Raw genomic sequence first — 72,089 nt, forward strand, 5'->3', positions numbered from 1 at the left:
TCCTAAACTAAATCCATCTAATTTGCTTTTGAAGGAATTGACACTTTCTGCTTGTGCCATCTCCCTCGGTAGCTTGGACCACACGTTTACTACTCGGTCACTGAAAAAGCGTTGTCTCAGATTTGTTTCGAAATTTACTCTCCCCCTTCAATCACAGGCTGTGTCCTCTGGTACTACTGTTCTACTGAACGGAAGGAAGCTGGTACTGCTCTACTTTACTGTTCAACATCATGTTGAGACAGGAAAGGCCAATAGCAAAGCGAGAGCAGTTTCTGATGCTTTACTCCATGAGTGAGCTAACTGTCGAACCAAGTGACATCCAACATGGGGAGTGGCGGGGGGGAGGATAAGGGTTCAATATTCAGCTGAGCATTAGGAGCATAAGGTGTGATTGAAATATAGCACAGTCATATTCTGTGGTCATCTGAATACACCAACTTGGATTTACACAGTGACTTTCAGACAGGCCTCTTTTCAAATCGTGCCATCGGATCTTTAACGTCTACCTGAACGGGTAGGACGGGACCTCGGTTTAACATCTTATCCGAAGCACAGCTCCTCCAACAATGCAGCTCGCCCCCTAGCACTGCACTGGAGTGTCCCCCTGAACCGCGAGGTTGAAGCTCACAATGTAGGGCTGTGTGAGTAGATAACCTCGTGACTCAGAGCTGAGGGAGCCTCGTGCTGGAAAAGGCTGACAAGGAAAGGATGAGAATGGCCGTTTTCTGGTTTTCCCAGCTTTAAATATATTTGGCCAGAAAAGAAATAGATTGAAGGTATAATCCACGCGCTTGCATTTGAGGTAGCGCCCTATCCCGTCATTGAGACGTCTCAAAGCGCTTCACAGAATATATTGGTAAAGTGGATTGTAAAGTGTGTATTTTTGTGGGCGAAACGCAGCAGCCAATTACGCACAGCAGCGTCCCCGCAAACGGTCGTGGATTGAGCGGACAAATGTACATGGATACATTTTGTTTTTACAACTGGTGCTTTTTAATTTGCAACAACAACAACAACAAGATTGCATTTATAGAGCGCCTTTCACGTCGGGAGGAGGTCCCAAGGCGCTGGACAGTTGGGTCGGGACCCGAGCAGGGGGGAAATGGTCAGGGTGAGGGGAGGGAAGGGAGATAGCGAGGAGGGGGTAGAGAGTCGAGAGGGCTCAATAGTATTGAGTCGGTGTGAACTGGGCTTGTTCTCTACGTAGGCGATTTTAGAGTTATACAACGCAATGCTGGAGGTTGAGCACATTTCAATGACACAGCATTTGCAGGAGCTTGCGGCTAAAAATAGCAAACACTCCGCTCGTCTCTATAATGGGATCTTTCGTTATGAAGCTTCGGCGGTAAAAATGGCTCTGAACGATAAGACCATGTTGGACCCAAATGAGACATTTGAGATATATATTAAAAAGAAGAACAGGCCAGAATGATGGAGGACTGAGAGAGAAGCAGAAGCTGTCTGGAAATGCCTCAATCAGCAACTGCAAGAGAAAAGGAGCTTAGTGTGGCCCTCGTAAGAATATTCTCCTCAGAGCTCTGATATTGCACATAGTCTTAGATTATACACGTGATTGAGAAGGGAATAGAAGGGTACCGGAGGGAGTAAGGAATGGGTGAAGGCTTGTGTGGAATATATGTACGGACTAGTTGGACTCAATGGCTTTTTTCCATGCTGTACAATACGTGTAAATCTTAATAATAATAATCATAATCCTTGCATTTGATATCGCATGTCTCTGAGATATGTTACAATACAATTTACATTTAAGTTTCATGTAAGAAGAATGTTTAAAAATGTTTTGCGATGTTACAAGGGGGTTGAGATCCAGGGGGGAGAGGGGTGGGGTGGGGTAAATGATGACAGAAAACCCGGTCGGAGAGGTTTACAGACCATTGATTCAAATTCAAGATCGTAAAGGTTTTTGTGTAAAATTCTCAATTCACAATGATTCTTAAGAACTGTAGAAAATTGGCTTCTAAATTTAAATTGTATTTCAGAATTTTAAATGTATACACCTGAAAAGGTCCTTTTTAGGGGTTAGCCGTGCGTCTGACGTGCGGAACCCCATTACAATGATTAAGAGTATCCAAACAAGACCGAGAGAAAGAGAGCTCCGCATTTGTATGCCACCCAGACATGTCAATGCCCCTGTTAAACTCCAGCAGTAACCCAACACACTGAGGTCCCCAAATCTTGGTTCTTGCCAACCAACCTGCATCCCTCCAGGGAGAGAGTATGCATTTCATTCCAGGGTATTTTCTCTCTGCGTGCGGCATACGTATGTGGAACCCACAATCTGGTTTCGATGTTCTTAAGCTTGGTAATTTGTTTCCGCATGTCTCAGACACAACATCAACAACAACATCAAATTACATTTGTGTAGCGTCTTTTGTGTAAGGACGTCCCAAGGCGCTGAAAAAAATAATAAATTGGTCACTTCATTCCACGACTGTTTGCGGGGACGCTGCTGTGAGCAATTGGCTGCCGCGTTTCGCCCACAAAATACACAGTCAATTCACTCTACAGTATGTTCTGTGAAGCGCTTTGAGACGTCTCGAAGACGTGATAAGGGGTTATATCAAATGCAAGGATTTTTATTATTATTGTCCTGACATCGAGTGGCTTAATTTGAGCCGGAATTTTTTTTTTGCACCGTTTTTTCATGCTTGGAGTCTAAGTTTTACATTTAGGGGAAAATTCTTCACGAACCTGGTGCACAGAGGGCAGTTGTCATAGCCAGCATTGAGATGATAAATATCTGTACAGAAAAGTTATGGAAAGCTTCATGACTAAGGGCATTCATCATCATGTCTCACCACCAGGCCTGGTGAATCACATTGTGCTTTTGGCATATCTCCAGAATTTAAAGGCAGAGGGAGATTATTGTCATTGTGAAGAGAGAAATAGCTCATTGTCGTAGGCAAATAATGCACTTGTGTTTTCATGACTCAAAGTGATGTTTTGTTTCAGTGCGCCCAGTGCTTTGTGTCATGTACGTGTAAACAGATGGAACTCATCAGTTCTGACAAAAGGTTATCGACCCGAGACTCGAACTCAAGTCTCCTCTCTCCATAGATGCTGCCTGACCTGCTGCAAGCGAGAGACCTGGGTTCGATTCCCGGGCAGGGCGAAACCTTGGGCAAGTTTCCTTACTCCACACGCTTGATAATAATCCCTCAAGAAAAAAAAACCCAATAATAAATCGGTCACTTCAATCCATGACTGTTTGTGGGACACTGCTGTGTGCAATTGGCTGCCGCAAATATACAGTCAATTCACTTTGCAGTATATTCTGTGAAGCTCTTTGACACTGTGTGCAACTGGGCTGCCGAATTTGCCTATAAATTCAGTAAATCCTGTGAAGTGATTTGGGTCGTCCTACCCATGTGAAAGGCGCTCTACCAAATGCAAGGATAATTATTATATTAATAGGCAAATATGGCAACCAATTTGCACACAACAATGTCCCACATTCAGCCATGAAGTGAACAACCTATTTTTTTTTGTCTGTGGAGATTGCTGACCAGGAAACCAGGATAAACTCCCTTCTTCATTAACGTTATTAAAATATTCTATGCTTCCTGAAGTTGCTCATAAATTAGCACGAATAGAATCCCCAATTTCCCCGCTATATTAATAATTGTCAAAGGCAGCCGTAGCACTGAGCTGCTTTTCAGGGGAATCCAATATGTTTCGAATGAACAGGCGGCATGTTAAATTTGCAACTGGTTCACACTTGTTGATTCATCCCTTCAGGGCAGTACAAAAATTTGGTGTGAGTGGTGATATGTCTGATGGTGTGAACGAGGCCTGGAAGTGGTGTAAGTGTTACTGTCAGTCTGTTGAGATTTGTGGACTCTGGTAAGCATAAATAGTTAGAGGGCTCGCCTTGCAAGCGAGAGGACCCAGGTTCAATTCCTGGTCAGGGAGAAAACTTAGGCACTTTTCCTTACTCCACACTTTCACATTCAAGCTGAACAAGCCTTGGTTTCCCATCCCATCGAACACACCGCACCTCCAACAGTGCCTCATGCCTCTGTATTAGTGTCAGCCTGGACTATATGAGCTCACAGTCCCAACACGGGGCTTGAACCCACAACCTTCTGACTCACAGGCAAGAGTTGTTACCAACTGAGCCTATTAATTCGGTATAAGGTAGCTCAGCATTTCCTAAAAACATATAGATAAATTCCTCTGAGTTCAGACAGTGCTGCTCCTTGTCTAGTTTTTATTTTGATTACCCTTTTCAGACGGAAAAAAAACCCCTAGATATTCCTCATCAAAATGAAAATGAGTCACTTATTTAGTGATCTTATTTGGCAATGCTTTTAGGTGTCAGAGGGTTAACAAGAAAATTAATTTATCTTCTTAGGAGAAGAAGCAATTAAAGTCCAGGGAACTGCTGTATCATATAATTGAAAATGAGTAACGATCAGAATGTATATGGGAAAAAAAATTAGTTTGGTAATTAAGACAGGAAGTTCAGTGGTACAAGGAGGTATAATGCATTTGTCATCCGGAGCTCAATTATAGTATTAATTTGAGGTACTGGCACCAAGGAAGACATGCAGTGGACACTGAGCTTTGGGGAGAATGAGATAGCCTCTTTCACATCTGCAGCTGCCAGGAAAAATGAATTGTGGTTCCCCATAATAGAGAGTCTTCTGCTGAAATCAGGACAGCTGAATTAATGAAATTAAATGCATTGAGAAACCTGAACTAGGCAAAGACCAGCAATCATATCATGCGTGGGAGGTTATTAATAATTCACAAGAACATTTCCGTAAGCACTCGCCGGGATGCCTCCCGAGAGAAGGGTCAAATCGAATTCTCGTCCACACGTTAATTTGCGCAATTTTTGACGGATCTTTGACTAAGCTTCGGAAAATGGGATGACAAATCGCGGGTCGTTAACAATTAGGACTCGTGGAACATGTTTAGAATATACTTTGTTTGACAACAAAATAGACTATCATTCAAGCCAAGCCACATTCTCAGAATTGGAAGTGCTTTTTGATTTGTAGAGAACACATCGGTCAAATTTTCATATCATTGTGTGTGTTATAAGAGAGAGGCACAAATATCAGGCCTCTTGAGTTTCAATGCAGTACATTGTTAAAGAAAATAGAACCTAAAAGGAGGGGAGGAGCAAAGATATTAAGGAATTCTGATCCACAAATCTTCCCATCACACAGAGGATACAGTTCAAGATCCTCACCTTCAAAGCCCTCCCTGGTCTTGCTCCCCTCTACCTCTCCGACCTCCTAACCTCCTACCATCCTGTTCGCTCCCCCTGCTCAGCGGGCTGTGGCCTGCTTTACGTCCCCCGCCTCCAGCGGGTGGGCCTTCAGCCACTCTGCACCCACCTTCTGGAACTCCATCCCGCAAGTCCCTCCATCTCGCCCCCTCCAGCGCCACCTTCAAGACCCACCTCAAGACCTTCCTCTTCGATCGTGCTTTCGATCTCCCTGCTTTCCCCCCTGCCCTCTCCCCTCCCCCATCCTGACCCTCAGCTCGGGTCCGTAACTCTGTCTGTCCAGCGCCTTGGGACGTCCTCCCGACGTGAAAGGTGCTATACAAATGTAATTTTGTTATTGTTGTTTAAAAGACAGACAGACAGACAGACAGACACTGAAACACTGCAGGATCCGAAAAGATTCATTTCTGTATCTTGTACGTTGTCTACAAGTTCACAAGAGAAGGTCTGATGAAGAAGGTCTGCAAATAAACAGCCAGAAAAGCTCCGAGACATTCCTTGTGGGTGTTTAGCGCACAAGGAATGTCTTTTCGAATCCTGCAGCGTTTGAGACTTTCCTGCAGTTATCACAGTTGTAGCATGTATCCATGCAGAAAGGCTCTACACTTCTTAGAATTCCAAAAATTCATCAATTTTGTTCAGAAAAAAACAGTCTGTATAATCTCAGTAATCTTTGATGGGCAATAGCCAGATTGTTGATTCGGTGAGAGTTTTCACTCACCCTTTTGTAAATATTTAGGTGTTGCTTTCTCATAAATGATAATAATAATTTACAATAGGTTTACAATTCGCTTTACAGTATATTCTGTGAAGCGCTTTGAGACGTCTCGAAGGCACTATGTCAAGTGCAAGGATTATTATCATTAAGCTCCTGAGGTAGCGAACCTAAGAATTATCACTAGCAGTGTTACTTAAATGACTTAGAAACATTTGTGGGAAAATTGGCTGAGATAATTCTCTATTTAACAAATTGCATTTTCTGTTCCTTTCGAGCTCTCCTTAAAGTAGGAAAACACCTGCTACAGCTGCAACTAAACCCTTTCCAGATGAACATAATCCTTTTAAGTATACGATGTCTGATCGCCCCATTCCACTCTCGCTCAGCCCACTTCGGTCCCAGGAAGCGGCTGATTGCCACATCGTGTGTTCCCTCGAAGCACAGCAGAACAAGCGCTTTGAAAATTGAGCTAATTAAACTAGAAGATGAAATTGCACTTTGCTGATCACATCGTCCCTGGACACACCTGTCGTTTGAAAGGCTTCTGTAAATATAGCCCTGGAGATGTATTTGGACAAACAGTGCTTGTGAGCGTTCTAACACACCAATCAAGTTCATTCCCATTGTCGATTAGACAGAGGTTTTCAGGGGGTGTAATGTTCCACCACTGGAACACACCAAAGAGTCACAAAGGAAACGCACAGTTATTTTACCCTTGAAGATCGCAAAATCAGTCAGAAATGGGTTTCTACATAGTTTTGCATTGAAAGCCTGACAACTGTTAATCGTGGGTTCTCGTTTGCAAAGTACTTGTCAATGACTGTCACTCTCCCCACTCCGGTTTGTCTGCATCCCCAACTCCCCCCCCCCACCCCCCCAGGGCATTAATGATCCTGGGGATATCAGTGGAAAGGATCTGAAATAGATAATTGGCTATTTCATTCGCTCAGCGCCTGACAAGTGGGCAGTCATGCAACAAATGGACAAATCTCCCTTAACACCTCCAGCAAAAATTATAATTACTTTGTTCCATAAATGGAGACCAAATCAGGGGTGAGAGTGGTGAACGCAATTCCAACCCCATTGCAAGACCACAGTTATTGTGGCTAATTTGCTGAATACTCAAATGTGGTCTAATTCTAAAACTTTGTTTCCTATGTGACTGTTTTTTCAAATAAATGATGGTGCCTAAGAGAGAGAGCAAGACAGAAAAGATCGCTCTATACCAGGAGAGCAGAGAGTGAGACTGGATCCCTCTACAGATGGAGAGCAGAGAGCAAGAATGGATCGTCTACACAAGATAGCTGACGGTCAGAAATGATCCCTCTATACAAGGAGAGCAGAGAGTGCAAAAGAATAGCAGAGCAAGAAAGGATACCTCTACACAGGATAGCAAAGAGTTAAGGAGGGTCCCTTTGACGCTTGTCTTGGCAATTGATTGTCAGAGTTGAGGCAATTCTCTTGCCGGTCTCGGTAGTGGCAGTCAGTTCCTGAGTCAGGCGAGTCCACAATAATGCAACTCACTTCTGATGACAGACTAGCCAGGCTGGCATGTCAGCTCGAAACGGTGTTCCCACTCAGTTCCTTTTAACCTTGCAAACCAAGTGCCTAATGGGTATTAAGCACTCTGAGATGCTACCCTACGTGGCGGGCGCTATATAAGTGCAAGCTGTTGTTGTAATGGGTAGGGTGGACCTAACAGAACAGATTGCAGGAAGCTGCTGTGGGCAATAAACAAATGCAAACTTTGGGTTCCTCAAGGCTTGACTATTGCCAACCTGTGCCTAATACTCCCCAGAATTAGGTCAGAAAGATGCATCCCTCCAGGGAGAGAATGTGCATTCCATACCAGACACAAGAACATTTCCATTCATCGATGGCAAACATATGCAGAACTCAGTCTCATTTGGAGGCTCTTAAGCTCAGAAAGCAATAAAACCTCGAGGTAAATGTGAGCTGATTAGTTTCCAAATTGGTTAATGAAAAAAAAACCTCAACTTCCATGTTGAAGCAAAGGTAGTATTTTAGTACTTTGCTCATTGCTCGTCTTGAAGCAAGTCTGAGTCTCTTAACATTGATTTATATGATTCATGCTTACATAAGAGTGATACAGTTTAACATTGGTGTAGGGAACAGTCTGACATTGGTGGTAGGGAACAATCTGACATTGGTGGTAGGGAACAGTCTGACATTGGTGGTAGGGAAAATTCTAGAATCCTTAATTAGGGACGTCGTAGTGGGGTACTTAGAAGACCATAACATGATTAGGCAGAGTCAACATGGCTTTACAAAAGGGAAATCATGTCTAACAAATCTTTTAGAGTTTTTTGAGGATGTAACTAGGAGGTTAGATAGGGGGGAACCAGTAGATGTAGTATATTTAGATTTTCAGAAGGCATTCGACAAGGTGCCACATAAAAGGCTGCGAGGCAGGCTCGAGGGGCCGAATGGCCTACTCCTGCTCCTAATTCCTATGTTTCTATGTTCCTATAGAATGGAAATAGGACATTTCACCCAACAAGTCCTTGCTGGTGTTTATATTCCATATGAGCATGAGCCCAGATCCATCACCTATACCTCTCTATTACCTTCTTCCTCATGGGGAGAGAGGTAAAGCTTCTATTCCAAGGATTGTCATTTCAATTTAAAATTCATCAAAAGAGTTGAACGTGTGCAATAAAAATCACTATGATGATTGAGTTGGCCAATACATTCAACCTGGAAAAAAATAAAGCGTGTGAAAGACAGGTTAATGCCAATTAAACCAAAGAAAATGAAAGGTAAAAAGAAAGGGGTTGGAATACGTTTGTCAGAGATACGTTGCAAAGCCACCCCCGTGTATCTCACTGTCACGTTGATACATGCGGTAGCCAGTGACGGACCCATCACTTCTCCAGATTGGCGTCATTTAACCACACCTCAAAAGTCAGAATGCACAGAAATAAATTAAAATAACAGCATGTAAAAAGTTTTCTGTAACTAATTGGCCTACCCTAACCCTGGAAGTGTTGAATTGCATTTACATGAATAATACGAGGGGTGATGGGGTTTGGTTATGAAAACGGAATTACAGTTGGGACACTTGTCACTAGAAACCAGGTCACGAGTGGATCTAATTGAGGTCTTCCAAATTCTGGAAGGTTATGGGATACAGTATGTAGGTAGTTCAGGACATATGCGCATGTGACCGCCAGGAAGGTGGAAGGCGAACTAGATGGACCTTGATTTTTTTTATGTCTCGCATTTCTTAATGTTTTGTGAGGATTAGTTGTGAAAATTATTCTCAGTGTTTATTTTAGCTACAATCACTTTGCTCTCTTTCTCTCTTATTCAGCCAAAGCACCAGCCTGGTTCAAGACTTTTGCTTGTTCTTCGGAAGGTGATAATAATAATAATAATCTTTGCATTTGACATTGCACCTTATCACGCCATTGAGATGTCTCAAAGTGCTTTGCAAGATATACTGAATAGTGGATTGGCTGTTTGTGCACAGTAATGTCCCACAAACAGCCGTGGGGTGAGCACTCGATTTTATTTTGGAAGGTTTCTTGACCGAGTCACCAGAAAAAACTACCTTCTCTTTTCAAAACTGGCCATGGCATCTCTAACGTCCAAATGAACAGGTACATGAGACACTAGTTTAACGTCTCATATGAAGGATGGCACCTCCGACAACCCAACACACCCCCAGCACTGCATTGGAGCATAAGCTTAGACTATTCTGACTCAGATTCAAGAGAATGCTACTCCTAACAAGCCTCACTTTAGGAGTTTAAGGTCACAGTCTAACTGACACTCTAGTGTAGTGTTGAGGGAAAGCTGCGTTGACCAAGGTCTCATTTATCTGTTCAGATGGGCATTAAAGATCCCACTGCAATGATATTAAAAAGAGAAAAATGTTTTGCCTGACGTCTTGGCTAACAATCCCCCGGATAAATTGGTCATTTCATTCATGGCTGTTTGTGGGACGCTGCTGTGTTCAAATAGCTGTAGCTGTGAAGAACTTTGCCTAAAAGTATACAGTCACTGCACTTGACAGAAATTACTTGGCATAGTTTGAAGTAGTTCAACATTGTAGGCGTTGCTCCAAATACGAAAAATATTAACCACATTTTCGTCACTTTGTATTCGGGGTCTGTTGTGGGTTCGAATTTCAAGCATTGATCAAATTTGCTTTGCCAGTGGACAGCTTGAAATATATTGTTGGTGAATTAATGCCTCGTTTATACTGCTGGGAGTAAGGTGATATTGCTCCAGCAGAAGAGTGACGTGGGGCAGAAAACCCGATGTTTATGTTTTCCTGCTCAAATTAGGGCCATTAAAAACTAACATCCAATTTTGGAGTTTTCCGAAGAGCAGTTCAGCCCGTGTGTGGAACAACAGCAACAACTTGCATTTATAGGGCACCCTTTACGTGGGGTAGTTGGGTTGAGGACATGCACATTCCACTGCTCTACTTGACCTCTTCGCTCACCTGCGACTTCGCTCACGACCGACTATTAGGCGCAGGTTAGCAAGAACCAAGGCTCAGGGACCTCAGAGTGTGCGTTTGGTGGGTGTGAGGATCTTTAAATCGATTTGTTCTGTGACAGGGAGCAAACAGAGACTGGAAGAACCGGGCGATGGGGTGTGGAGTTTGGCGTGGATGAGGATACGATGGCAGAGCTTTGAATCAGTCGGACTTTGCAAATGGTGGAGCTGAAGAGAACCCGCAAGGAGCCGATCGGAGAAATGGTGACGAAAGTGAAGTGTTGATGAGGTTTTCAGCGGCATCGAGTGTGAGGAACACCGAAATCAAGTGAAAGGGCCCTAATAAAGTTTTGATAATGTTCATGCAATGGGAGATTTCCACACAGCAATGTTCCACAAACAGCCATGGAGTGAGTGATCAATTTTATTTGGGGGATTGTTGGCCAGGACACCAGAAGAAACTCCCTTCTCTTTTCAAATGATCTTTACCGATCACCTGGACAGACAGATGGGACATCATTTTAACGTCTCATCCGAAGGAAGGCACCTCCAACAATGCAGCGCAACCCCCAGCACTGTGATGGAGCGTCAGCCTAGACTGTAGGACTTCCAAGGACCGACGTGGGGCTTGAACCTATAATAATAATAATAATAATCCTTGCATTTGATATAGCGCTTTTCATGTCGGGAGGACGTCCCAAAGCGCTTCACAGAACACACTGTAAAGTGAATTGACTGTATATTTGTGGGCGAACGCAGAAGCCAATTGCACGCAGCAATGTCCCACAAACGGTCGTAGATTGAAAATGACCAATTTACTATTGTTTTGTTTTTTTGGAGGGATTATTATTAGGCGTAATATATATAACCCTCTGCCTCAGAGGCAAGCGTGCTACCAACTGAGCCAGGCTGACACCCATAAGCAGGTAGGAATCCATGCAAAAAACTTCAATTATTATATCATTTTCAGGCTTCCTCTGCCACCTGTCTAAAGTATTGCTCACTCAGCCATTCAAAAGAAGTAAACTACCAGGTATTTTGTCAAAGTGGCATGGAATTTAAAATAGCCCTGGTAATCTACACAAATTACCTACAGTTGCCGTTACACAAAATGATGCTCCTTTCTAAAGATGAAACACTGGCAATTTAGTCCGTCTATCAGTGTCAAAACAGATTCAACCTCCCCATTCTGCCATTAACTGGCACTGGGAGCTTGTTACGAGTGGGAAAATGAACACGTTATAGAACTGCAGGCACTGGATTGGTGCAATGCAGAAAAGCTTCACTGCAACATCCTAGTCAGGTGAGTCTGCAGAAACCTTTTTGGGTGCAGTCAATTTTCATCACAGAAGAGGCCGACACTGCTTAAAGCATCTGATCTACCGACATTCACGTTCCAAGTGTAAAGGCTGCTATACCTGGACTGTTCTAAACTTAAACTGGTTTTGATGCTTCTGTTGTTCGGTGTGTTGCAGCCAACATACTGTGCCACACAATGGTAAGGTAGGTGCCCCCAGTCCTTCGTATGGTACGATCTCCCTTTTCAGTATTTGCCATTGAGGCCTGGTAGCCAAAGCCCTAATGGATAGCGTGGTCCTAGCTGGACAAACGAATAGCGCTCACAATGGCAAGCTATGCAGTTTTAGTTGATTGAACTACAGCGGTCGTAAAAATGACAATGATAACAATAATCAGCCTTGCATTTGATTTAGCACCTTATCACGTTGGTTGAGGCGTCTCACAGGATATACTGTAAAGTGGTTTGACTGTGTATTTTGTGGGTGAAATGTGGCGCACAGCAGTGTCCCACAAACAGTCGTGGAACGAGTGACCAATTTCATCCGAGGGATTGTTGGCCAGGACACCGGGAGAAACTCCCTTCTCTTTTTGAATAGTGCCATGGGATCTTTAACATGCACCTGAATAGGCAGACGGGACCTCAGTTTAATGTCTCCTCCTGAGGACTTAAAGCACCCGACCCCCAGAACTCCATCCCTTCATCTTGCTCGCTCCATTGCCTCCTTCAAAGCCCGTCTCAAGTTCCTCCTCTTCGACCGCTCATTCGGCCACCTTACCCTTCCCGCCCTTCACCCCCACAACCCCTCCCCCCCACCCCCCACCCGATCCCAACAAAGGTGAGGGCAGAGAAGCTGAAGGCCCAACTGACGATGGTGGGATGAGCTGGGAGGGGGATAGGTCAACATATGGGGTTAGCAGGTCACATAGATGGTGTCAAAGATGGGATTTGAAGGTACATAAAGGGTGGGTGAGGTGGAGGGATTGAGGCAGGGAGTTTCAGAGGTTAGGAGCAAAGTGGAGTGAAGTCCTGTAGCTCAGTGGTTAGAGCACTCGCCTCGCAAGCGAGAGAGCTGGGTTCGATTCCCGGCAGGGCGAAAACATGGGCAAGTTTCCTTACCCCACACTCCTGTTAATAACCCCTCAAGAAAAAAAACACAATAATAATTTGGTCGCTCAATCCACGACTGTTTGTGGAGACGCTGCTGTGCGCAATTGGCTGCCGGGTTTCGCCCACAAATATACAGTCAATTCACTTTACAGTCTATTCTGTGAAGCGCTTTGAGACGTCGAGAAGACGTGAAAAGCGCTATATCAAATGTAAGGATTAGTATGTTTTATTACTGTAAAGTGACATCTCAAAGCTCTTCACAGCGATTACTGTAAAGTGTAGTGATTCTGTATTTTGTAAGCAAATGCCATGAAACCAAAGCTAGGCAAACAGTGCAAGGTGTGAGTGATGAATGCATTTTCATCTGATGTTTATGTGTTGTGTTCGGAAACAATGTCTGCATTTTTCAATTCCTAATTTTCTGTTTCGGCTTTGATGTCCCAAGGCACTGGAAACTCATCCTTGAAAGTGTTTTCTTTTTGTATTTCTGAAAAGAAACTTACAGAAAAACAGCTTCAAAATGAAATCTGCATTTAAGAATTTGCCAAACATAGGAACGTAGAAACAGGAAGAGGCCATTCAGCCCTTCGAGCCTGTTCCGCCATTTAATTAGATCATGGCTGATCTAGACCTCAACTAATCCTTTCAATTCCAATTTCCCGCTTTCTCCCATATCCCTTAATATCCTGACCAACCAAATATCTATCAACCTCACTCTTGAAGGTGTGGATGGAACCAGCATCCACGGTCTTTTGGGGGAGAGAATTCCAGATTTCTACTACCTTTTCAATGAAAAAATGCTTCCCGATTCCACTCTTAAACGGCCTGGTTCTAATTTTAAGACTACGCCCCCTTGTTTTGGATTTTCCCCCCAGAGTAAATAGCTTCTCTGTATCCACCCTATCGAATCCCTTTATCATCTTAAATACCTCAATCAAATCACCCCTCAACCTTCTAAACTCAAGAGAATCCAAGTTTACGCAGCCTTTCCTCGTAACTTAACCCTTTTAGGCCTGGTAACATTCTGGTGGACCTGTGCTGCACCCCCTCCAGGGCCAACACATCTTTCCTGAGGTGTGGTGCCCAAAACTGAACGCTAAATTGCTGCGTGAACTGAGTCAATCTAAACCTCGGGAGAATTTTTCCCCAAATATCCCTTCGCAGAGATAGCATTGCCCCTTTAAGAACGGGGCGATTCAATTTCATGCTAAATTTAAAAGTACCAGAAGCAATTAACTTGACCTCAAAGGAAATAAATCTTCCTGACTGGAAGAGTTTCAAACAACATTTATTGATTCCCTCAGCTCGCAAAATTGGCATCATAACAAAAAAACATTTTTTTGGAAACAGTGAGTAAAGATTAGACCAAGTTATTTAAGATTCATTGCCCCATTACAAACTTTGTTACCTGCCACATTGAGCCTGTTTGATAATTTGTTCGTCAAATGCTTGGCAAGGTTCGAGCCTTATTATAGAAGATTATTTACCTATTTTAAACAGCATAAAGTGTCTTCTCTTTGCACTTCTCCCTAAATGGCTTTAACTTTCAAAGTAATGATATGCCACATCGATTTCCAACAGACCAGGACAGTCATTGCCTCAAAATGTTTTAACAGCGAGGGCAATTGGCTCGCACAATAGGCTGAGCTATGTGGGAATACTGAGGTTTAAATAAAAAAGGCAGAGCCCATTGTTGAAATGGTTATAGCTGGTATTGAGAAATATGTCAGAGAGCTTTCCTCATAACAACCCTTAAAAGCTGCTTTCCCTAACAAATATTATATTCCACTTGAGGCAAATGTTTAGCTTCCCTTTTCCGCTTTCTAACAAAGCAGCTGACTACCTACGTCAAATACACAACACAGATTTATTCTGGGTCTATATCGAATGAAAGAATGCCTGCTGTCTTTTAAAAGAAAAATGCGGGGACCATAACTCTTCATGTTCTTGAGCTCAATACCAGTGTCTTAAGTTTTCAGATTCTGTGGAAGTTTGGAAAACAGTTTTAAGTTGGAAGTCTTTCTTTGTTTGGAATTCGAATCATAGAATTATACAGCGCAGAAGGGGGCCATTGGGCCCATCATGCCCGTGCCAGCTCTTGAAAGAGCTGTCCAAATGAATCCCACTCCCCCGCTCTCTCCCCATAGACCTGCAAACTTGTCCTCACCAAATATCTATCCACTTCTTCCTTGAAAGTTGTTATCGAATCTGCTCCATTACCCTTTCAGGCAGTGCCTTCCAGATCCGAACAACTCGCTGTGTGGCAAAATGTCTCATCATCTCCGCTCCGGTTCTTTTGACAACTATCTTAGGTTCTTTTGGGTAGTGGATTCAAGCCTCACATCCGGACTTTGAACTCAAATAGTCTCTCAGTGGTTAGAGCACTCGCTTTGCAAGCGAGAGACCTGAGTTCAATTCCAGGCAGAGGGCGAAACCTTGGGCAAGTTTCCTTACTCCACACAGAGCCTAATAATAATCCCTCCAAAACCAAAAACAATAATAAATTGGTCATTTTCAATCTACGACTGTTTGTGGGACATTGCTGTGCGCAATTGGCTGCCGCGTTCGCCCACAAACATACAGTCAATTCACTTTACAGTGTGTTCTGTGAAGCGCTTTGGGACGTCCTCCCGACGTGAAAAGCGCTATATCAAATGCAAGGATTATTATTATTATTACATAGTTGGAGGTGCTGTCCTTCAGAGGAGACATTTCACCGAGATCGGAGCATGTTTTTGGGTGAACATTAAAGATCCTGTGGCACTAATTCAAAAAGAGAAGGGAGTTTCTCCGGTGTGGTGGCCAAAACATCCCCTAAATAAAATTGGTCACTCACTTCAAGGATGTTTGTGGAACATTGCTGCGCGCAAATTGCAGGCTGCGAGTTTGCCGACGAAACTCCACAGTCACTACATTTTACAGTGAATCCCATGAAACAGAACTACATTGGAATACTCAAGCCAGTTCAAAGTCTTGATATGGTGGTTTTCCTCCTCCCTCTCGATGGCTCGGGGTCAGGCTCCTCCACTGTTAAGCGCTCCGAGATGCTGCCCCATGTGAAGGGCGCTATATAAATGCAAGTGTTGTTGTTGAACCCACAACGTTCTGACGAAAGCGCTGGGCAACTAAGACAGTCTAACACTGAGCTATAGAGCTGATGCTATGTAATGTATCACAACGTTGCTTGGTGTATCTGACACAGTTCTAAGGCAAAAATATACGTACAAATATTAGACAAAAGTATGTTATGACAGAAACTCACTCCTCAACGGACTCATGCTGCCACGATGACCATCAAGTGAGAAGTGGAGAATTTCACGCCACCCCTGAATGAATCACTATTAAGATGTCATTAATCACCTGTTGGTTTCGGCAAAGATAGACAGAGTGTAGTCATCGCGCAGGTGGAAAAACAGGTGCCAATTTCATGCTGACTTTCGATGCTTGAATCCCTTTACCCCTTCAGTGCCTTTACTTTCGCCTGCAAAACATACAGTCAATTCACTTGACAGTGTATGCTGCGAAGCGCTTTGAGGCGTCTCGAAGACGTGATAAGGCGCTGTATCAAATGCAAGGATTATTACATATTTTATTATTACTTTGACTCTCTGAGAATAGCCCTCACGATCCCATTCTTATCAACCGTAGAAGCAAGTAGCGCATCTAAATCCACCATTTGATGCTGCCGTTTTTATCTTGATGTTGGTGTGCCCTTTCACTCAGCGTTAACTGGCTCAACTTTCCATTTGCCTGTGGCTCTGAAATAAATTACATTTGTTAATAAACAGCCAGGAGCCATGACGAAACTGCTCGGATCACATTGTTTGTCTCCTCACTTCGGGTACCTAGCAAGTTCATCCTTCAATTTATTCAGTTCTAGTCAGTTTTTTTTTATTCAATCAATGTCTAATTCAGTGGAAGAAGACTTAAAAATAGGACAACATCAAATGCTTCTGCCCTGACTGATAATAATAATCCTTGCGTTTGATATAGAGCCCTATCACGTCTTCGAGGCGTCTCAAAGCGCTTCACTGGAATATGATGTAAAGTGAATTTGACTGTATAAAAGTGCCCCAAATGCTCTCTCACTACACTTTACAGTAAAGCCCTGTAAAGTGCTTTGAGGCGTCATCCCAGAATGAAAGGTGCTGGGGACTCTCAGCAGGTCAGGCAGCATCTACGGAGAGTGAGAAAAGTGAGTTTACGTTTCAGGTTTCGTCAAACCTTTTGCCTTTTGAAATCAAAGCGACTCCCTACCCTTTACCATCTGCACACATAGATAGAGACAAGTCCTAAAACAATGAAAAAATTAAATAATAATAATAATCCGTTCATTCGATACACCGCCTTTCACACCGGTTGGACGTCTCAAAGGGATTCACAGGATATATTGTAAAGTGGAGAGACCGTGTGTTTTATAGCAGAAGATAGCAGCCAACGTGGGCACAGCAATGTCCCACAAAAACCGTGAAGAGAATGTCAATATTTTCTATTTAATAATGTAAAGGAGTTTTATGAGCAGCGTACTTTTCTTTGAATAAGCTACAGAATTGTGATGTTGAAAATCATTTACATCTCCACACTGCTCGAAAACGTGAATTGAATATCAATCAGCTACTCGTCATTTTAAAACATACCTAATGTGCCAATTCCTGCTAGAATCATTTTAATGCTATTTTATTTGAAATTAAGATTGGTAATCTATTTCTAACACTGGTTTGCACCAGATAGCAACCTCAGTCTGTTTCATGTCACTTCTGTGAACTGGATGCTATTCAACTCACCTGTTTTGGAAGAAAAAAAATGTAGCAGGCCTATCCTGTGTTTTAAGGTGTTATAACCTTGAATATCTTTGCTGAAGAGTAACCTATTGTAAAATAAAAAGGACATTGGTAAGGAGATCCATTGATAAGCAAGAAAACAACCGTTTTTTTTTAGGAAAGCATGTAATTATCCATGCAGTGTTATTTGAACAAGTCAGTAAAATCTATCATAATAGGCGTTGGGCTAAAATTCAGCTGGTCTTCATAGATAAGCATTACAAGAGATTGAAGAATAAATTATTAGGTTGTCATTGGGTCTGACATTGGATGGTTGCAGGCCCTTTTGTACGTTCTTGTCAGTCTTGTCTGGCTCAATTGGTAGCACGTTTGCCTCAGAAGATTGTGGGTTCAAGCCCCATGTCGGAACTTTGAATTCATAGTCTAAGCTGACACTCCCAACGCAGTGCTGGAGACGGGCTGCAATGTTGGAGGTCATGTCCTTCGGATGAAATGTTAAACCAATGTCCTGTCTGCCTGCTCAGGTGGACGTTAAAGATCCTGTGGTACTATTGGAAAAGCGAAGGGAGTCTCTCCCCATCGCCTGGCCAACAATCCCACAGATCAAATTGGTTACTCGCTTCATGGATGTTTGTGGAACAACGCCTGCGCACAAATTGGCTGCCATTTTTATGCAAGGTCACTGCATTTTACAGAATATGCCATTAAACACTTTTTTGAGACGCACTAAATCAAATGCAACAATTTTGTTGTTACGATGGTGGGTAGAAATTCTACCTGGTTCTAGATTTATTATGTTCACTATTCTAATAATAATAGTAATAATAATGATAATAAGTTCACCCACAAAATACACAGTCAATCCACTTTACAATATACTCTGTGGAGCGCTTTGAGATGTCTCAACGATGTGATAAGGCACTATTTCAAATGCAAGAATTATTGTGATTATTATTAACCATAATCATCATATTCATGAACGAATAACAGTTGCATTAAACCCATTTACAGAAACGTTCATTGTGGTTTTACTTGCGGGAAGAGAAGCAAGAGCAATAAATTGGAAGTAAGATATTGCAATCGGCCAAATATTTCCATCCCTCAACATGACATTGAAGTTTCTAACTCTTTTCGGAGGAGTTGGGGGAAGGGATTAAGGTATTCTCCAGGGTACTTGTCAGGCTGACTGAGTCTGACTGAGACCCGGTGAAGCTCATCGCACGTTTGGCTGATGGATTGCAGCCTCTTAAGCATTGTTTCACGTTTTTGTTTTCTTACATTTGTCTCAGCTGTGTTTTCCAACTGTTAAGAGCAGTTTGGGGATCAGCGATGGTTCCCTATGGCAGCTTCTGTCAGGGAGCTGATGGATGTTTGATGATCATAGCCAGCACGGAAGGAAAGGGTTGTGTTTAGACAATCCGCCCGGTAGGGACTATTACTTTGATCTGTGATATGCTGGAAAAATTGAGAAGAAAGAAAATAGGAAGCGAGGGCATTAAACCCATTTATCACCAACTGCTGAGCAAGGAATGGAAGCCCTTTCTTTGAAGACAGTCTATTATCTTCTAGTTGGTTCAGATTGCAAGCTCCATGACACCGTATGTTTCATCAGCAGTCGATAAATTAATGCAGGACACTGCTGGAGGGTAAATTCCATTAGACAGCAAACATGGTGAATTGTATGGCTATTTACATCAGCTTTTAGCCCGTTTGCTGGCGTTAACCCTAAAGAAATGCTGCACTGTTCCTTTCTTTCGCTTTCCCATAATTGCTATACGAGGTTTTCGATCTATGTAGCAGAGATTTGCCTCCTGCTGAGTATCGATAAAATGTACGTCTCAAAGTGCTTCACACCATATACTGTAAAGCACAGTGACTGTGTAATTTGAAGGCAAATGTAGCAGCCAGTTTGCACAGCAACAACTTGGGTCCTTCACATAGGGTAGCACCTCGGAGTGTTTAAAAGTGGTGGAGCTTTTTGCTGAGCCGGTGGGACTGGAGGAGGTGACCATAGGCACGGTTCAAGAGGAAGATCTGAAAATGGGGAATGAAGGGGATTGAGGGAGAGTGCTCCGGCGTTTCAGAGCGTAGAGGCTAACAGCACGGCTGCCGATGGTGGAACGGAGGCGATGGGGGACATGCGGGAGGCTGGAGCCAGGCGAGTGGGGGCGGCGGGTTGTGGCGCAGGGAAATAGCAGGTCGGAGAGGTTGGGAGGTGTCAGGAGTGAAGGGATTTGCTGCCTCGTTTCCCCATAAAACACACAGTCACTGCACTTTACAGTGTATGGTTTGAAGCGCTTTGGCATGTCCTCCCGACATGAAAGGTGCTACACCAACTGTAGGGATTATTATTTTTCTGCAAGTTAGATATAATATAGTGTAGGAGTTCAATGCACTGAGATGTTATCCTGCTAGAAGGCACTATATGAAGGCAAGCTCTGTAGTTCAGTGGTTAGAGCACTCGCCTGGCAAGCGAGACACCTGGGTTCAGTTCCCGGCAGGGCGAAACCTTGGGCAAGTTTCCTTACTCCACACAGAGCCTAATAATAATCCCTCCAAAACAAAACAATAATAAATTGGTCATTTTCAATCCGCGGCTGTTTGTGGGACATTGCTGTGCGCAATTGGCAGTCGCGTTTCACCCACAAATATACGGTCAATTCACTTTACAGTATATTCTGTAAAGCATTTTGGGACGTCCTCCCAACGTGAAAAGCGCTATATCAAATGCAAGGATTATTATTACTATTATTCTGTGAAGCGCTTTGAGACGTCTCGAAGACGTGAAAAGCGCTATATCAAATGCAAGGATTATTATCATGTTATGTTGTTGTTATTGTTGAATATGAATAAATAGGTAAATATAGTTTCTAAGATTTGTTCACATTACTTAGTCACTTCAAGTTATACTTCAAAAATTATACACTGGTTAGTGTCACAGTTGGATTATTTCAGGGATGAATTGAGCTACCAGTGTATGAAGCGCTTTGAAACACGTCCTCGCGACGTGTGAAGGCGCTCTATCAATGTAAATCGTATTGAATCGGGTTCGGTATTGTATAAGACCTTTTGAGCAAATTGGCATCTTTTTTCTTTATTGCTGCTGTGTGCTCAAAGCCAGGGACGGAGTCCGCAACATTATATATTTCAGCACGTATTTGTCGCACGAAGATTAGTGAAGACATTCACTATAACGATGAGGATCTCCACACGCAAACAACAAACTGCCAGAGGTCCAATGATTGTCATTTAATAGTTTTGAGCTGCAATGGATTTTAACCCCCGCTGGTATTCAATTAAGTGACCCTGTTTGAGCTGGACATATCAGACCACATCAGATGCTGGATGTGGCTCAGGTCTGCCGAGAATCAAATGAATTATAACCTATTCAGGTGGCTATTCAGGTCTGAAATTCTACCTAACCTTGGCCCGTAAGGCTGTTTTTATTTCTTGCAATTGAAGATGGCAAAGGACTGTGGAAAATTCTTCCGTTCAGTCTTAATTTTGAAGTCGTCTTTTTGCGGTTCCTAAAGAGAACCATCTTCCAAAGTAATTGTGAATTCAAGAATCCTCCTCTATTTCCAACTTCAAATGCACCCCTTTCGCTCCCGATTCTTCCTTTCCCCATGGCAAAGTAGTTATTATAAAACCGAGAATTAATAATATTAATCGTTGTTTGTCAGGGCCTTGTGATTGTGGCACTCCTAACCTCAACCTTCCCTCCATCGTATACCCTTAGGTTAAAAAAAAAAGCCAAAATACTGCAGATGCCGGAAATCTGAAATAAAAACAGAAGTCGCTGGGAATACTCAGCAGGTCAGGCAGCATCTACGGAGAAAGGAAAGTGAGTTAATGTTTCAGGTTGATGACCTTTCGTCAGAACTGAATCAAAGGTTGGTGGGTTGAATCTCTACGTTAGGAATATGAGCTCAGTTCTAGACTGGAACCCCAGTGCTGGGGTGGGGGGGGCTGCGTTATTAGAGGTACTGTCCTTCAAATCTGACGTTAAGTTAGATGTTCAAGACTCATGGCACTCTTTGAATAGAGAAGAGAGTTTCTCCAGTGTCTTGGCAGACAATCGCCCAAATAAAATTGGTCATTCACTCCATAGCTGTTTGTGGGCTATTGCTGTGTGCAAATCGGCTGCCTCGTTTAACCTCAAAAATACCCAGTCACTACACTTAAGAGTAAATCCTGCAACACGTTTAAGACAACTCAACAATGTGATTAGGGGCAATATCAAACACAAGGATTATTATCATATATATGTATGATATATATATACGATAATAAATAATAATATATATGATAATACCGACAGGCTATAAAAAGGACAAGCTTGATTCGAACGAACCACTTTTACTTAGCTAAGCTTTTTTTTAATGCTACACTTTCAACCTTGGTGGTGCTCTGCTCCATGAGCTTTAGTTCTTCCATCAGGGTTCTGAACATAAAATCGCAGCCTGTAATGTATCAGGATCAGATACATTAACTTGATTAAATCAGTCATGGTTCAACATTCTGAACTCCTTATACCACCAGCATGAGTTACAATACCATGCAGATTTACATTTATATAGCGCCTTTCATGTTGTCCCAAGGCACTGTAGCTAGTGGTGGCCAAGGGAAGGTGAAGAGGGGATGAAGATGCCCAAAGCGGAAGGTCTTGAGGTGATATTGAAGGAGGCGAGGGAATGGGCTAGTCAAAATGGAGTCCAGGATGACGTTCCAGAGAACGGGGGCAGATACCGTGATAGACTGATGGTGGGGCAGGTGGGATGGGGGGGATGAGAAGCAGGCCGTGGCCTGCTGAGCGGAGAGAGCGACTGGGTTGAAAGGCTTTGAGGTCTCAGAGGTGGGGAGGGGCAAGACTATGGAGGGATTTAAAGCTCACGAAGAGGATCTTGAACATGGAGCCAAGTGCAGGAAAGGCCCTAAGCTGCAGGCTTGTGGATAGCCTGCATCTTGTGAAGGGAAAAGAGAGGTAGTCTGGTGAGCAGAGAGTTGGGTAATCTAGCCTGGATGTGATGAATAAAGGCTCCGTGGTGAGGTTGCAGTGGAGCCAGGCAATGAAAGAGAGATGGGATGGGTTGGGGGAACGGGGAGGAAAGCTGAAACGGATGCGAGCTTTCCCATTGGATCCAATTTTATCATTCTTGACAAACTTAAGGCACCGTCCAGTTTAATTTGTGAACGTATGATAAACCCTGCACCATGAAATGAATGTTTAATGTAACGTAAAACAGTAGAAATGTAAACATTTCCGAGTGCCAATTCGAACAACTGGACAAAGAGTCATGACTTGTTTGATTAGGCGTCAACCAGGCCCAGTTGGCAGTACTTTATCCTCTAAATCATAAGGTTGTAAGGCTCAAGCTCCTCATCGGGATGTGGAATTCACACAGTCTAAGATGACACTCCAATGCAGTGCTGGGGGAAGCCACTGCATTGGTTGGAGGTGCCTTCCTTCGGTCGAGACATCAAACCAAGGCCCTATCTGCCTGTTCGGGTGGGGGGAATGGGGGTGGTTAAAGATGCTGTAGAATTATTGGTGAAGAGAAAGGCTAATGTGAGACATTGCTGTGTGCAATTTGGCTGCTGAATCGGCCCACAAAATACACAGTCACTACAACTTACAGTAAATCCTTTCAAGCGCTTTTGAGGTGAAAGGTGCAATACCAAATGCAAGGATTCTTCCTGTTGTTATTACTGATAGTGACATTCAAGTAAATAACCAGAATCGCCATGAATTACACTTGCCGAGAGGGTCTGGCTCTTTGAACAACTTCCCTCCAGGGTAAAGACTATAGAAATATCATTAGCAGAAATCGGGTTGAATAATTGGATGACATTGCCTTGAAGGACGAGTACCTTTGCAAGGCTGGCTTTACTGGGTGATCTGTTTAGCTATAAATCAGAACAGAAAAGAGATGCGAATTGGCCTTTCGGGGGAACCATTGTCCCAAATACATTACAGAGAGAATAACTTTTCGATAATGACTTGAAAGCAAATGATCGGAGTTTCGCGAAAGCCAATAGACTGTAATTTCCCACACAGAACATTGTGAGTTACTTTGTCAAAGGCTTCAAATCAAGAAAAATGATCCCCCCTGTGAAGGTCATTATCGAAAGCATGATCTGTGTCTTCAATACGTTTCAGCGAGAACACGGTTTGGAAAGGAAAGGAAAAAAAAAAATATCGAAACTGGTCCAAAGTAGGTTTCTCTCCATCTGGCGTTCAGACATTTTAAACAAATAATGCAGCGGTGTTCGGGCAGTATGGAAACAGGGCAATGATTACTCAGTCCTTAGAGTTTCTTGTACAGAGACAAAGCTTGGTGGTATGATGATTTATTATTCTTTGACACAAACCAGCAACTGGCAGGTTATTTGTATACAACAAAGCTACCGATTAAAGCAACTTTCAGAGGTCCAGTATTGTAATAAACGTATCTCCTCAATTGAGCTTTCGGTCATATTTCCTCTCTCCATCTCCCTCGGCTCCGACCTCCAGCGCTGTGAAATGCTTTGAGACGTGCTCCTGACATGAAAAGTGCTGCGCAAATGTAAATTGGAGTCCTGTAGTTTATCAGTTGACAGACTCGCCTCGCAAGCGAGAGTACCCGGGTGCGATTGCTGGATGAAACCTTAGGCAAGTTTTGTGATTCCACACGCCTCTGTTTAGCTAGCGGTAAGTAAAAACAAAATGATAAAAAAAAAAAAAATTCCCCCCCAAAATAATAATAATAACGACAACATCAACCATATATACAGTCGATTCACTTTATGGTATAATCTGCAAAATGCTTGGAGGCGTCTCGATGACATGATGAGGCGCTATATCAAATGCAAAGATTATCATTATTATTATTAGATGAGGAAGCTGGACGGTCCACGGACATTGTAGTGTCAGTCTAGACTAAATGAGCTCAAAGTCTTGAGAGTGGGCTTGAACCCACAGCCTTCTGACTCAGAGGGAAGAGTGACAAACTAACTGAGCCAGGCTGGCACCTGATCCCAGTGACACTGATGTTAGGGAATGAACAGGGCTCTCAAAAGTTTTTCGAGCGCTGGATGGTGCCAGTATTCTTCACTCGCGGAGATGACAACATTTGGCATTCAATCACTGCAATTTTGGCAATGGTTGTCCTCCAAAAATTTAGGATAAACAGGATCATTTTCACAGTGTGCATGTCAGCCGATGGCGATGTTTCAATGTTGTGCATCAGCCTGGCTCTGTTGATGGCACTCGCACCTCTGAGTAGGATGGTTGGGGGTTCAAACCCCACACTGGGACTTGGTACTCATAACAGCTAGACTATGAGATGTTGAACCAAGTTCCTGACTGTTCAGGGGAGCTTAACGATCCCATAGCAATATCCTCAAAAGGAAGGGAGTTTCTCCTGTTTTTTTCGGGCTGACAATTCCCCACCGTCCCGTCCCCCCAATAAAATGAATCGATCACTTCACGGCTGATTGTACAAATTTTGCTGTGTACAAATTGGCTGCTGCATTTGCCCCACTTCACAGACACTCCACATTACAGTGAAGCCTGCGAAGAGCTTCGAAACGTCCTCCCGACCCGAAAGGCGCTAAACCAAATGTAAGGATTAGGATTTGCACCATGCTATGCCGTGTTTGTGAGTGGATTAGAATAAAATTTGCCAAATAATTTAACGAGGACAGTGTCCCTTTAACAACGATGTCTCATTCTCTCTCTTCTATCTCCACCAAGGTTAGCTGAGGATTCCAGTATCTATTGGAAGATATCTCATATAATACGTTTTGAAGAACTGGGAGACTTTTGCCTCTGATAATTGAAGCACTGTATCTCGGAGGAAAAAATCATCAGGAGTTCAGAAAGGGATCTGTCAGTATCCTCCATCATGCTTAGACTTGAGTGCCAGATATGTGAGCCCATTTCCAGTCCCGCTAGTTAAAGCGGAAACACAGGAATCGGGTAAAAAAACAAAACTTTGTGAAAACTTTTTCTGAAGGAATAACTGCAACATCTCCGAAGTAGGACAAGCGGTAAAAATAACAATTCTCTTAACGTGTTTCCGCTCTACATCCAGTGATGTTTGATACGATACAATCAAACTTACCCGTTAAAAATACAAGGCCGGTACAGACTTAAACCTTTATTAGAGGGAATGTGGATAGAAGGAGGAATTGGAATTAGAAATAGACGGCTTGGTAGCAACAGCGAACGGCAACAGGTGTCAGTTTGAATCACTTCTGAGTCAGAAATCCTTCCGATGAGGTGTTTCCTTTTTCGCTGCACCAGCTGAGATTCTGTTTTCCTTACTATCTATTCATGCCTCAGTCTCCACATCCACTCTGTTATTTCACGGAGTTGAATCAGGGCAATATAGGAGCAGAAGTAGGCAATTTGACATGACTGTTTGACGATTTATTAGATAATGGCAAATTAAGCACTCCTGGAGGGCGTTATATAAACGCAAGTTGTTGTAGACACATCTTTCAACCATTTAATCTCATCTGCCTATTTTTTCTCTATAACTGTTAAACCCCCTAACTCCCAAATATCTATATTACCGTCCTTTAGATGAGCAGTTAAACCGATGTCCTGTCTGCCTGTACAGTTTGATGTTAAAGATCCCATGGCACTATTCGGAAAGATAAAGGAAATTTCTCCTGGTGTCCCGGCCAACAGTCTCCCAAATAAGATTGGTGACAGAACAAATAGATCATTATTTGGGGAGGACAAGTTTGCAGGGCTCTGGGGAGAGGGCGGGGGAGTGGGATTAATGGGGTAGCTCTTTTAAAAGGATGGGCCGAATGGCCTCCTTCTGTGCTGTATAATTCTATGATTCTGTGGCTGTTGTGGGACATTGCTGTGTAGAAATTGGCTGCCACATTTGTCCACAAAATACACCCCTTTACTGTAAATCCTGTGAAGCACTTTGAGTACATCTCAATGATGTGATAAGGTACTATAGCAAATGTAAGGATTATTATTATCATTATTATTATTATTATCCTCCTCGCATTTAAATGACTCAATCAATTCTGCATCCACAGCCTTCTGGGGCGGTGCATTGCAAATTGCTATCGTGCAAGCAATGTTACCCAATCTAACCTCTAAGCACCTTGCAGCTAATTTTAAGATTATGCCTTTTCGGTTCCGGATCTCTTTACCGGAGGGAACAGTCGATTCCCATCTGCCTTGTCAATATGCAAGTACAAGGAGGTGATTTGTTAAAAGAATCAATCCTCATTCAGTCTGTGCTTCCCCCCCCCCCCCCACCCGTGATAAGGGATTGAGGCTACTTATCCTCTCATCGTAATTCACCGAATGAACTTCCTGATCCTTAACTGCACAATCACGAACATGACTGAGGTCATTGGGCTACTTATGTGATGATGGCACGCCTTCACACATGCAATAAGATCTTACTTTGACACAAATGCTTCAAACACACACACCCACACACCCACATCCCTTCGTCCAGAATGTAAAATACAATACAATTCATACAGCCCCTTTCACATCGGTAGGACATCTCAAAGTGCTTTACACGGCTGACTGGATGACCCGAGTTTGTAAGGGGGAGCTGAAGGCCAGAGGGGATTGGGAGGGATGACCCAATGTGCGATCAAAGAAATAAATCTTAAGGCGGGCTTTAAATGTGGGGAGAGAGGGGTGAGTCAGAGCGACTCTGGGATGGAGCGCCAGAGAATGAAGGTAGAATGGCTGAAATGGGTGGTGGGAAGGATCGGGCAGGAGTTACGAAGAATGTAAAGCCTGCCTTAAGATTTATTTCTTTGATCAGTGTTCGCTGAGAGTAGGAAGCAGCCAGGTTGGCAGTGTTACAGGAAGCCGCAGAGGTAGAGTGGAGGGGTTCGAATGGGAGGATTAGGATCTTGAATTCGATCCGCTGGGGGGCATGGGGAGGCAGTGGAGCTGAGAGAGAAGGGGCGGGTGGGTTAAGGGTTTGTGTGGGTTTGGACACAAGCTGCTCAGTGGTAAAAATGGCAGGCAGACACAGTGTGAAACAACAGGTCTCCTGTTCGGTGCTGCGGCTGAATCCACAGTATAAACGCTGCATTAAGAAGCCCATTTGCTGCAGTTCTGCTGAAGTAATGAAATGTTAACCTTTCTCTATCGCACGCTGATTCCCTTGCTGTGCGTTTTCAGCGTTCTGAGCTTCTTTTTCAGAAACTAACGGCGACTTCAATACACAGTCTTTAATCTCACTGTGTCCTCTTGAATTGTTTTATGACTAAGACGACATGGGGCTTATTTTCCGTCGGTTGGGAAATTTACTGAGCTTGGCAGGGTGCCCTTCTAACGGTCAAATCCCATTATATGTGCATGCTGCCAGCTCAGTAACTTACCCACATGTGGAAAACAACCCCACAAGATTTTTCCCATTACTGATGTCAAGGGAACAACAAGCCTATAATTTTCAGGATCATGTTTGCAGCGTTTATTTTGGAAGACTGAAATCTCAGGAGGTATTTTCAGTTGTCTGATGCAACTCCCTGAGTTTCTATCTCACACAACTCCTATACCAGGGCATTAAGGGGAGAAATTCCACTTGGGTCTATTTTCTTAACGTTTCAGAACTTAATAAATCATCATAATAATAATCCTTGCATTTGGTGTAGCGTCTTTCACGTCACGAGAACGTCTCAAAGTGCTCAAGGATATACTGTGACCATGTGTTTTGTAGGTGAACGTGGTAGCCAATTTGCAAACAAATATACGGTCAATTCACTTTATAGCATATTCTGTGAAGCGCTTTGAGACGTCTAGAAGACGTGAAAAGCGCTATATCAAATGCAAGGAGTATTATTATTCATTATTAACAGCAATGTCCCACAAACATTCACAAAGTGAATGACCAATTTTATGTGGGGGATTGTTTACTAGAACACCAGGGGAAACTCTGTTCTCTTTTCGAATAGTGCCAGAAGAACTTATAAGTGATCTGGAACTAGGAGTTGCAAGCACAGTGGCTAAGTTTGCAGATGACTCCAAGCTAATAAAGGTGGTAGATTGCGATGCTGAACAAGATAGGACCCAAGAGGATCAGTACTATTATTTGAACGGAAGGAAAATAATATGTCTGGAAAATGAAAAGGACCTGGGGGTCCTGATTGACAATAAATCGAAGCTCTCCCAACAATGCTCTGCGGCAGTGAGTAAAGCAAACCAGATGTTGGGATGTATCAAAAGTTGAGTAGCAAGCCAAAATAGTGGGGTAATCCTGCCACTGTATAACTCATTGGTGCGAACATACTTAGAGTACTGTGTACAGTTCTGGTCGCCGCAGTACAAAAAGGATATTGGAGAAATCGAGAAGATACAGAGGAGAGCAACCCAAATGATTGAGGGAATTGGAGGAACTGGAGTATGAGGAGCGACTCAGTAAATTGGGGATGTTCACACTGGAAAAGAGAAGATTGAGAGGCGACGTGATTGCTGTCTTTAAGATTCTAACGTGGCAAGACAATATAGATCATGACAGGCTGTTTCAACTTGTCCAGAATAGTAAAACCAGACTATATTTAAGAAGCCGCCAAATTCTGGATGCTCTGAAATACCGAGAAAATAAAGTAGATGTAGACCCCGTTTACATTTCTAATCCGAAATGTATTTGTTTGGTTTTACTACTCCCCATGCACGCAGTTATTTTCCTAAAACTCTCGAGCCAGGGGACTCGACAATGCAGTGTGCACAGTAGTTTCCCCCCAAACAGTCGTGGATTGAATCAGTTGATCACTGTTTGTGGGACACTGCTGTGCGCAATTGGCTGCCGCGTTTCGCCCACAAAATATATCAGTCATTCAGTATATCCTGCAAAGCGCTTTGAGACGTCGCGAAGACGTGATAAGGCGCTATATCAAATGCAAGGATGATTATTATTATTAATACTCCAGAGCACTGCTGAGACATAGCTTGCCGGCAGTCAAGGGCAGACCCAGTCAGTGTGGGGTAGAGATTCTTCCCATAACCTTCTGGCTCAAAACTGACAATGTTATAAACTGAGCCCAGACGAATAAATAATATATTTCTCTTTAATTTCAATGCATACTTTGATCTTGCTCCTTTTTTTTCGGAGGAAGGAAGGAAGGAAGACCTCTATAGTGCTCCGAGAAGCTATTCTATCTATTTAAACATGTCTATAAAAATGCAAGCTTTTGTAGAGTATTAGCGTAGATTACGAGCAAAAATCTAACATGAAACCCACAACTTCCTGACACAGAATTTCTGATTGAGTCACGCTGAAACAAAGGACTATATTTATGTTCCGCTAATCCTGGGTGTGAAACCATTTCTGCTAACATGTTCTCATCTTGCTGGTTATTAACTACTTTGACTGGCATGTATTTCTGGCGCCATATTACTGAAGCATGTAAAGATCTAACTCAAGCTCTCTGATATTTTACTGCACTGTCGTCTCAAGACAGCACAAGTATTTGTTTCAACATTTCACAGAATAGCAGCGTGCCTCCAGATTATCCATCACTATCTGACTAATCTCTGATTTCCTCTGATGTTTGCTCTTTGCCAGACTCGTAAGCTGTGTGCAAAGATGAACAGGACGCGTAGTAGCTGAAGGAGAGGCATGGTAAGGAAGAATAGTGTACAGTGGGCGTGGAAACATCCACCAGCTACGTTGAATCATCTTTCCACATGAGTTCATGAGGCAGCAAATAGATTGTACGAGTGACAAATAGGTTTTGATGCAAACAAATGTTTTTTTTTTCAAAAAATTATTTTGGTCAGTTGGGTGTCTGACACACGTGAAGACCCATCACGTGAAGAGCGTCCAGACCAGATCGAGAGGTCCAGACACGTACCAAAAAAAAAAAGTGGAAATTTCCCTGTGTCTGGAATGGAATGACGAACTCCGCATTACCTGATTCCGGTGAGTATTAGGCGCAGGTTGGCAAGAGCCGAGGCTTGGGGGACTCCAGAGTGTGCGTTGGGGGTAACTCCTGCAGGTTTAACATGGCTTGTCATTGCGAGCATTGTGATGGCACCTTTTCCACTGTTTGTCCACCTGGGACCACTCCGCCCATTTTAGAAAGCTTTGGCTTGCAGGACTTCGAATGGGACAAGGTCTGGCTGATTTCTTGTCACCAGCAGTGCCCTGGAGAACTGCGGACTTGCCTGGCTCCTTAACCAGACTCCCCAAAACTGCACCCAGAGGATTGAATTGATTCCGACATTCTGTTGGCAAACGTGTCTTCTTCTCTGCTCCAAGGAGAACCCAGCATACTTCCCTGCAAAGGAGGACGGCAAAATAAATGCAATGCAACGCAAGGGAAGAGTAAACATACACTTACAAGTCGAGACTGTCCATCAACTGCGGAAGGACAACGTTTCGGTGTCATTAATGATCACTCATAAGAGAATTCTAAGAGACGTTTCTGTCGACAAAGCTAATGAAATTTAACCGCATCATGACAGTGTTTGACTACAAGTCACACTCAGTTACTGTAGAGTTTGGACAGATCCACTGGTGAGGCCACATTTGGAACACTGCGGTGAAATATGCCGTGTTAATAATGATACTAGTAAGACTGCGTTTGATATAATAATAATATAATAATAATATTGATTAACATATAGCGCCTTATCACATCATTTAGACGTCTCAAAGCGTTTCACAGGATCTATTGTAAAGTGAATTGATTGTATATTTTGTGGGTGAACCGCATTAACTAATTACACACAGCAATGACCCACTAAATCTTATATAAATATTAACAATATACAGAATATAAGCAGAATATAAACAGTGTTCCCTGTCTAATGCTGGCAAAAGGCATGTAGACATTTGAACGTTAGGACGAGGATCTTCTGCTGGAAAATTGGGAGCTTGGAAAGTGTAATGGGCGGGGAGGGAGGAAGTAACAGTCTCAATGAACCTGGTGTATGGAAGGTTATGGACTGCAGAGTGTTGGACTCTCTAGAACTTATGGACAGTTGAGCTGGGAAGACTCGTGAACAAGACACGGGAACTTATGTCTACGGGTAATAAAGCCATGGATTGACAAGCCACAGAGATTTAATGAATTATTTCACATCTAGATGGAAAGTTCCCATGATTGTGGCTCCTTAATAATAATAATAATAATAATCCTTGCATTTGATATAGCGCTTTTCACGTCGGGAGGACGTCCCAAAGCGCTTCACAGAACACACTGCAAAGTGAATTGACTGTATATTTGTGGGCGAACGCGGCAGTCAATTGCGCACAGCAATGTCCCACAAACAGTCGTAGATTGAAAATGACCAATTTATCGCATTTCAACTTCTGTTCAATGAATCCTAGATTACATAGAAACCTACAGCATGTTCAACAGGCCATTCAATCCAACCAGTCTGTGCTGAAGTTTACACTCCATGTAAGTCTCCACCCTCTCTTTACTCCCTCCCATACCCTTTTATTCTCTTCTCCTTCGTGTCAAGGTCTAGCTTCCTCTTAAATGTACCTACACTATCTGATTCAACCACCGCTTTGGGCAGCAAGTTCCACAATCTCATTACCCTGCCTCGGCATGAACAGGTTCCTCCTAAATCCTCTTTTAGATCCTCTAATCGATATCCTATGTTTGTGACCCCCTGCCTGGTTACGGACTTGACAACAAACATGGAGGGCAGAGAGAGGTAAAATTGACTAAAATATTTCTCATACCTGGGAAGGTGGTTGAGGCCAGGACACTCATTTAAAGCTTGATGCTATCACGGGTGGACAGCAGTGATGGGATGAGATCAGAACGTGCCGAAGGGCCTTCTTCAAGTACAAAACAATCTTGTGAACTTGCCACGCGTTCTTCCCGTTGGTTTTGCAAAACCGTAATGCCCCTGCCACTTGAGGCAATCACTTTTAATGTGCAAAATATTCTATTTTAATACTACACTAAATTCTAATTACTTACAATTCAACCCTAAACTTGGTTGATGGTGGTGGTGGGGGGGGGGGAGGGGGGGAGAGGGGTTTGACTCTATTTGTCAATTACAGTAATGTCTGGGAGCTAATAAATAAAAAGCAGCTGCTTAACTGAGATTTAACTCTCACGTGGGCCCAAGACAATTGCCATGAAAAGCAAACTCATGTTTACAATCAGGAGGGGTGACCTGCGAGTTAACGTTTTTCAATTGAAAACAGCTTTAATTTGGTACTTTATCAAAATGCAATGTTCCACAGAATTAAATTCATTACAGGCTACTGCATATTGCAGTACTGGGTTAGCCATAAAAAAGGAAACCAAAAATTACAGAACATTTTATAATTGGCAACGAGGAGGTGTTAGAGCTCGAATTGTAATGACAATTTTTGCATTTGATCTGGCGTCTTTCACGCTGGGACGGTGCCTCGGGATTTACTGTAAAAGTAATAATAATAATAATCCGTGCATTTGATATAGTGCTTTATCATGTAGTTTAAACATCTCAAAGCGCTTCACAGACTGTAATGCAAAGTAGAATTAACTGTGTATTTTGTGGGCGAAATGGGGCAGCCAATTTCACACAGCAATGTCCAACGATCAGCCAGTAAAGCGAGTAACCAATTTTATCTGGGGGAATTGTTGGCCAGCACTTAATAATAATAATAATAATAATAATAATAATAATAATAATAATAATAATAATAATATTGCCCCCAGCATCACACTGGAGTGCCAGGCTGGACTGTGAGCTTGAAAGTCTTATTGTTGAGCTTGGACCCACAACTTTCAGCCCCGAAGCCGATCAACTAACTATCAGCTGAGATGATAGCTCGCAAATTGCTCGGAAAGTTGTGGCAGCTCATCAGAAACATGCAGCATAAACATAGTCTCATTCTTGACGCTGGATTCAGACGTTTCCAAAACAGGGAACTTTCAACCGTGCGTAATCAACAGGAAGGTTTATCTTTCTTCCACTTCCCAGCCTGCTCAACAGAATAAAAAGAGAAATTCTGCTCTGAAGTTTAATACAGTATCAGTGTCGTTGGGACTTGAAGGAGGATTGCATTCAGCCAAATATTGAGGTCTAATTTGTGGCTTTAATATAAAGAAAGAGTGCCCATTTCATTCCAGACATACAGAAGTTGTTATGAGTAGGTGGAAAGCTACGTGGAACTCTCCCTGGATTGAATACTCTCGGGCATGGTCTCAAGAGTAAAAACGTTGTTGGAAAACGATTTCGAGACGGAGCCAAGTGTGATGGCTTGAAACGTCTTTTCTGTGTTCGTCAGAATCGACGCAGTTATTGAATGAAGGATGAGGCCAAGCTTTACTGTTACAGCCAGATAATTAATTGTTAAACCACCTCTGATGCTGGCTTTGAACACAGCCGTTCAATAACGTATACATCTGCTTTTGATCTTCTGGTAGGATGTCTTGCACCATTCCCTGACCTCAACACAGAAAAAAAAACCTGCTGCTCTGTCCTTATCTTACAAAGTTACATTCAGCTTGATTGGATTAATGAATTAAGGAATAATAGGTCTCCAATGTGATTTACATCAATTGATTAAATGTCAGCTTTGAAAAGCTGTGGGTTAAATTATGGCGGGCATACAGAATAAAGCCAAGGAGGTTGCAACCTTATTTAAAACCACTATTTATCAATCCTCAGTGCAATTTGTAGCTTAGTTTGTTGCATTTAATGCTTGGAAAAATACTGCTAAACGATTTTTTTTTTTAAATGTTGATTTTCTTTTTACTGCTGTTTTGAGCCTACTAGGAAGTGCTACACGAATTCACCTGCCTCCCACAAGGCTGGCATGCCCCATGCCATCTCGGGAAACTCAATTGAATATGTAATATGTGTCTCGTCTTTGCAGGAAAATTGAAAAAGCGGACGCTGAGGCAGAGTCACAAATGTAACAGCAATTTCCAGGATATTGGATAGAATATTAGCACCAGCCCAAACACAATTGGCCAAATGGCCAGCTCCTGCGCTGTGAAGCTCTTTGAAATGTGATAAGGTGCTATATAATAACAATAATAATCCTTGCATTCGACTTCGCACCTTATCGCGTCTTCGAGACGTCTCAAAGCGCTTCACGGAATATCCTGTAAAGTGAATTGACTGTATATTTTGTGGGTTAAACGTAGCAGCCAATTGCGCACAGCAGTGTATCATAATAGTTGTGGATTGAGTGACCACATTTTTTTCTGAAGCAGTTATTGCCCCAGGAGAGCGATGCGCAAATCGACAAACTTACTTACTTACTGCTAGGAAAACAGAGGCGCGTGGAGTAAGGAAACTTGGGTAAAGTTTCACTCTGCCCAGGAATCGAACCCGGGTCCTTTTGCTTGCATGGTGGGAAGTGCCTATGTTTGTGTCCCCGGTGGAAAAGGAAGGGGTTGAGTAAAGGCGCAGTTGAAAAATGACACAAAGGTGCTATTTCTTTCGTCTCCAGCAAACAAACTTCCATTATTTCTCTCGTGCTTTTGTTTTGAAACCACATCGGGAAAGTATTTAAGAAAGGAACAAATGACATGGAAGCAACGAACACATAAATATGAGGATTCACTTAACAGGAAATAAACCAGGAAATACCCTGATAGATCTGCTCACTGACACAAGTTGTTCTTATTTTGCTGTTAAAGGGCACCTGTAGGCAGAATTTCCATTTGGGTCTAGATTTAAAATGCTCTGAGACGATATCCTATGTGAATTTAGCAGCATAAATGCAACTAGTTTATATAATAATAATCCTTGCATTTGATATAGCGTCTCATCACGTCTGTGAGACGTCTGAAAGTGCTTCACAGAATATACTGTAAAGCGTATTGACTGTATGTATGCCTCGTGAGCGAAAATATAACTGTTGGGCTGTGTTCACGCGGTATTTCAGAGCGTCCAGAATTTGGCAATTTGTTGAATTGAGTTTTAACTTCAAAGTAGGTTTTCTGTAGTTTTTAAAGAGAAACCTCAAAAGGGAAATGGCTTCAAATTTCCGGCTCCGTTTAAGGATTTGCCAAATTTTGCAAATTCTGAAAGTTGAGTAAAATCTGGACCCAGGTGGAATCTTTCCCATCCGCTGAGCTGTTTTAGTGGCTTCTCGTCAGGGTCCAACAAGCTACTAGCTCCCAGGATTAATAGTCGTCATCGCAAAAGCATTGAACGTGATCTGCATAAATCTGTGTGGCAGCTTCGCGCAACCCTGAGCGAATTAAGTCCAATGAAAAAATAATATCAGATCGAGACCTGGTTAAATGCATTTTGTTCCGAACATTTCAGCTCAGGGTTACTGTAACGTGGAGAGGTTTGCAAGAGGCGAGGATTAGAGCGACTGTCGTTTCCAGTACAGACAGCCTCTTCCTCTGGCTGCGTGTGAGATTCCTATTGCTAGTTAAAATTGCCAGTTTGTGTAAAATTGGACAGAAGGTAAGAGTATTTGTGAGGCACAGATATGTCACTTGCAGCAGGAGATAATATTGTAGTTTTACTGATTTGTTGTGAACATATGGCATATGGCATGGGCCTTCAGGTATGTTTAGTCACTCGGGATCTGAATGCATCATATAAACACAATTTTAGGTAAATAGTATTGCAACATAATACTCGGCTGAAGCTAAATACACATAACGGGAACAGCTGTTCCTGGGTCACATTACTCTCCTACATCCTTTTACACATTCTCAAATTCAGGCCGTAAACACCTATTTCGCAAAGACAAATCTTACCCAAATCCTCGGCAGAGATTTCAATGATTTCACCTCCAGCGGGAGATAATATTACGTTTCGGAATCCTGTAGCGTATTGGTTGGTTAGAGCATTGGTATTGCAGGCGAGAGGACATGGGTTCGATTCCCGGGCAGGGTGGAAAACCTTAGCAAGTTTCCTTTACTCCACGCGCCTCTGTTTACCAGCAGTAAGTAGGAACCCGGTAGTTAGTCGATTGGTGGTTCGCTTTCCGGGGGTAATAATCCCTTTAAAACAAATGTAGTCACTCACTCCCCGACTGTTTGTGGGACACTGCTGTGCGCGATTGGCTGCCGTGTTTTGCTCACGCAATGCACAGTTGATTCATTTCACAGGATAGTCATCGAAGCTCTTCGAGACGTCTCGAAGACATGATAAGGCGCTATATCAAATGCAAGGATTATTATTATTATCATTAAATAAATAAAGTGCTTATAACCTTGCAGTAATGGAAACCTGTTTTACGACACTCATTTCTTCAGCTGCTTTCACGTACAAGTTTCACGTTCCTTTCAGTGCTTCGAGACGTTAATTCTGCATGAAGGGCAATGCAAAGGCAAGTTGTTTTTTTATGCAAGGGCAGCATAACAACAACAACAACTTTCCAGGACAGTTATTCTCCCTGTTCTGCCGGTGTCCTGGCCAACAATCCCCCAAATCAAATTGGTCATTCACTCCATGGTTGTTTGTGGAACATTATTGTGAGTAAATTGGCTGACACGTTCACTTGCAAGATACACAGTCACTAAAGCCACAACAATATCCTGTGAAGAGATTTTAAAAAATGCCCCTGACATAAAAAACACGATGTATCAAATGTAGGTATTATTATTATTTTACTAAGTTTGGGCTAATCTACCAAGCAAGGTAATGGATTGGAAATGTGGTATGCATAATAATAATAATCATAATAATAATAATACTAATAATCCTTGCATTTGATACAGCGCCTTATCACGTCTTATCAACGTCTCAAAGCGCTTCACAGAATAAATCGTAAAGTGAATTAAATGGCAAAACGCGGCAGCCAATCGCGCACAACAGTGTCCGACAAACAGTCGTGGATTGAAGTGACCAATTTATTATTATTTTTGAAGGAATTATTACCTGCGGAAAAATGATCCGCCAGTCGACGAACAACCGGGCTCCTACTTCCTGGTAGGTAAACAGAGGCGTGTGGAGTAAGGAAACTTGCCCAACATTTCGTCCTGCCCGGGAATCAAACCCAGGTCTCTCACTTGCGAGGCGAGTGCTCTAACCACTGAGCTACAGGACTTCATATCAAGACGTTCCAAGTGTGAAACAAGAAGTCTGAGACCTGGTGAAGTAGCACCTGCTCTAAGTTACAATTGCCAACCAATTTCTGTTTTTTTATTGAATTTATTCTCCTGTTTATTGAAATCACATTGGAAGTTAATAGGAAATGATTTTGCTTTGAGACAATTGTCAATTCCGAACTGGGTTATCAGTCTTTTCGGTGCTCCCAGTGTCACTGTAAGACTTGCTCCTTATTGCGCTTATTTGCTGATGTGAAATATTGATGACATTGGTTGGAAGGATTGACCAATGCAGGCATTTTATTAACTAGTTTATTGACCTTACCTGAATGCTCTGGAAGCAGTGAGAAAATGAGAGAGATATCAGGGCCTGGCCGGTAATGATTTATTCAGGGAAGGTTTCTTTGTGTGCTGTGTGTGATGGGGTTATCTTAAATGCATGATAGCTTTTGCGGCCAGTTCATGCCAGAGGAAATCTTCAGACGGGGTTGAATAAAGGTACATTCGTGCGATTTAACACAGACTCATCCGGTCCTTTTGACGAATGCAGATCAGTAGTTTCAACAAATGCTGTTTTGGTGTCTTGACTAACTGACAATCCCTCAAAAAATAAAATCTGTCCTTCATTTCACGGACATTTTGTGGGACATTGCTGTGTGCAAATTGGCTGTTGTGTTCGCCTGCAAAATAGAGTCATTACACTTAATAGTATTTTGTGTGAAGCACTTTGAGGTGTCCTCCTGAAGTGAATTGTAATTATTATTATTACTATTATTATTATTATTATTATTATTATTATTTACTTCTGGCTTTAAGTGTTTTGTTCCTGCTGAAGTGATGCTGAAGCTTATCGCCATTGTTTCCAACCAAAATATGTTGCACCCCAATGCTGACTTTGCTTTATATCACCGCAAACACTGAGGATTTTTGTTTAATTTCCAGTGTTGGATGGAGTGTTGCATTGGGCTATAAGGAAATCATTAAAAGGTTCACAAAGATACTGGTGCATTGCAAAATGGTTTCGCAGTCAACTGTACACACTTCTGACACAAACCTAATAAGAATAATAATCCTTGCATTTGATATAGTGCCTTATCACGTCATTGAGACGTCTCGATGCGCTTCACAGAGTAAACGGTAAAGTGAATTGATTGTATATTTTGTGGGCGAAACACGGCAGATTTTGCCCCGCCCGGTAATCAAACTTTCGAGGCGAGTGCTCTAACCATAACGGTTCAAGACTCACCTTCGAAGCCTGCTGTGCCTTTGCTGCTTCAACAAGAGCGCAAATTGGGGGTTGGGGAGGTGGGGGGGAAATCAATTACGCTGGTAATGAAGACATTTTCAGTAGATTCCTCTAAAGTATTCACTTCTAGAAATGAAGTGCAATAACGTTGAATGATGCGAGGGTCTTTCTATTTTAACAGAGACGTCTTTGCAGCAATGATGGGCTGAACAAGACACAGACACCTTCTATGGGCTACGTGTAAAGGTAAGATGCACACTAAAAAAAAGGTTAGAGAACAGATGGTTTTTGTTTTGCATTGATTCAGCCAGAGCAAAACTATTATAATTAATGATCCCATGGCTTCAGATTAGAGAATAATGCCAGAGTTTAATGCACAGCACGGATCAATTGAGCACCTGTCTCCCCGGACTGGCAATCGTGTCTGCGCGGAAAGGAAAATCAGTAGTACCGATGAATCATTTTTACTCAGCGCTTTAGGAATCTAAAACGCCAGCGTGGTTTTCTCAGTCAGCGTCGCCAGTCTCTACTTGACCAAAAAAGGCGCCAACTGACAAGTGAACTTGTTAGCTGCTTTGGTATTGACCGCTCCTGATCGGACGACACAGAGTTTCAGCCTTTCATCAGTTAACGTCAGCGAGGTTGACTGCCAAACAAAAGGCCCGAGTATGGCAGATACCTCTGTTTTGAGGCACTGGTTTGAGGAAAAGCAGGGAATTGGCCCATTAACCGATTCACAATGTCGCAAAGCACTTCACAGGGCTTACTGTGAAGTATAAGTGCGGCAGCCAATTTTGCAAAGAGTGATGATCCCACAAACATCCATGAAAAGAATGATCAGTTTTGTGTGGGAGGTCGGGGCCATGACACCAGGAGAAACTCTTTAACATGCGCCTGAGCAGGCAACGAGTCCTCAGTTTAATGTCTCATCTGAAGGCTCCCGACGTGAAAGGCGCTATACAAATGTAATCTTGTTGTTGTTGTTGTGGGACAGAAATGAACTGACTGATATAGTATTTTTATGTGCGAAGAGACTTGAATGATGTCTATTGAGACTTCTTTGGCCTGAAAATGAGTACCGCCTGCTCTGGTAAAGAAGGCCACTTCAATGCCATATATCAACAGCGAGCATTATATGCAGCGGTTTTATTAATGCCTGGAATTTCCTTCAAAGCACACCCGTGGCCAGATAGCCAAGCAGAAGAGCCACATTTGGTTAAATGTTACTCGAGAAAAGGGCACAATGTCGAGAAAAAAAATCCTGCTGATGAATATTGATCCCAGTGTGACAATATGTAAATGTCAAGCAACATAGATTGTTCTTATTTTCCTGTGATCAATCGTTCAAAGCCTTTGTACAGTCTCCCCTGTGGCTATTGTTTTTTTTACCACAGTTTACAGTTTTGAAAGATACATTCATAATTTACTGAGTGCATTGAGTACAGTTAACGCTTCCAGTACAATGTTCACATTAAATCAGTATTGAAGTTGTTTTCCGGGATAATAATAATATAATAATAGTCCTTGCATTTGATATACCGCCTTATTGCGTCTTCGAGACGTCTCAAAGTGCGTCACGGAATACACTGTAAAGTGAATTGACTATATATTTTGTGGCAGCCAATTGCGCGTAGCAGTAACCCACAAACAGTCGTGGATTGAGTGATCAATTTGTTGTTATTATCTTTTTTGAAGGGATTATTACCCATGAAAAAGCGATCCACCAATCGACTAACAACCAGGTTCCTACTACTGCTAGGTAAACAGAGGTATGCGGAGTAAGGAAACTTGCCCGGGAATCAAACCCAGGTCTCTCACGTGCGAGGCGAGCTGCAGAACTCCACGTGAAATAATGTGGATAATGTGGAACTCTCAACGCAACCTGTGTTCATAACAGCTAACAAGTAGTTAACTAATATTCCGTCTTGAGGAGCTTTTTAGTTAACTGGTAATTTAATAGAGAAAATGCCTATCGGAGATGTGCTTGTCAAGTGAACGTTTGGAGCTAATAACAAGTGGGATATTGATTTTTTACTTCTTTGTGAATCAGTGCCATCAACTTATTCAAACCATCACTCAAGTGCTCAGCCTGGTGTGCTGGAAACTAGTTAAAGATGGGTAATTGCAAAAGCGCAACCTCTTTAAAATCGGGAAATGTTGGCTTTAAATTCTAGGTCAAGGTAGTAAGTGCGGCATTAAGGAATTGTGTCACCCAAATCGTGTGTTTTATTTTTAGTGCTTTGAGCTGGTAAACTGCACAGTTACTCTTCCATTCTTCTTTGTGAGCCATTACTAAAATCATTCCTGCTCTGCTTTGGGAAGAATTTACACCATACAGATTCCCACTTAGGTACCGAGTAGGTATTGATCTAACTGCTCTTTAATCACATGCTGGTATCTCATTGTAAAATATATACCCGCCAACAAAGGAAATAATAAAGCAGGGTTGCAAAAATCTCCAGGTTTTCAGAATTCTGAGGGGATTTAAGTAAGAAGAAACCGTTTCCTCTGGTGGGTGGGTTGGTAACCAGAGGAAACAGTTTAAGATAATTGGTTAAAGAACCAGAGGGCAGACAAGGAGAATTTTTCTTATACTCCAACTCCTTCATCATCATAAGCATCTAAATCATAGCACAAAGGTAAGGAGAGGGGAATTTAAAAGACGTTGACCAAATGCACAGTCGTGGAGATATGTTTTTAAGAGAGGTATGAAGGCGAAGGCACAAGACAAAGAGGTTTTCACAGAGGTCCAGAGAGTATGGACTTAATATCCCGTCAGAAGAGAAGGAGAATGGGCAGAAGATTAGGGCTGGAGGAGAGTGTAGCAGTCAGAATCTTTACACTGCTCAGCTGTTGGAAGGCACTCCCTATCTGAATGGATTCAGATGCTTGTAAAGAATTCAAGCATGAACTGTTTGCAGTTTAGAGTTGGACCTGGATTGACAATCTGAAATGTACAATGTTCGGTATCCATGCGTGTGATGGCATCGTAGCAAAAGGAGGCTGTAAGACATCACTGGTTCAACATCAGAAAATAACCTATCTGTTATCAACTTAGCAACATATAGCCTGAGTTTTAATCCAGCTCACCGAGACACTGCCCTGAGTGAAGGGTGCTGTATAAATGCAAGGTTTTGTTGTTGTTTTCTAGATTGTCTCCGCATCACTTTGCTTAATTTCCTCGGTCCCTTGGCTAAGCTTCCTTACACTGGCGTATGTCAGCTTTGTGCAGTGGCAGCACTCTCGCCTCTGAGCCAGAAAGTTGTGGGTTCAAAACCCATTTTGGGACTTGAACTCGTACAGCGCTGAGGGTGCGTGCATTGTTGGAGGAACCGATCTTCGGATGAGAAGCTAAACCGAGGTCCGTCTGCCCATTCAGGTGGACTTTAAACTTCCCAAGACACTATTTGAGAGAAGAAAGGGGTTTCTCCCAGTGTCCTAGCATTTGGCCAGTCCCCCAAAATAAAATCGGTCGCTCTTTTCATGGTTGTTTGTGGGACATTATGGGAAATTGTGCTGCTGTGTTTGCCTACAAACTCACAGTCACTCCATTACACAGTAATACCCGTGAAGCGCTTGGAGATGCCCTTCCGGTGGCTTGAAATGGTTTATCGCCACTGTTAAATACAGGCGTTTTGCATGTAAAAAAAAAGTAGGTGGAATTAAAAATTGTTAACCACACTTGAATGGGAATTATCTATAGTGGCTTTGGCTTTCAGGGATTAAGGTGTACGAACACTGCCATGTATTGCTTTGGATTATTCCTGCCTTTTTACCAGGTGTGTCTCCACAGAGCCAAATCGGTGTCAGGAGTGTTGATCCGAATCAAACAAGAGGTCCATTTGATGTGAGCCTTCCAGAACATCTCCCTTACTCTACATCTGTTACAGTATCAACCTTGCATCCAGGTCCAGTCATGAATTGCCTCGTGTGTAAAGATATACTTCCCAGTGTTTGTCCAGAAAATGCCCTTTGCAGCCCTCAACCATGTTCTCTTGGCATATTTGCAGTTGGGAGACAATACATATAACGAGAATTTATGGGCAGGTATTTGCTTATTTAATTGGCTCAAAGAGCCTGCAGCAATATCAACTATACTGGTTGCAAACAAATATCGGTATCTCAAGGGGATATAGATGTTCCGGTTAAGTCTCCAGCTCTCAGCTGAATGACTGAGTTTTAAGCCTCTACCTAGCGCCTTATCACGTCTTCGAGGCATCTCAAAGCGCTTCACACAAACGACTGCAACGAAACTGGTGCAAAATGGATCAACGGAGAAATAAACTGAGGGATTAAAAAGTTTTAAAAAAAAGATCTACAAAGCTTGTAGGGAGAAAGGAGAGGGTGACCTTAAATACAAGCCTAATACAGAAAGAAGTTTTTCTTAAAAAATAATGGGGAAACAGAGAAAAATGGAAAGGGACGAGTGAAAAAAGTTTAGTTTCTCTATCTCTTTGAGTATAATAATGGTAATCCTCGCATTTGCTGCAGTAAGTTATTATGTCGCTGAGACATCTCAACGCACTTCGCAGAATGTATCGTAAAGTATATTGACCACGTATTTCGCAAGTATCTTCTACCCTTTTTTTAAAGCCCCTCTGAACCGTCTTCTTCCAGTCCTGAAGAGCCCTGATTTATCTGGTTGTTCCTTTCGATGCAGTGACTTGTTTTTTTTCCCCTCTGTTAGGACTGAAAGGTGAAATGAAGAAATACCTGAATCTGTGCACGGGTCAGAGAGGAGGGGGCCAGGACCCTGACGCACACAGACGCGCGTTGGTCAGGAAACCTGACGCGTACGGAACTTTTGCTGACGTTACATAAACAAACTGGAGTAACGTGCAACACCTACGTTTTCGGACTGCAACGTCAGAACAAAAAGTGCAATGGAAAGCAATGCTTTTTGAAGGAGGATGCCACGACCTCGCCATCAGGGAGTCAGAAATACCCAGAGTACTGATAGATTTCTCAATGCCACAGTCCCAGCCACTTTGCAAGGCGCTTCCCTCAATGCTGGGTGTTTATCAGTTGTTAGTGTCGGGTTGCGCCTCTGGAAATTTCAGGCCAGTTTTGGCCGATGCAAAGATTATTATTATTATTTTTGGGCAGAGGTCGAAACAAACTAGAGAAGATAATAATAATATATAATAATCCTTGCATTTGATATAGCGCTTTTCACGTCGGAAGGGCGTCCCAAAGCGCTTCACAGAACACACTGTAAAGTGAATTGACTGTATATTTGTGGGCGAACGCGGCAGCCAATTGCGCACAGCAATGTCCCACAAACAGTCGTAGATTGAAAATGACCAATTTATTATTGTTTTTGGTTTTGGAGGGATTATTATTAGGCTCTGTGTGGAGTATGGAAACTTGCCCAAGGTTTCGCCCTCTGCCTGGAATTGAACTCAGGTCTCTCGCTTGCAAAGCGAGTGCTCTAACCACTGAGCTACAGGACTCCACTAGATTATGTGTGTCAGCTTGGCTCAGTGTTACACTCTCACCTCTGAGTCAGAGGGTTGTGGGTTCAAGTCCCACGTCGGGATTTGGAATTCGTATGGTCGAGGCTGACACTCCAATGCAGGGCTGGGAGATGGCGGGGTGGCTGTTGGATTGTCAGAGGTGCCGTCCTTCGGATGAGGTTTAGACGTTAATCCGAGGTCCTGTCTGCCTGTTCAGGCGGATGTTGAACAACGACGACAATAATTTACATTTCTATAGCGCCCTTCACATGTGGTGGTGTCTCAGAACATGTGAAGTGGTTGGGCTGTTAAGAGCCACGTATTATTTAGACAAAAAAAAACTTCTAGAAAACCACAAAGGTATCAGTTCGATTCAATAGATATCGCTCTTGCCTCTGAGTCAGAAAGTTGGGGTTTCAGCCCCACTACAGGACTTGGAACTCACTGTCTGGGAGAACTCTATCTGGGAGATTGTTGGCCAGGACATAGGGAGAAAATCCCTTTGCTTTTTCAACACTGCCGTGGGATCTTTAATCTAAATCTGAACAGACAGACGGGACCTCGGTTTTGATGTCACATCTGAAGGACGGCACCTTGCAGCACACCCCCAGCACTGCACTGGAGAGTCGGGCCTTTATCTGATCTGAGTTCAACGTCCTGACGACGACGGGGTGGGGGGTGAATTTGAACCCGCAACATTCTGACTCCGAGACAAGAGTAATACCAACTGAGCCAAGCTGGCATCTTTCAGCACCGTATTTCAAAATAAAGAGAACAGTTTCGTTCCGATAGACGGGTGCACAGCATCGGAACTGTCAAGTGCGAACGAGAAAGGTTCCAACTGTTGAAAAGTGGTTTCAACGCTGAAAAGTGGGTAACTTCAAACCACTTAAAGCACTCAGCTAGACTCTGTACTTTTAAGACGTTCCTGTCCCCCTTGTTAAGACGTAACACACGCTGTTGCGTTCATTGTAACCGTAGCATCGCGGAAGAATGTGTGGGGTGGGAATGGTGGAGGGGAAAAAAATACAATTCTAAAGGAACCGAGACAATAATTCAAGAAATGATGAACAGCTGGTTACCTACCAGTTGAATAGACTCTTTCTTTCTCTCTTTCTGCTATCTTCCCTATCTGCTGATCTCCCCCGCACGCAAGCCCTGAAGCACGCACGCAGTTTCTCGTTTCGGGCGGCACTTCGACAAGCAATATTAGACATCATTTCAAGTCGGAAAAGCTCGTCGACGTGTTCGAATGTAAAGTAATAATAATAATAATAATAATCCTTGCATTTGATATAGCGCTTTTCACGTCGGGAGGACGTCCCAAAGCGCTTCACAGAACACACTGTAAAGTGAATTGACTGTGTATTTGTGGGCGAACGCGGCAGCCAATTGCGCACAGCAATGTCCCACAAACAGTCGTAGATTGAAAATGACCAATTTAATTATTGTTTTTGGTTTTTTTGGAGGGATTATTATTAGGCTCTGTGTGGAGTAAGGAAACTTGCCCAAGGTTTCGCCCTCTGCCTGGAATTGAACTCAGGTCTCTCACTTGCAAAGCGAGTGCTCTAACCACTGAGCTACAGGACTCCACTAACCGAAGTAACCAAAGTAACCGAAGGACTCGCCAGCTGTTCGGTTAATGTTTCGCGAGGGTTAATGTTCCATTTGGGATTCCCTTCCTCTCCCTCCTCCTTCTCCTCCCCCCTCCCTCACCCGTCCCCACCCCCCCGATCCTCAACTTGATAGGAAATAAAAACAGTGTTACACCCAGCACCTCACCACTTCCAGCTCAGTGTTAACACAAAAACTCTAGTAATAATCCTTGCATTTGATATAATACCTTTCATGTCAGGAGGGTAGTGATTGTGTATTTGTTGTCAAACCTGGCAGCAATGTTTGCGTACAGCAATGTCTGACAAACAGCCATGATGTGAATGACCTTTTCTCTTTTATTTTGTTGGCCAGGACACCGGGAGAAACCCTTTTTACAATGTAATATAAATGTATTACAGGCGAAAGATATATAATAATAAAAATACAGCACTTTATCAAGTCATCGACACGTCTCAAAGCGCTTAACAAGGTTTTACTGTGAAGTGTAGTGCAAATAGTAGGCAAATGCTTCATACAATTTGAGCCGAGCAATGTCCCAGAAACAGCTATGAAGTGAATAACCTATTTTTTTCTGGGGGATTGTTGACCAAGACGCTGGGGACAACTCCCTTCTCTCTTCGAATCGTGCCGCAGGATCTTTAACGGATGTCTTGAACAGGCACGTCTGAGGCTCAAATAGTTCAGATTTTGCTAAATGGCAATAATAAAAATAATATTAATAGTAACGATATTAATAATAATAGTGCTTTGCATTTTATATAGCACCTTATCATGTCATCGACACATCTCAAAGCGCTTCACAGCGTTTACCGTAGAAGTGTATCGACTGCGTATTTGCAGGAGAACAAGTAACCAGATGTAGAAAGTGCTTTGCCAATGAACTTCAGTTAAAAAAAAAGTCCAGATCTAGTAAATCTTTCACAGGGACACCGGTAGACTTAGTGTGACTGCCATTACCAGGTTGTTTAACGTTCACTCAGATTTGTGTGGAGTTTGCCATCTGACCTGTATGGGTTTTATATTGAGATAGTTTTTGTGAGGTCAGGCCATTATCTCACTTCTAATGTGGACTGGAAGGAGCATTCACTGTTAATTTATTATCTGCCTGAGAATTACTCACTGTGGTCTGCGGAGCAGTCTTTTACCTGATCTGGCCCATTTGTTCAGCACTTAATAAATGGCAGAGCCAGGGTCAAGGAGGTGCTGTGATTGATTACGGAGAATAGTTTCCCAGAGCAGCAAGATATGTCTCAGGACACGAGGAAGAATTAACCCTAAGTATGGCTGAGGGAAGCCACTTCTGTGTGTGTTAAACCGGCCTTGGCATCGCATCTCGGTCAGCTGCCTTCTGAATCAGTTTTCGGGGGATCTGAAGAACCGTCAGCGGCGTAAGAGAATGTCAAACGTTATCATAGAATCATAGAAATTTACAGCGCAGAAGGAAGCCATTCAGCCCGTAAAGTCTGCACCAGCTCTCAGAGCAAGGTGGTCATTCAATAGTACTGCCCTACCTTATCCCTATACTCCTTCATGCCCTGACACCTCCCTACCTCTCCGACCTGCTTACTCCCCAACCCACTATCCGCTGCCTCCTCTTGACTCTCTTCCTCTATCCCTCCGCCTTGCCCCTTCCTTCAGCTCGCGCCCGGAGACCTTCCTATTCGCCCGTGCCTACGGTCACCTACTCTCCACCCCCCACCCCCCCGCCCGCCCCCCCCAGCTCAGCAACAACAGCTGTTGTTCTATCTGTTCATATAGGTTAGTTCCTTCTGTGTTGACCAAGGGTGCACTTCCAATGGAAACATCTGATCCTTCCCTTTTTGTAGGTCAAAAGAGGTGGATGATAACCCATGGGGTGAAAATTGTGATGTGATGTGATGATTAGAACAACCGAGAAACTTGGTCAATGTTTGATGTGACACCTCACCTCTGCTTTGCTGCAATTACTAGGTCCAGAGCAGCCTGAAGTTCACCATCAATAGTGTTCCCAGCCATAAGTAACCATAGGTGTGGTTGAGAGGTAGGTATCTAGGTGAGATTTATAATAATAATCCTTGCATTCGACATAGCGCCTTGTCAAGTCTTCAAGACATCTCAAAGCGCTTCACAGAATATTCTTAGAGACAGGGAGTTTTTAAGAGGTTAGCGATGTTGTGGCAGAAAGTTTGGCCTTCAGTGGTGGCTGGAACTGTTGTGGGTGTACAATGATATACCATATTAGCTGAGTGAAGTCACCAAAAGAGGACTAGGGTACGATATGATCCGAAATAGGGAGGTGCTATGGTTGAAGGGATTTATAGACGAGGGTGAGGATCTGGAAGTGGAACCTCTGGGAACCAGGGAGTCAGCGGAGAATTGGGGTGCCGCGAAATTTGATGTAGGTGACTGGCGGTGGAGTTCTGGATTAGCTGGATCTTGTGAATGGTGGATACCTGGGAAGATCGTCAAGAAGTCGTTGGTAGGAAGTTAATGAAGCCTGTACACAGAGGGAATTATACGTATCTTTTAGTTATGCAATTAAGCAACAACAATTTAATGAGTCCCTCTGACTCACTCGCTCCCTGAACTCGTTAAAGGACCGACTCAAGACTTATGTCTTTGACCGGACTTTCGGTCGTCTTTTCCCTCCTTCTCCCCCTCAATTCCCACGCCCGGCTCAGGTGCCAAGACAGGATTGTTGAGCACTTTGGGAGATGAAAGGCATGCTATAAATGTGCATTTGTATTGTATATGTTTCGCGTTAGTTATTCATTTCACAAATAATTTACATATCACGACTGTGTTCGAACATGGTTTACACTTGGTTGGCATATTGTGCACAATAGGCCTCATCAACGACAGCTTTCAACGTATTATAATTCTTTTCAGCTCTCTTCAATTTAGGTCACGAAATTCAAGAGCCATCTGTGGATTGCATCACAATCACAGTCAGTAAGAATAGTGACTATTTTGTGACATGTTTTTAAAGGAAATTTCCATTAAATACCAAACAGTGCAAGATCTCTACTTTTATGGCCATCACATTAGCACTCCCCTCACTACCCCCTCCGCCCCAGTTACTACACCACCTGAAACCTCACCAATTTATTAATACACCCTTCAAAATATAACGTATGTGTCATTAGATTGATAAAAAGGACACATAAGTGTATGTAATCCAATAGTACAGGATGTAAAACTGAGAGTACAATGAATAATGGACTAGGTATCAGACGTGAAAGAGAAGGGAGTTTCTCCTAGTGTCCTGGCCAACAATCCCCCAAATAAAATTAATTTCATGGCTGTTTGTGGGACGTTGCTAGGCTCGTAATTACCCACAAAATCACACAGTCACTACACTTTACAGTATATCCTGTGAAACCCCGTGGTGCGTCCTCCTGACCTGAAAGGTGCTATACCAAATGTAAGGATGCTATTATTATTATCATCATCATCAATCATGCTTGTTTTTTTAAGTGCTCTGGGATGTGCCCAGCATATATGGCGCTATATAAATCCAAGTTGTTGTTGTTGTTTCAAACTCAGGATTACTTAGTGCAAAGGCACTCAGTAAATCGGCGATTTCCCTTGTTGTCTTGAACGGTTATTTTACCCAATGAATTTTAATGAATTTTAAAATCGAAGGTTTACTCAACATCTGTGGATTAACTGAGTGTGAGTCAGAAGCCGCTAACAATGGGAACCTCATTAATACTTCCCAGAACTTGATTATGTATTATAAAAAGTTGTGCAAAACTTTTCACTTCATCCCCTCTCCACCTCCCCCCCACCCCTCCCCTCCTTCTTAGAGTCTGGTAGTGTAGTTGTTCGATCACTCGCCTCGCAAGCGAGAGGACCTGAGTTTGATTCCCGAGTTGGGCAAAAGGTGAGGCAAGTTTCTTTAAGCCACACGCCTCTGTTTACCAAACAGTAAGTATGAACCCGGTTATTAGTCAATTGGCAGATTGCTTTTCCGGGGGTAATAATCCCTTAAAAAAAAAATAATAATAATTTGGTCACTCAATCCACGACTGTTTGTGGGGACGCTGCTGTGCGCAATTGGCTGCCGCGTTTCGCCCATAAAATATACAGTCAATTCACTTTAAAGTATATTCTGTGAAGCGCTTTGAGACGTCTCAACGACGTGATAAAGCGCCGTATCAAATACGAGGATTATTATTATTATATTATCAAACGTGGAAGGTAACCGCATGCTAAGTCTAATACAAACTGGAGTGCTGTACATTGCACCGACATTTGCGCGTACAAGCTCAAACATCATTTCTACGCCATTTGTTTGGGTAGAATTAGAACAAGCTAGAGGTTCGCTCAGTGGCAGTGCGTTCATCGCGAATCCCAATTTGTCCGGAAAAAAAGCTAAGAAACATTCAAATGGATTTGCTGGGAAATAATGACTAGAAGCCACAAGAAATCACGCCAGCACTCCCTAGGCTTAACAACGTTCCTTCCCCTGAAAATATGAATAATTTGAACCTTCCCGTTTATTGCTTACCCTTGAAATAAGAAGCACTTCCTTTTTGCTGAGATTATAATTGTGCTCTCTACAGGATAACAGGTTCGGCATCAAAGAACCATAGATAGTTACTGTGCAGAAGGAGGCCATTCGGCCCTTCGAACCTGCACTGGCTCTCAGAGCAAGCTGGACTTTCAATCTCACTGCTCTGCTCTTTCCCCATACTCTTATATTCTCTATCCTTAATATACCATCTGCTTCCCGGGACGCACAAAGCAATGAGACCAGTGTTGAACCCAATTATTAAAACCTTCATGGACACCTGGCTGGTTACACTGACCCCACTGAAGAAAAAACTAAATGATATTAGTAGATGACTTATGACTTCAGGATCAATTGAAATGTCTTTTTGCAGGATTGCAACTCTGCAATCTGATGTGGAATATCAATATCAACCTCTTGGTGACATCATCCGCGGACTTGGGATCAACTTCCACATGTATGCGGATGACACCCAACTCTATCTCTTTGCCTCCACCCAGGACGACTGCTGTCCTGACAGACTGCCTGTCAGACATCAAGTCCTGGATGAGAGCCAACTTTCTAGAGTTGAGTGTCAATAAGACCGAGGCTCTCCCGTTTGGCCTCTGTCAGCGCCTCCGCACCTCAGGCACTGGCAGCATCACCGTCCATGGATGAACTCGACACCTCACCAAGTTAGTCAGCAACCTTGGTGACTGGCTTGATCCTCAACTGTCCTTTCTCCCCCACATCCATGTCATGACCCACTCTGCCTTCCCCCACCTTCGCAACATTGTCTGACTCCGCCACTGCCTCCCCCCCCCCCCCACCCCCGGCCACCGAAACCCTCATTCACGCATTCATCACATCTAGGCTCAACAACGCCAACTCCTTGCTTGTCGGCCTTCCCAACTTTTCCCTCCACCAGCTGCAGATCATCCAGAACTCTGCAGCTCGTGTCCTCTCCCGCACCAGGCTCTGTGACCCCATCAAACCCACCCTCAGTGCTTCATTCTGCTATTGAAGAATGCTTAAATTCATCTGAACACACGTAGTTCCTTAAGACATTGAGTTTATAACTGGTGTAGGAGGAATATGATTTCAAAGCACCATTTTTTTTCCCCTATTAGTCAACTATTGAATTGAACTGAATTTTTATATGAAATCATTTGGTTGCCAAGCACAATTAAAGCAATCTTTTCTGTCTCTCCACCGTCAGGTAGCGATGAATGATGCCTTAACCTTGGGAATAAATGATGAAGGAAAACACTGCATGAAACGTGGGTTTTCAGAGTGTAGCTGTCGTCAATTATAATTGAACAACCGGTGTAAACTACCAAACGGCCCGCCCCATCGAACAAGTCCTTTAAACTAAAAAAAAACCCTAAAGGCGGTTGCATAAATTTGTCTTATTCCCCCAAAATTTAGATCCAGTTTTTTTGTCAGCACTAAACACGTGAATCGGTTCTGACCTTTCTTTGCCTTTCATTCTGACCTTCTGATGAACATTTGTAATAAAGCCAGAGAATCAATCAGTTTCCATCGAGGCAACGGACCTCTGATTAAGCTCATTTTTATTAATGGCACGAATTGAATGACAAGCGAAGGAATCCGAGACTTGTGCCAGTCTCGGATTTATTGCGCGCACAAAATGTCGCTCTTCTGTGAAAAAAAAACAGCGGAACAAACAAACAGGCTTCAGCACTGTTAAAATCGGGTCGGGAAATAAATTTGCAGCTTTAAAAATTAATTTGGATGGCAGCGTCTAAAGGGAGTTGGGACTGTGAAGATTAGGAGGACTCCTGTAGTTATAATTGCATCCTCAGTTCATCTGGCTCGCTGTCATTCAAGAGCCTCTCAGCTGCATTAACAGCTCTACACATAATCTAATTCTTAGATCAAATTCCCATCTCCAATATACCCTTTAATAAAGCTTCCATTCCCCGTCTTTTTACCCTTAATTATTGTATCCCGTGTCCCCCTGATGACTGAATTAAAAGGTATTGGCTGCAATTAAACCAAGGCACAGCTATTGCTTCCGCAAATCCGTACTCACCTTGTGAAAAGGACGCCTGGCCTCCAGTAACAAGATTTTCCACCCTGATAGCAGCCGCTGGCAGATAAAGGATTCTGAAAATACACATTTTTATAATCTAATATTGATTTTGCTTTCCTTCCTTTTAGCATTCGAGGGCAATGCAATGATGCATTGGACAAGCTTCTGTAGCAAATGCCACAGGCTGCCTGAGAACCAAGTGTTTACTGGATTAATCTCTTGCATTTTATAGATTAAGAACAACCGGTGTAGGTAAAATCTGTGAAGGAGATAGAGGAATCTGCACTTCTAAGATACCAGAGAGAGAGAAAAAAAAGCCTTGTCCTTACCCCAACAGTGAATGTGACAGGCACTGACAAAAACACCTTGTAGACTACCGGGATAACATAACACTGATACTGCTTCGGGGTTTTTTTTCCGCTCAAAAATAACCCGAAGGCTAACTCGTGGTCCACTTTGCTTCCATTGTTTAAAAACAAGGTGCCAGAATACCAGGCTATACCCGGTGTTCATCTGCAAATACACAGTCACTACACTTTACCGTAAATCTTGTAAAGCGCTTTGAGACATCCTCCTGACACAAAAGATGCTAAATCAAATCTAAGGATTATTCTTATTATTGTGTAATAGGTCCGCGGTTACATCTTTGATCAACACCAACGGCAACGTGGGCAAATATCTTTATAAAATCAACCTTAGTGGAGTTGTCGATGGGTAAGAGCACTCTGCAGTTGCAAAATAATCTGTGTGGATAAGGAAGGCCCACTCTTGGTGGCTAATCGAGTTAACCGATCCTAAGTAGGAGGGGAGGAAAGGAGAGAATATTGGATCCTATTGATTGTTGCAACAGAGAAATCCTTGAAGACACTGCAGCGTTGCACAAACAGCAGTGGCTTAGTAAGTGATGGCAAACTTTATTTGTTTGTGTATTGGAGATTGAGTTTCATTTGAATGGCACTTTGATCACCAACATGCCTCGACCCGAACCACAGAAATATACCCACTTGAGCCATTTATTATGGCAATTCTCGGTGAGACTGAATTTAGTGCCTAATAAATTGGCTGCATGCAAATTGGCATGTTTGCCACATGATATACAGTCACGTGACTTTACATTATATCCTGTGAAGTGCTTTGAGAAGTCCTTGTGGCATAAAATCTATATCAAATGTAAAGATTATTATTGTTATTATTATTTATATTAAGTAAAAACCTGTTCACTCGAATTCAAGATCCTCAACCTCACTTACAAGGCCATTCACGGCCTTGCTCCCTCCTACCTCTCCGACCTACTATCCCCCTACTTACCTGCCTGTACCCTCCGTTCCTCTGGCTCCGGTCTGCTCCACGTCCCCCGCCCCAACCGCCCTACCATCGGTGGCCTTCAGCTTCTCAGTCCCTCAGCTCTGGAACTCCATCCCCCAGTGCCTTCGCCGCCTCCTCCCTTTCCTCCTTCAAGGCCGGTCTCAAGACCTTTCTCTTCGACCGTGCCTTCAGCTCCCCTCTCGACTCTCTACCCCCTCCTCGCTCCCTCCCTTCCCTCCCCTCACCCTGACCATTTCCCCCCTGTTCGGGTCCCGACCCAACTGTCCCGACGTGAAAGGCGCTCTATAAATGTAATCTTGTTGTTGTTGTTGTTTGTGCCAAATTCTAGAGAGTTTGGGGGTGAAAAAAAATGATAGAATCATAGAATCTTACACCCCAGAAGGAGGCCATTCAGCCCATCTTGCCTGTGTAAGCTCTTTGAAAGAGCTACCCAACTAATCCCACTCCCCCATTCTTTCCCCATAGGCATGCAAATGTTTCCTTTTCGAGTATATATTCCGATTCTCTTTGGAAAGCTTTTATTGAATGGTGGTGCATTCCAGTGCATTCCATTCCATTAGATCTAGGTTATTATTAATAACAATAATGATGATCCTTTTATTTTATATAGCCACTTATCACGTTGTCAAAACATCTCAAAGGGCTTCACATGATTTACTACAGAGCTTAGTAGACTGCTAGGTGAAGGTTGGATTAATGATCTGCTCTGACTTAGCTGATCAGCACGGATAATGGTAGAGGCACAGCAACTGGTTTCAATGTCTCCGGACTATGAAAGGGGGAAAAAACAAGCTGAGAATTAGAGGAGGAGGGTGGACGTCTAGTCAGAACAGACTGCATAGCCACCCCCGCATCGACATAGCTAATAGCAGTGACTGGTTAGGCTCACACATGAAGAATGACCACGCGGGCTGGATAGCTGGATAGCCTCTGGCACCCGTGGAAATGTACCTCAGCATAATTCATCATCTTCAACAGTGGAGGAGTGAGGACGAAGGACAAAATAGGCCATCAAATCCAAACCCAAGTGCCTCAACTGAACAAAATGTGGGGATTGGGTGAATTACCCAAATATATTACTTTGGGTTCAAAATCGGTCCTGAATCTCATTCATCATGAAATGCTTGAAATATGACATGAAATATGACTCCAGCAACTGTCCAAGTTCTGATATTTGTGCCGTTTATTTTCTTTTCACCGCAAACCTATTATAAAATAACTTCAGGATGTTTTGTTTGTCCGGTCATGAGGAAAGTAGATTCTATCCCATGACTGACAAGGTTATGAGGTGTCATTTAGGTCAATTTCCATCCTGATAGGGCTCTTTATATTGTACGCACTGAAGACTTCACATCTTCCTATTTTTCTTAACAACATAGAACGTAAGAATTTTGCGAGATGAAAGAAGACCAAGGTCCACCCAGTTCGCCTTCCACCATCCTGGCAGTCGCTTCCACATGTCATGCCCCAAACTATATACTGTACCCCACGATATTATTTCCTGAAATAAATCTATCTAATTTGCTATTGAAAGCCTTTTTATGCTGAGGTCTTTTCAAGTGACACAAAGTTTCTGTCTTAGTGTGTTGTCAGAGGAAGAGAAGATAAAAGGTCCATCATCCACAAGTCCTTGGGAATAATAATAATCATCATCATTATCGTCGTAATAATCCTTGCATTTGGTGTAGCACCTTTCACGTTAGGAGGACACCACCCAAAAGTGCTTCACAGGATTTTACTGTGTAGTGCAGTGACCGTGTATTTGTAGGCTAACATGGCAGCCCAATTGCGCACAGCAATGTCCCACAAACCGCCAATCGAATGGCCAATCTTGTTTTGGGGATTGTCCGTGTGTTTTTTTGGGACATTTTAACTTTTAAGCGAGTTTGCCACAAGACGCCTGAGCTCGTAAAATTTAAGGAACCACAAGAAACGGCCAGACACATTTTAGAGCCAGCCAAAGACGCGCATATTGATTAGCCGTTCGCCTATTTGAGGAAAGGTAACTAGTTTGACGTATACTGCTAAACCTGACTCCAGCTGTTAGCAAATAACTCTCTACTCCATCCTGTCCCCTGCTGACCTGAGGAATGAACTGCAGCAATCTGCGTGTGTCGGTTTACCTGGTATAACAGATTTGCTTAAAATGTCGAAAGACACAAAGAAAAAACAAGCAGGAGGAATAATTTCTGGCTTGCAAGCATGAAACTGCGTGTTGGTTGGCTGCCCTAGTAACAGGATTTCACGATAAAACAAGAATATCTTCACCAGCGATGGCATTTGAAAACAACGAGGAGAAGATAGTCGAGAGCCTGCATTGTGCGAGCCACTGCGACTGAGACAGAGAAAGGTTACTCTTTTTATTTCTATAAGAATTGCGGGTGCACAACTTAGAAGCTGTCAGCCTGGCCCCCGTTGGAAGAATTCTCAGCCTCAGTCGGAGTGCTGTGGGTTCAAGCCCTCTACGCTGGCACTTTGAGCTCGTAGTTTAGGCTGAAGAAACCTGTGCGGTGTTTGCTTGGAGTGTACTGCATTGTTGGAGGTGCCGTTCTTCGGATGAGACAGTAAACCAAGACCCCAAGTGCCTAATTAGGGTTCCGTGGCCCGATCCTCCATAAGAGAAGGGAGTCTTATTTAAAGGCCGATAAAACCCCGGATAAACTTGGTCACTCCCTTCATGGCTGTTTGTGTGACATTTGTTGTGTGCAAATTGGCTGCTGTGTTTGTCTACAAAATACGCAGTCACTACATTTCATAGGGTATCCTGTGAAATACGTTGAGATGTCCTCCTAAAGCTGCATTGAAAGCGAGGGGTATTATGATTTATTAAGTGTGGTTTCAAGCCCATAATAATGGTATGGACTAGTCCATATTTGCATGATAGCAGCACTTTTAATAATCAAAACTATTTTCTTGCATCGTTACATTGCAAGTACTCAGCCACTGTTGTCACTTAAGATTTGATGACTGATGCTAAGATGACAACAGATGTAAAAAGTCTGACATTTGCTGGTGAATTATCTGGTCATCATTTGTACGGTATGTCGACGTTTGATTGCTGACAGTGACGATTGCCTCTCCTGGGAAAATCAAGCTTTTCCGCATAGTCCGTTTTTAGTTTAGAGCGTTCACTAATCTTCAATCCTCGCCAAGTTCCACTGACTCTCCATCTCCCAGCAGATTGAACTTCAAGATCCTCACTCCCTCTCCACCTATAAATCCCTCCCTATAATAATAATAAAAATAATAACCCTTGTATTTAATATAGCGCCTTATCAAGCCATCGAGACGTCTCAAAGCGCTTCACTGGACATACCATAAAGTCGATTGACTGTGTATTTTGTGGGTAAAAAATGGCAGCCTGTTTGTATACAGGAATGTCCCACAATCAGCCACAGTGACCACTTGTATTTTGGGGGTTTATTGGCCAGCGCACCAGGAGAAACTCCTTTCTCTTTTCGAATAGTGCCCTGGGATCTTTAATGTCCACCTGAACTGACAGACGGGACCTTGGTTTAAAATCTCACCCCTTTCTCCACTCACACCCTCCTGCTCATCCCCTCCACCTCAGAGCCTTCAGTCACTCTACGTCTACCCATGGAGTCCTGTAGCTCAGTGGTTAGAGCACTCGTCTCGCAAGCAAGAGACAGGGGTTCGATTTCCGGCCAGGGCGAAACGTTGGGCAAGTTTGCTTACTTCGCAGTAAGTAGGAACCCGGTTGTTAATCGATTACCCCTGCTTTCCCGGGGGTAATAATTCCTTCAAAAAAAGAAATAATAATAATAAATTGGTCACTTCAATCCACGACTGTTTGTGGGACGCTGCCGTGCGCAATTGGCTGCCGCGTTTCGCCCACAAAATATAGTCAATTCACTTTACAGCATATTCCGTGAAGCGCTTGAAGACGTCTCGAAGACGTGACAAGGCGCTATGTCAAATGCAAGAAATATTGTTATATATGCACACTTACAGCAATGAGAGAATGGAAGAAGGTTCGTAACAATTCTAAAAATAAACTTGTAGGTAAGATGTCAAGTCCCATTGAGCATAAATGAATTCATGGTTATGTTATTGTTTGACTCTGGGATTTCATGGCCAGGAAATTTAGTTTTCCATTGCATTCTAATCCCTGTGTCCTTCAACACAGCACTGAGGGCACTTGCACGGAGCTATTCCTCTACGCCCTGAAAATGGAGATGGACAAATGAACGACATTGATGACGACCTTAAGCAATCCTGAATGTTGTTCAAAAAAAAAATCTGTTTCTTTCCGTAGGTGAAGCTATTTTTACAAATGTAGCACTCAGAGAGACATGAGAGTGAGGACTGGCCTGGGTGAAAAAGAAAACTAATTTGTAGAGGAACCATAGATGGACCTCTCTAACCCACCGATGACCTGCCTGGCATCTATGATGCAAACATTGAAGCCCCTTATTGTTGTGGTAGCAAGACTGACAAGCCTCGACAAAGAACTGAAACAGTGCCTCAAAGTTGTGCTATGTGGACTCGACCATGCGAAATATGTCTCGGTAATAGGGGGCACACGTTGTTGACAAGCTGAGTACCACAATAAAGGTTTGCATCGGTGAACATAATACTGTGCTTTGTCCCTTTACAGGGGAAATTATTGGAGGGCTGAAAGAACAACACTCTCAACATAATACGCACAGACACCAGCCTTACAAAGACGCAGGTACCAGCCCAGTAAGACCCAGTATGAGCAGTTAGATACACACTGAGGATCAGCAAAATACAGGCCTCTACAGGGCTTTTACGAATGGCGTCTCATAGAACGTTGGATCAAACAAGTAAATAATAATAATAACAAGCCTATCCACTTGATATAGCGCCTTTCACATGAGGACAGCTGAAAATACTTCACAGGATGTAACTCAATGAGTAATAACTGTGTATTTTGTTGGTGGAGTGATTTGTACTTTGTGTTTGTACTTTTTATGAAGTACAAAGGAGGGTTTCCTTGATGCAGGTTTTCCTGGACAGCAGTTTTGTTGAGTTAAGGGCTACACCACAGAACCATAGAAACCTATAATACTACTATAGAAAGACATTTGACCCTATGCGTTGTGATTGGTGTCGGCTCCTCCAATGAAGCCATCTATCGGAACCTCAATTCCCTGCTCTTTTCCACGGACTCATTGATGTTCTTCCTCCACACATGCTATTTGTCTTTCAAATGCCCCAATTGACACCAACATGTTAATTGGTTGCCGTAGAGAAAGATGCAGCTATAGATATCTCATGTAGGTCATCGTAATACTTGCATTTAGCCTAAAGCCTTATCACATTGTCAAAGTGCTTCACAGGATTTTTGGTGGTGTGCAGTGACAATATATTTGCAGGCAAGTGTAGTTTTGGCAGGCAATTTGCACACAGCAATGCCTCACAATCAGCCATCAAATCGTGAAGTGAGTGATCAATTTTATCTGGGAGATTCTTCGCCAGGACATTGTGAGAAATCTGGCCTACAGTTTCCCGTATGCAATTGGTTATTTAGTTTTTGGTCTCCTTATTTAAGGAAGGATGTACTTGCCTTGGAGGGGGTGCAGCGTAGATTTACTGGGTTAGTACCAGGGATGAAGGGGATAAGTTACAAGGAGAGGCTGACCAATTTGGGCCTATATTCTCTAGAATATAGAAGAATTAGAAACCTATAAGATCATCAAAGGGCATGATAGAGTAGATAGTGGGAGATTGTTTCCCCTGGTTGGAGAAGCTAAAACCAGGGGTCACAACCTTAAAATCAGAGGTCAGCCCTTTCGCACTGAGTTGTGAATGTATGGAACTTACTACCCCAAAGGGCTGTTGACGCTCAGTCCTTGAACATATTCAAGACTGAGATAGATAGATTTCTTATTGCAAAAGGGATTAAGGGATATGGGGATAAGGCAGGGCCAGGTTATTAGCTGGAGTTAGATTAGAAGATCAGCCATGATTGAATGGCGGGCTAGGCTCGAAGGGCCGAATGGCTTACTCCTGCTCCTACATGTTATGTTATGTTATTTTCTTTCGAATAGTGCCATGGAATCTTTAACAACCACCTGAATGGGCAGATGGGACCTGGATTGAACTCTGATCAAAATGATGGCACCTCTGACAATGAGGCTCTCCCCCAGCATTGCTTTGGCATGTCAGCCTCGAATATATGAGCTCAAAGTCTTGACGTGAGGCTTGAATCTGCAACCTTCTGACGCAAGCGAAAGTGTTACCAACTCATGAAGGGGTGCACCCATAAAAGCATAAGAGTAAAACATAATAATTATATCTCCGCCATTTGATATAACAATTTCTCATGTCCATAATGTGTCAAAATGCTTCACAGGATTGAACGTAAAGTGTAGTGAAGAAGGTTTGTTAGACATCACAAGAAGCCAAAGGATAGTCGGGCTCATTATAGTATCACTGCTCAAATATTCAATGAAGTCAGTAGCTCATTTTATTATTTCATTTTATTATGTTCCATTAGTTTCAATTATTTCAGTAAAGTAAATAAATTATTCAGCAAAAAATCGTTAGGGTTTAAAATAATTATAAAAAGAGTTGAACGTGTTTTTCTTTGGCTGGGCGAATGCTTTGAGACAAACTACCAACGTGAAAAGTGCTACATTAAATGCAAGGATTATTATTATCATCATTATTTTCAATATCGAACACGCAAAAGGCGGCCAGTTTGCAAATGAACCTTCTTCTACCCGCAGTGGTTACACAACATCTGTCACAGCCAGGCCTCTTCACCGCCTCTGGAAATGTATGTTGGCAGCGAAATGCCAGGATTGGAGTACGCTGTCCATTCTCTGTTTGCAGTCAGAGCGCTGATATTTTGAACGTAATTTGATTTGTATCAAAACCCAATCCACCTTTGAAAATAAAGTGATTTACCCTCTGGGGCGCACACTGCGGTAACATTTGATGGACATGTGAAGCCATTCGGGAATTAAATCCTGCAAAGCACTTTCAGACGTCCTACTGGTGTAAAATGAATATCAGATGTCAGGGCTATTTATTTATTATTTCCCGATGTTAGTTTCATTCAAATTGGAAAAAAAAACACACCCGATTTTGCCAATTAAATCCCCTAAATTTCTCCTGCAAGATTAGGTAGAGCCATGGCTCATTCTTAAATTCAGTCTTAATTTCACAAACTGTATAAAAATGGCTTGCTAGAGTTACACCAAAGGGCTATTTCAGGACAGACACCAGGGAGCTTTTCCTAACCTGGAGACTAACCCTATGCAGTATAAAGACAGAATAAGTACAAGACCCAACTGAGGACTAAATTGCCAAACTACTCTCAACTGCCTACTCAGCTTCATTATTTTTTTAAAAAAAATGGAAGTGTAAAGAGCACAACAAATTAACATCTTTTGTATCATTGATTGCATTGTTTGAATGTTAAAATGTCAAAATCTCAGTCGCACGGTATAATTTTCTTAAATGCTGCAAATGCGGCATGAATTCTAAAGCACTGCAGCGGGTAATCATTTAAGTATTGATTTTACCTAACAGCCTGCATGTTAACAAAGATCTGTCCAACATCAATTTGCAGGGACACAAGAAGACCAACAAGGGGAGATAACATCTTGGATTTGATAATGAGCAACAGGGACAATCAAAACTCCAACGTAAAGGTAGGAGAAGTCTTAAGCAACAGCGATCACAAGACAGTCACATTTGACATCACAAGAGTTGGTGAAGTTATAAAAACTCAAACAAAACTGCCAAATTTCAAGAGGAATGACTTTATACGCTTGAGAAGTCTAGTCAGAATGGGCCGGACAGGCTTAAATATGGCAATGGGAGTGGAGGACCTGTGAAGTTCCTTCAAGGAAGTGATTATGAAGGCAATGAAACAATGTGTACCCATGTGAAACAAAGGTACCAAGTTTAAAGGCGCTCCTGCCCGGTTGGATGGGGCTACAAAGCAAATCATCAAGTGGAAAACAAAAAGCATTTAAGGCCATGAAGGAAAATGGCATGGAATTAAGTCAGACTCAATACCAGAAGGCATGCCAGGACTGCAAAAAAGGCATCAGGATGGCAAAGAAAATCTTTGAATTGAACATGGCAAGAGACGTGAAGGATAATAACAAAAAGTTTTTTAGTTACGTTAAGAGTGGAAGACAACCGAGCAATGGAAAAGGGCCACTGAAGGTGGATTCGAGAGACAACATAGCAAATAATGCTGCACAGGCTGCAGTAGTGCTGAATAAATTGTTTGCATCAGTTTTTACCAAGGAGGAGACGGGTGACCTATCTGATCTGGAAAGAGTACTCAAGGATGTCGCAGAGAAAAGTTGTGACACTATTCATATCATTACCAGCATGGTTGTCAAACAGCTGTGCAAACTTAAGGTAAATAAATCTCAGAGACCGGATAAATTGCATCCGAGGATCCTTAAGGAAATAAGGGAAGAAGTCGCAGAAATGCTGGTAGAAATTTTTTCAAAAATCACAGAATACTTGAGAGGTGCCGGGGGACTGGAGAAAGGCAGATGTTACTCCTATTTTTAAGAAAGGTAACAAAAGTGACCCAGGAAACTACAGACCAGTAAGTTTGACATCCATTGTGGGTAAAATTATAGAGACTCTTAGTAAGGATCAAATCATGGAGCATCCGGACAGAAATAAAATTATAAATGATAGCCAATATGGGTTCATGAAGGGGAGGTCTTCCTAATCTAATTTACTTGTTTTCTTTGACGGTGTGACAGGGGAGTTTGATAAGGGTAAGGCTGTGGATGTTCTATATCTGGATTTCAGTAAGGTCTTTGATACAGTTCCTCATGAGAGGCTGATACTGAAAGTAAAAAAAAAAGCAGGAATCAGTGGAGGTATATTACAACGGATACGCAATTGGTTATGCAACAACAATTTCCATTTATATAAAGCTTCCATAGAAATTGAGAATTGTTTGTGTGTGTGTAAATGAGTAAGTGACTACCAAATGAACTCATGCCTCTGTGGCAGTCCAGTTCCTGAGCGTTTATAAGATTCTAAAGGGACTGGATAATGTAGACTATGATAAGCTGTTTTACCTTGTGCAGAACAGTAGAACTAGAGGACATAGCCTGTGATTGAAGAGGGTAAATGTAAAACAAATTTGCGGAAACACACTATTTCAGTGAGCGAGTTGTAAATGCATGGAACAGGCTCCCGAGGGAGGCACGGAAACAGAAAGTGTCGATTTTTCAAAAGCAAATTAGATAGATTTCTTTTAGAAAATAATGTCTTAGGACACAGTATATAGTTTGGGACATGACATGTGTATCCGACTGCCAGGATGGTGGAAGGCAAACTGGATGGACCTGAGCGAGGTTCCAGCAAGTTGGCGTAAGGCACACTGACATCAAACCAAGCTCCTGTCTGCCTGTTCAGGTGGATGTTGAAGATCCCATGATACTATTCAAAGAGAGAACATTGAAGATCCCATAATACTACTACTGCTACTAATAATAATCCTGACATTTGATGTAGCATCTTATCGCAACTTTGAGATGCCTCAAAGTGCTTCACAGAATATACTGTAAAGTGAATTGACTGCAAATTTTGTGGGCGAATCGCGGCAGTGTTCAGCTGTGTCCCACACAAGGTCATGGATTGAGCAACCGATTTATTTATTCATCATTTTATTTGTCTTGAAGGAATTATAACCCCGGAAAAGCAATCCGCCAATCGACTAATGACCGAGTTCCTACTTACTACTGGGTAAACAGAGGCGTGCGGAGTAAGGAAACTTGTCCAACTTTCGCCCTGCCCAGGAATCAAACCCAGGTCTCTCGCTTGCGAGGTGAATGCTCTAATCACTGAGCTACAGAACTCCATGGAGTTAACAATACTTTTGTTCTTAGTAGCCAGGCGGGTTCACAATACCGCAAAGTACTGTTGATGAGACAACAGGCATCCAGCTTGGAATTCCAGCATCACGTTGAGGAGCAGATGAGTGTGTGTTTGTGTGGCAACACCTTGTCACAGTAAGCAATTAACACCTTATGCTGACCTGATTTGATTGCCATCAGCAACCTCTTGTTCCAACCAGGACTGCTCACCACAGGTCCATGATTCAGGAAATCAACAAGCTGAGACAGAGGAAACAAATCTACACTTCTGCTGTGGGTGTAAACCTCGGCTTCCATCTGAGAAATGTTATCAACAGGTTTGGACATATCGCAAAGGAGACCAAATCTAAAAGCTGGAAGTAAATAGAGAGGTTGACCCAGTTTGTCAATGGAGTTAAAGGATACAGTCCCTCATGCAAAAAACAGATTTCTTCAAATGGAGAAATGTCGGGAAAATCTCCACAATGTGTCCCAACTAGAACCGTCCCTATCTGTTAGGGCTTTGGCATGCAGGGTTAATTTTTTTTAAGTCAGCTGAGTGTTTGACTCAGGCAAAAGCCACCAAACCCCACAAAATTCTGCCCACAAAATATACAGTACAATTCGCTTTACAGTAAATTCTGTGAAGCGCTTTGAGACGTCTCGAAGACATGATAAGGGGCTACATCAAACCCAAGGATTGTTATTATTGTACGCTTTATCCGTTGGCTTGCAAGGCTGGCAGGAGCTGTGTGGGAAAAATCCCTGGCCCCAGTGATTGGTCTGCCCTTCCAAGTCCTACTGATGAGCTAGGCTGATTGATCTGTCATCAGCAGTCCCCAAGAGTCCTGCAGATCTCCCTGACTCAGGAACTAGACTACCGAGACCGCCACAGAGCACGAATATGATAATGCCATTCCGTTGCCAAGAACGTCAGCTTGGAGACAATTCAGCTCCAAGGAGACAAAAGCTTATCTAGGTTCATATTCATAGAATCATAGAATATTACAGCACAGAAGGAGGCCATTCGGCCGTGGCCGGCTCTTTGAAGAGCTACCTGAACGGTCCCACTCCCCCGCTCTTTCCCATATCCTTTGGAATTTTTTTCCTCTTCAAATATCTATCGAATTCCCTTGCGAAAGTTGTTATTGAATCTGTTTCCACCACACTGTTAGGCAGTGCATTCCAGACCGTCACAACTGTCTGTGGAAAAAACAATATCTTTATCTCCCCTCTGGTCCTTTGGCCAATTATTTTTAATCTACTTCCCTTAGCACGCAGTTGTGGAACTTTGTCTAACTAGGGTACTCTTAAACATAATGGTGGATTTCTGCACATCTCAAACACCCAGCTGACCAAAATCAACATCACTGCAAACACCCAGACTCTTTTATTAATGGTAAAAATTATAATAATAATAATAATACTTGCACTTAATGTATTGTTTTATCGTGTCATAGAGACGTGAGGTTTGGTTGGTGTTTTGCTATACCTGCACTTGGCATAGTGCCTTATCATGTCTCAAATTGCTTCACAGGATATCGCTGCAAAGTGTAGTAACTGTGCATTTTTAGGCAAACCCACAGCAATGACCCACAAATGTTTACATGGATGCTGTCGACGACAAACAGCAAGAGTGCTAGTAGCGCACTGCATTCTCGCTCTCCATCAATTTATTCTGAGGGATGCCATTTTTTTGATTCAGATCGGGTCAAGGACACTTCCACTGCTCAGAACGAGTAAAAAAAAATATAGCTGAGCACTCTTCTTATTCCTGCCAGTGAAGGTAATCCCAAAACATCCTTGGCTATTTCATGGTTGAGTACTCGCCTATCTGGATGCTCCATAAATCCTAAGCTGCTTGTTTCCACAGCAACCGCCGTAACCAATTGCTAACTTGCAGTTTCTGGCCTGCACTGATTGTGTGTTATATGTGTCTACGTTATAAATTGGGTTTTCTTCTTCTGATAGATTATATATTGAGGATGGGTAAGACTACACGGATTGTACCACAAATGCACCCAGTGCACTTGTTTGTCAAATCTAGTGTGTAAGTTTATCAGATATCAAACGACTAACTGGTGATGTTCCTCTGGGGATAGGGGGGATGGGGGAGGTGGGCGGGTGGGGAAAGGGAAAGTAAGCTGGGTATCCTGGGGTGGGGATGGGGGGCGGGGGTTGGGGGCTGGAGTTACCTCAGGGTTTGGCAACGAAATATTGGAATCGAGTCAACCTCTGTGGCAGGCTTGATATGCGCTGGGTTCCTGAACCAGGCTCACTCCCAAGGCAGTGGCTTTGTGTTTTTTTTTCACGGGTCGTTAAAGAGTTAAAAAAAAATCCACCGTGCTTATCTTCTTTTGCCAGAAGTAAGATGTCTATTTGAATATGTAAATTTTCACCAGCGATACTTTGTCATCTTTCCTCTGAGGTGAGAAATTAAAATACGAGCGAGGGTCAGCTCTGCTTTCCTTCCATCGGTATCAGCATTCGTCCACTACCTCACAAAGTGTCCACTCTTCGTACATGAGTCTAGACCAGCAGTGCATCGGACCGAGGGTCCTGTCGTGCATTCACGTGGATCTATCATGTCCGCAATGGGGTTTAACTTGCGTCATTCCCTATCGTGAAAAAGGAATTCTCTTAGTCACTGTTGGATGAGGGAATCCTCCCACTCAGCTCCTGTTAACCCTGCAAGCCAATACCCTAATGGTAGTGTGGTCCTAGCTGGACAAGCAGCGGGAAAGCTTGCCAGATGGCTCTCTCAACGGCGAGCTATGCGGCTTCAGCTGGTCAGACTCCAGCAGTTACCCCAACGCACACTCCGGGATGCTTTACGGAACGAGGTAAGCAGGATGGGTCCCTCCAGGGAGAGAGAGAGAGAGAGAGAGAGCGGATTCCAATCCAACAATCTATTCCTGGGATTTCCATGTGTAGGTGGGATGCATGGAATCAGCAGCTTGCTTTGGAGACTCTTAAGCAACGGTGATGGGTTTCCACATGTCTCAGACACATATGAGCAAAAAAAAATCTTAGAATTCCCGTCGACACCATACGACTGTCAGTCCGGAAGTAGATTTCAGCAGAGCAGAGCGTGCGCGAGGATAACTAGTTTTTCCTGATGTAATTGTGGTTATCTGAAAGTGTCCTCATTTATGCAACGGCGATCTTTAGCGTGTACTACCAACTAAGCTACGCTGACAGCCCTACATTCGGTGTAATCACCAATTTAGAGACCCTTTGGCACCGCAAAATGATTAAAGCTGTGATGTCAGTAAGTTTTTAATCTACATGAGCAGGAATCTCACAGGTTATATCCTCTCAGTGTCACTCTGTGAATTATTTAGTGGTGTTTCACTGCACCTTGTCAGATAATCTATTAAAATGCATTGATTCCATGAGTGAGAATGATAACTTCAACGCCCAGAGGAACTCTTCCTTCACACCTAGGTCAAAATAGAAACAATCATTCTCGGGTGTGAGATAACAGTTTTCCATAAGACAGGCACCAAGCAGAGATACTACGCACTTATTTTGAAAAATACCCGTGATGCTTCAGTTACATAATCCTTGCATTTGATATAGCGCCTGATCAGATGGTTCTATACAACGTCTCAAAGCGCTTCACGGAATATATTTTAGAGTGTCCTCCACCTTCACAACACTGGCCGTCTCTGACGAGTTATTGCCAAATTCTAGATACTTTAAAAGGCTAAGAAAATAAATTCAACCTACGCCCAGGTCTACAAATTCCCCAAGAATGCCCTAACAAAAATGACGGTTGAAGCAAATGTCATAATCTATCTAATCTTCTTCTATCTTACATATACCAATAAAACGACAATGTCTGTCGGCGCTTCAAGAAGGATCTCAATAATCAATTGACGTAGAGTCATGATTTATACCTCATCGGAAAGGTCTTGCAGCTGAGAGTGACATGGGCTTATTTGTTTTCGGGTATCTGCTATCGTTCGTGAGTTATTTTCAGTTTTGTGTTTTTCACCTCGGCATCCTGTGTCACAGAGTACGTACGTAGCCAAGCGGAGGGAACAAAATAAAGAACGCAGACGAAGCTAAGCCGAGGCAACAGCTACAGCAAAATTACATTTATAAAACGCTGAGTCCTCCCACTGAGTTCTTCCAAAAGGAGTCCTCCCACAGTAGTCCTTCCAGATGAGTAAAGATAAAGATGAAATGTCTGTCTACTTCTGTCTACATTCCATATTGGATCCTTTGGTTGCAAACAAAGCTGAAATGGGTACAGCTAGCAGTTTATAAAAGAAAATTGGAAATATCTGATCAGGAAAAGTATAACAGGATATGGAGGAAAATCAGGAAAAAAACAGAGAGTTGGCACAAGTACAATTAACTGACTAGCTTTGCCTTATTCTCCTTCTACCATATTCTGCAACCTTAAACCCCTTTAAGGTTTAAGGTTTTTTTTTTTACGAGCCTTTCTGTAAAGAAATACGTTCTGATGTCTGTTCAGAAATTGTTCTTCAGAACCCTGCCCTTTTGAACTGTTCCCCAGTGCAACTAAAACTACAGTTTTCATTTTTTATTTCTTTATCTCACTTAGTATTTCTGATAACTCTATCAGGTCTCCTTGGAGACATCTATTTTATCCACTCCTGTGTGTTTCAGTATCCAGAAATACCATAGCAACAACAACGTGTATTTACATGGAGCCCTTCAGCCTGGCTCAGTTGGTTGCTCGCTTGCTTCTGTGTTAGATGGTGGTGGGCTCAAGTCCTACATTTGGATTTAGAAGTTGTACCGTCTATGCTGACACTACAATAATAATAATCCTTGCATTTGATATAGCACTTTATCATGTCTTTGAGACATCTCAAAGCCCTTCACAGAATATACTGTAAAGTGAATTGACTGTATATTTTGTGGCAGTGTCCAACAAACAGTCGTGGATTGAGTGACCAATTTTTTTTAAGGGAATATTACCACCGGAAAAGCAATCTGCCAATCGACTAACAACCGGGTTCCTACTTACTGCTAGTTAAACAGAAACGTGCGCAGTAAGGAAACTTCCCAGTGTTTCAACCTGCTGGGAATCAAACCCAGGTCTCCCGTTTGTGAGATGAGCGCTCTCACCACCGAGCTACAGGACTCCATCTCCACTTAATGTCTGTGAGAGGATATTAACTTTGTGCTTAGTAATCAAATACATTTGGTTGTACACTTCCCTGACGGGTAAAGTCTCTCTCTGATATCTACCTAAAATCTTACAACTTCATGGCTGGTTCTGGGACATTGCTGTGTACAAATATGCTGTTGCATTTGCTCACAAAACACACAATAACTCCACTTCACGGTATATTTTCTGATGTGCTTTCAGACTGCCCCTCGATGTGAAAGGCTCTATATCGAATGTAAGGATTATTATTGCTGTTCACTTTTATTGTTCACTTAGAATAACAACTTGGAACTCTTGAATACATGTCAGGCCTATGGGAAAAGACATTGTAACAGCTACTTCTCCTCAGACCATGTACCAGCACTATAACGTGTGGTATAATCGTGATTTACTGACATGCACTCACTAAAACTTTATATCTGATGTTGCGAGTACATAAGAAACATAAATCAGTCAGGGATGAGAACAGGCCATTCAATTCAACACAGCAAAACATATCCCTCTAGTACATTAACTCTCGCATCTTGGCATCAAACCATATTTGGAATAAACCAATATTTCTCTCTATCACTTTGCCCAGTGGACAATTCCAAACATTTGAAATAAATAAGTAAAGGTGTTTTCTTCCCTGATGTCTATTCAAAATATACTTGTTGAATCTGAGTTAGAAGCTTGTGGGTTCAAGCCCCAGGTGGGCACTTGAAGCTCGCAAAGCCTCGGCTGACACCCCAATGCAGTGCTGGGGGGGAATCACTGCATTGTTGGAGACGCCTTTCAGATGGTGCTAACTGCAGCAGTGAGCTTGACAGTCAAATGTATGAAATACCTCATTATCTTCCAGTTAATAACCAACCCAAAACATATCTGTAATACAGCAGCTTGCTCAACACGTCACCAAATACATTAGACAAATCTTTAGCTATTCAAAACCAAACCCCAAACCCCTCTAACATTCACTAAATAAAGCAAGTGCAGTGTAATAGCAATGTACCTTGGGGCTGTTTAGTTAATCGGCGAAAGCAGCTGAGAAATAGCTCATCCAGTAACCTTGACATTTATTCAATGCACAGCAGATGTTTATTGCCTTTTAAGCTTGACAGGACTAACAGATTTTGTTTGCTACTCTCTCTTTATAAGAGATATTTGTTACGACACATGCAGGGTGTGCTAACAGGGCTAGAACCTTAACTAAATGTTACAAGTTAGGTAGAATAATAATGATAATAATCCTTGCATTTGATTATTATCATTATTATTATATCTAACTAGAGCACTTCCCCAGAACGTCACGATGAGTCCCTTTTCCCCCCTGCTGCTTCCACCTCCATCCCAACCCCATCCAAACAGATTGTTTTGAGTTGAAGTGTTGTAATTAATAGGAAGGCTCGTTCAGAATTCAGTGTGAAATAAATATCATCGATGGGATGAGAAAGAAATTCTCTCAGTCAAGGATAATTTGTGAGAAGTTTCTCTCTCCTGTTGGGTTGTTCTTCACAGTAAAAATATCAGCAATGTAGAAGTAGGAGCCCTCTCCTCATGGAAAACTGGAAAGCTTCCTGCTACTTGTCCAGCTAGAATCGCTCTACCCATTAGATTGTTGGCTCGTAGGTTCAACAGCAGTTGATCAGGAAGAATCACTGCCCCTTGTAACTTTTCCAAGTCTTACTGATGAGTCAGGCGAGCTGATCCAACATCAACAGTATTGTGGAGCTGCCTGGCTCAGGAACCAGATTAACAAGGAAGGCACCTCCGCAGAGAATTGCCTTGATTCTGATATTCCATTGCCAGGCGTATCACCTTGAAGCCACCTGTCCCCAAGAGAAGACTTACCTTCTTTCACCCCAACTCAATAGATCTTACGGGTAAGAAGGGACGAGAGAGAAAAATATGTTCTCTAATACTTTTATGATACACTCAAAACCGAGCGTGAATAGTAAAAAAAAACTCACCAAAACAAGATGTACAACATAATGAACCGAACATGTCCCGATTCCAACATCAGGATTCCTGAGCCAAGGCACTACACTTATTTAAGAAATTATGGCATAATAGGAAGACAGTAGGGTGAGTACTCAGGGAGAATGAGATCAAATAAGACAAAGAGCCTTACTCATCTGAACCTCTCTTGTGATCTTGTTGCTGCGCACTGAGAGTAGGCAGTAAAGTGACCTAATCCTGTAGGATATGATGCCGTTTATACTGTGAGAGATCATTTCAGTTCCAGGCTTTTAGTGTCTGAAAACCCTTTGATGTTTGGATACTTATTTTTGTTTAGGTGAAACTTCAAGAGAAGAGTTTTATGCAATTTCATCCAAACATTGTTGTGTTGATGCAGCTTAAAATCCTTTGTTCCAGCGCTGCTGTACAGTTCTCAAGGCCAATTATTTTTAATAGCTCCTATTAGAAGAGAAAAGAGGAAGGAGTAATGAATAATAATCCTTGCATTTGATATAGCACCTTTCACATCAGGAGTGTGTCTCAAAGTACTTCACAGGATGTACTGTAAAATATAATGTCTGTCCATTTGCAAATATCCAAATTTTGGCATATCAGGCATTTTGCTAACAGCAAAGCCCCACAAACTGCCACGAAATGAACGATTGAATTTATCTGGAGGATTGTTGGCCAGGATGTCGGAAGAAACTCCATTCTCTTTTTGAATAGTGCCATGGGATCTTTGACAGCCACCTGAACAGGCAGACGGGACCTTCCTTTCAATGTCTCAACCGAAGGATGGAACTGATTTAAAAACAGAAAATTATCTTCGCTTTACCCGACCTTTGACATGTCGGGTGAGCTGTTTAGTCCCACGTACTTGGTGTATACCTCCCAACGCTGGATACGACTCATTTATGTGATAGATGGATTCCCATTGCTCATAAGGATTACCTGCTGTTTCATAGTCAGTAATTCTTCCTCCAGGGTTGAGTACGGTTTCAATTTATTACCGCCATAATTCAGTCTGGACAACATCTGGGCAGAAGGACTGAATTTCATCAGCGGGCCAAAATATTTTTTTGTCAAAAGCTGCTGTCACTCGTGGAGGACATAATTGCACTGACGTTCGGTTTAGGAGCGGTATGAAAATAGAATCGTATTACTTTTACGGAGGCCCAGGCTGCAGGGGCAATAAAAGAAGTCTCTTCTCAATGCCCGGGTTTGAGTGCTTCCTGTCAAGTCAAGCTTGCTTTTATTCCATTTCTGAATGGCATGTTTTGCCAATTCTTGACTCTGCCACGAGATGGAGCACCTCTCTGTAGCCATAATATTTTACCTGGGGAGGAGTGGGGGAGAGAGAGAGAGAGAGAGGGATTCATTGGGTTTCATGGCACCT

The 72,089-nt window shown here is 42.8% G+C and overlaps 1 long non-coding RNA gene and 1 other non-coding gene across 2 annotated transcripts; both read left to right on the top strand.

Moving 5' to 3' along the window:
* The first annotated feature begins 20,070 nt into the window (after positions 1-20,070).
* trnaa-ggc lies at positions 20,071-20,142 on the top strand. The gene has a single exon. It is a non-coding gene; the product is annotated as a tRNA-Ala (tRNA).
* Positions 20,143-39,033: 18,891 nt separating this feature from the next.
* Positions 39,034-43,589, top strand: LOC121848102. The gene is made up of 3 exons (XR_006084836.1): positions 39,034-39,090; positions 42,638-42,691; positions 43,532-43,589. It is a non-coding gene; the product is annotated as an uncharacterized LOC121848102 (long non-coding RNA).
* The last annotated feature ends 28,500 nt before the right edge of the window (positions 43,590-72,089 follow it).

Source organism: Callorhinchus milii, unplaced genomic scaffold, assembly GCF_018977255.1.
Source record: "Callorhinchus milii isolate IMCB2004 unplaced genomic scaffold, IMCB_Cmil_1.0 Scaffold2, whole genome shotgun sequence".
NCBI classification, from domain to species: Eukaryota; Metazoa; Chordata; class Chondrichthyes; order Chimaeriformes; family Callorhinchidae; genus Callorhinchus; species Callorhinchus milii.